At 43.5% G+C, this 72,089-nt stretch overlaps 1 protein-coding gene across 2 annotated transcripts; it reads right to left on the bottom strand.

Moving 5' to 3' along the window:
• Nucleotides 1–32,765: 32,765 nt before the first annotated feature.
• On the bottom strand, nucleotides 32,766–45,074 carry LOC123103666 (lysine-specific demethylase JMJ25). 2 transcript variants are annotated; one of them, XM_044525319.1, is made up of 11 exons: nucleotides 44,230–45,073; nucleotides 44,039–44,141; nucleotides 43,393–43,714; nucleotides 43,241–43,304; nucleotides 42,433–43,138; nucleotides 41,464–41,793; nucleotides 40,926–41,237; nucleotides 40,776–40,848; nucleotides 40,586–40,671; nucleotides 40,340–40,459; nucleotides 32,766–32,986 (listed from the first exon to the last, which is right to left on the bottom strand). In XM_044525319.1, the coding sequence occupies exons 1-11, from the start codon at nucleotides 44,775–44,777 to the stop codon at nucleotides 32,903–32,905; spliced, it is 2,748 nt and encodes a 915-aa protein (XP_044381254.1). In that variant the 5' UTR covers nucleotides 44,778–45,073; the 3' UTR covers nucleotides 32,766–32,902. The 2 variants fall into 2 exon arrangements, with proteins under 2 accessions (XP_044381254.1, XP_044381255.1); XM_044525320.1 differs by lacking the exon at nucleotides 32,766–32,986 and adding an exon at nucleotides 35,295–37,505 and having other exon boundaries at nucleotides 44,230–45,074.
• Nucleotides 45,075–72,089: the final 27,015 nt, after the last annotated feature.

The following is a 72,089-nucleotide window of genomic DNA, read 5'->3' as shown; positions in this document are numbered from 1 at the left end:
CTAATGATGTGATCCTGTTAATCAAATGACAACTCATGTCTATGGCTAGGAAACATAACCATCTTTGATCAACGAGCTAGTCAAGTAGAGGCATACTAGTGACACTCTGTTTGTCTATGTATTCACACATGTATCATGTTTCTGGTTAATACAATTCTAGCATGAATAATAAACATTTATCATGATATAAGGAAATAAATAATAACTTTATTATTGCCTCTAGGGCATATTTCCTTCAACAAAACCCACCAGTTTAACTACTGGTTCCTGGTCGGTGCGCATGGAATCTAGACTAGCCCCACAAACCAACACTAGTCTTTCCTGCATGCTTTGTCATCATTCATGCACACCTGGGATCAACTTCGCGGTTGGTTACCCATACTCGAATTGCTCCAAGCCGAACACGCTTAACTTTGAGGTTCCTTTCGGATAGGCTCCCGAAAAAGAAGGTGCACCTTGTTGATATGACTAGTTTATCATTCCTATTAAGCCGGGATGTGAAACTCTCCATCCATGGCTCCGCCGGGCACCACCACCAACGCGCAACATTCGAGCTCGACATGCGGCAGAGAGATGATCCCTCGAGGACACGCACTGCGAGAAGAGAAGATTCAGTGGCACCTAGGGAAGTGTACACGGGAGCATGACAAGCGCGGCGGCGTGACGGGCAGATGGGGCGTGGAGGTCCCGACCTTGCTAGGTCCATGGGAAACTGTTGTTGTGTCGTGTCCCCTCGTTGCACGATGGAGAGAGGAGCCATCGGGGATGGGCACACTAGTAGAGAAATGGCTAGCAATAACTTTAATTGGCAGCGCGCCATTTCCAATCAACACCACCACCATTTTTTCGAATAGTGCTGGTTTTGGCATATTTGGTATGCCAGCTTTACATATTTAGTGTTAGTGTTGCTTTTTTCAAGCACGCCACAAATTGATGGGCCCAGTTGTATTGACCTGTGGCAAGTTAGTGGTGGCGTTGGATTTCCATACACGCCCTAGATATTTAGTCTAGTGGTGGCGTGTGTTGTCCTCGCACGTCACCAGTTACATTTTGTCTATATATAATAATATTGTTGGCAGTCCTTGTTTCTCAAACAATTTCAGTTGCCTTCTCCACACAAATCTTCTCTCTAACTAGCTAGCACTTATTCTTAAATGATTTTAATGTGTTTTAAGTATTTAATATTTTTTGTCAAAAAACTAGGAATTATTTTTATTAAGTAAGCATGTTATTTTTATTTAAATAAGAATATTATTTTGTAAATGGTGACATTTTTGTACTATATTTTGAGTCTTTTAGTTGTTTTTATTAAAGTAGAAATGGTGTATTACTTATATTAAAGTAAGATAATTATTTTGTAAATTGTGAAATTTTGATACCATATTTTGAGTGTTTTATTTGTTTTTCTTAAAGTAGAAATGTTGTATTACTTTTATTAAAAGGTAAGAATTTATTTTATAAATGGTAACATTTTTGTACTATATTTTGAGTCTTTTAGTTGCTTTTATTAAAGTAGATATGTTGTATTACTTTTATTAAACTAAGATAATTATTTTGTAAAAGGTGAAATTTTTGTACTATATTTTGAGTTTTTTATTTGTTTTTATTAAACTAGAAATTTTGTATTACGTTTATTAAAAACTATTTATTTTGTAAATGGTGACATTTTTGTACTATATTTTGAGTCTTTTATTTGTTTTATCAAAGTAGAAATATTTATTTTGGAAATGGTGACATTTTTGTACTATATTTTGAGTCTTTTATTTGTTTTATTAAAGTAGAAATGTTGTATTATTTTTATTAAAAAGTAACATTTTATTTTGTAAATGGTAACATTTTTATACTATATTTTGAGTCTTTTATTTGTTTTTATTAAAGTAGAAATATTGTGTTTCTTTTAGTTGTACTATATTTTCTTGATCGACTGTTATTTTTTTCTATTTTACTTTTTTAGTGTACTGGGCCAAGCCCGAAAGTGCGTCAGAGGCACTGGGTCTAAACCAAGGGGGCAACGCCCCTCCTCGCTCTCTCTGCTCGTGCTCTCCCTCTCTCTCTTTCTCTTTGCCGTCTCTCTCTCTCTCTCTCTCTCTCTCTCTCTCTCTCTCTCTCTCTCTCTCTCTCTCTCTCTCTCTCTCTCTCTCTCTCTCTCTCTCTCTCGATCCCATTTCTGTCTTCACTCATCACCGGCCGATTCTAGCGGCCATTTTGACGGGCTCCGGTGTTGAGGGAACATCTAAAACTCCCTCTCTTGCTACCCTATCTCTAGACCCATTTGATTTTATTTAGTTTGATTTGCATCACTAGGGTTTCGGCGACGGGGACGGAAACGATGGGCTGCTAGGGTTTTGGTTTGGCACAACATCGACTACAAATCATTGGCGAGTTCATCCCCTTCACCTTCTTTCTCCTCTCTACAAAATCATCGGTGAGTTCATCCCTCCTGATTTGATTTGCATCTCCAGGGTTTTGGTTTGGTCGTGAAGTGAGTAGGCAAAATTAGTTTGACTGAGTAGGAAAAATTAGGGGTTTGAATCCATGGATAATTTGTATGGTAGTGCTGGATAATTTGTATGGCACTACACTTGATAATTTGTAGAAACTACCATGTGTTGGATAATTTGTAGAAACTTCCATGTGTTGGATAATTTTGTAGAAACTGCATGTGTAGAAAATGAGAGAGCATGGCAATTGAGTTGCATATGTTGTCATGTGGTTACTGCCATGTGGCCTATGTTGTCACGGTTCCAAAACATTGCAAACTTTTAGATGATTACAAACTGAAAAATAGTGCCAAATTTTTAGATGATTACAAACTAGTATACATTCTGCTAGATGATTGCAAAACAATGCCAAACTGTTAGTACATTCTGCTAGATGATTGCAAAGTATACATTATGCTAGATGGTTGCAAACTAGTGTGCCAAACTAAAAAATAGTGGAAAAAATTTACCAAATGTGTAGATGGTTGCAAACTAGTGTGCCGAACTGAAAAACAGTGCCAAAAGAGAAGCCATGAACTAGTGTTAATTTTTTTTTGTTTGCCAAAGCTTTGATACTACCAAAACAGTGCCAAAACTGGTATCAAAATAGTGCCTCCTCTAGCTCATATTTTTTAGTTACATTCATACACTCTAGTTCATCCTCTAGTTCGTATATTCTTTTAGTTGCATTCATATACTCTAGTTCATATATTCTTTTAGTTGCATTCATATACTATATGTCATCCTTGGCATATGTTCTAAAGTGCCAAATAGTTCATCCTCTAGTTCGTATACTCTAGTTCATCCTCTAATTCATACTCTAGTGGCATTCATACTCGAGTTCTAATAACTAGTGTCAACTATGAAATTGTTAACTTGTTATTATTTTGTAGTTGGCGTCGATGAGTACCTGCAACAGCCACACACAACTTCGTGGTGTATGCCGGCGGAGGCGAAGGGAGTACCAACCAGGTAGATTCCAAACACATCCATGATCATTGCAAAGAAATGCATATATCTAACCATTCATGATGATTGCAAACATACATGCATATCTAACAATTTCAAACATTTAACTTTGTAGGGATACAAACCGGATCCGACACCCATCGAGGAGAAGGTCTATGATGTGCACATGCTCAAACGCCAACTTATAGAGTCTCATGAAAGTATCATCATGGCCCTGAAGGAGGTGAATGACACGCTGAAGGCAGAGAGGGGTCAATTAATCAACGAGAAGGTTGATCTCTTCAATAAGAATCTTAAGCTGAGGGACCAGAGGGGTCAGCTATCGAGGAGAGGTATCAACTGAAGGAGAGAAAGCTCCTCAGGGGTGAGAGGAATGAGCTCAAGATGGAGAAAGCTCATTTTGAAAAAGAGGAAGAGAACAATAGGTACAAGATTCGACAGTTGAAGGCAATCCTTGATCAGGAAATTTGATGATGTAGTTTGGTTGAATAGTTTGTGAAGTTGAACTAGTTTAATTCTTGAACTACTAACTTTTATGAAGTTGAACCAGTTAAATCGATGAGTACCTATCTAGTTTGTTAAGTTGAACTAGTTGATGCAGTAGTATATCTTAAATTGGTTGATAGTTTACATAGTTGCATTTTTTATAAGCGAAAAATCAATTTGGTGGCGTTGGGCCAACAAGGCATGTTAGTGGTAATATACACTTACTGCTGGCGCTGGCCATGTGGCGCGCCATCAGTATCTAAACTACTACTGACATGTGCTCCAACGCCACCAGTAAATTTTTTCAGTGGCGTCATATTGATGGCGTTGGAACCCAGCGCCAGCAAAGCCAATTTTGCCACACCATAGCTAGGATTTTCAGCACTAGTGGCACTGCACACTTCCGCCGCGGCATCGAAGGGCCATGATGAGGAAAGATGTGCCAGCTGGAGATGTACCTCCTCGTCGATCTGCGTCCGTCTCGCCACACCGTGCACACATCCACGTCGTGGCTACTGTCGGAGCATGGGGCGACCCACGAGGAACTTCTGTGGCTCTTGCTACACTTCATTCCGACATGGATGGTGCCACCATGCTTCACCTGGCGGCTGCGGCCACGCACATGTGTCAGATCGACTTCGGCGTCAGGCCCGTGCTCCTCATGCTGGATGAACTGGTTTTCAATCCTTCATGCATCTCTTGGCCTTTTTCAGTGCTCGCGTCCCTGTGTATGAGCATGACCAGGAGGTTCAACACAGTGGTCACTGGTGACCGTAGGAACGACAGCTTGCCACCCGAAAACTCCTCGAGGAAATGCCCGATAGGAAGAAGATGAAGATTCATTCATTGACATTTGAGACCCACCTCTCCTCTGTCACCTCATTTTGTTATGACTTGCTTTTGGGCTTTGCCATGTCAGCTCGATAGGTGGGCCCAATCAGCCAGAACCACTACTTTCGTGAGCTTGTACACAAATATGGGTCCACATGAGTTGTCTAAAAAATGATATTCCCTTTGTCTCATATTAATAGCCGTTCAAATGAATGTAAGACATATTTTAATGTTAGATACATCCATTTAAGCAATAATTAATATGAGACCGAGCCAAAGGTGTACCTACATAGTACGTATTATCCTAGCACCATATGTGATGGTTTTGCTGTATTGCCTTTAAATCTAACATTGTAGAAGTTGGCTGTAATAGCAATCTCACAAAAGTATTGCGTGTGGGGATTTTCCGTTGCGTGAATCCAACCATGCAGAATCATGTGACTTAGATCAGATGGTTGAGGTGTCCATCGGGATGAAGGATCATCCAGGCGGATGGTAAAATAACAATCAGAAACGTACAGGTAAAAAGTCAAGGACGTGGCTAGCTGGCGCTCGTGCGCTCGTACGCGGAAGCGAGCGCTCTCCCATATAAGAAAGGACCACCCCGCGCGCCAGCGAGGACAACCAAAAAAGAAAGCCGAATGCGCGCATATAACTATCCCAGCTGCATTTATTAGGGGATCAAAAATTTTAAAAACATGTAACTTTTGATTAGAATGTCAAAATTCAAATCCATTTTCACCCTTGGGTTTCTCGCGACGAGTTATTCAAAACTAGATCCCATATGAGTAGGTTTTGACAAACTTTTTTTTCGAGCAACTTTGTGTACTACAGAGGCAACTTTAGTGCTATAGGAAAGCAACTCATTTTCCCTCTAGTATGACTACCTATCAGCGGAGGATCGTTGTAAGTTGGTTACTATGACTACCAATTGTATAGCTTCACCCCTAAATCGCCTATCATAAGGACAACTCCAACGTGGATCACCAATACGCCCCAAATATCGGAATCGGCCTCTCTAGACACTTTTATCCATCCAATGAGTCCAACTACTATCAGGCATGTAAAAAAGATCTGCTGCCCCATGTGAGTTCTTTGCAGTAAAAAATAGCATGCATCCCCTATGCAAAAGTAAAAACATGTAGCAACTTTGCTATGTTTCAGGCAACTCTTGTAAAATTTGAAGCAACTACTATCATGCATTAAAAGAGGGGTTGCTGCCCCATAAGTTTCTTGCAGTAATATCAGGCAACCTTTATGCAAAAAGAAGAACCACAAAAACAACAAGTAGAGACAACGTCTATAGGTGGCACTAATGCATATATACGTGCATTATATATACAAGTAAAAAAACACGGTCGCATTATAGCACTTTGTACTAGCCATGTGTTTCTTTTCCCAACTGCTTTTAAGCAACTATCATGTGTGATATAAGCAACTTTGTCCATGCAAAAAATGTAAGAAGCTTGTTTCAATGCAAGTACAATCAAAAAATTTCCACACAAAATTAGGAACTGATTTTGTTCTACAAAAATATATGCAGAAAATTTCAAGAAAATGCTTATGTCCTACTAATTAAAAAAGCAACTTCCTCCCAGTTTCACTGGTGCCTATGATCCCGATGATTTGAGTTAGCGGGTGATAACTCACAAGTATAGGGGATCGCAACAGTTTTCGATAAGTAAGAGTGTCGAACCCAACGAGGAGCTAAAGGTAGAACAAATATTCCTTCAAATTCTATCGACCACCGATACAACTCTACGCACGCTTGACGTTCGCTTTACCTAGAACAAGTATGAAACTAGAAGTACTTTGTAGGTGTTGTTGGATAGGTTTGCAAGATAATAAAGAGTACGTAAATAAAAAGTAGGGGCTGTTTAAGTACAATAAAGTAAATATAGCGAGTGTGGAAAAGTGGTGGTAGGAGTTGTGAAATTGCCCCTAAGCAATTGACTACTTTACTAGACCGATAGCAAGTATTATGTAGGAGAGGCCACTGCTAGCATGTCATCCCTGACTTGGAATTCTATGCACTTATGATTGGAACTATTAGCAAGCATCCGCAACTACTAATATTCATTAAGATATATTGGTCCCCCTTCAATCCCGTATGCATCAATTTCTATGCTAGGTTGAAGCTTCTGTCACTCTTGCCCTCCAATACATAGTCCTATCAACATACAACTAACCCTAGGGTGTGATCCACGCGCGCAATCATATGATGGGTACCAAAGGATAGCAACATAACCACAAGCAAATTAAATCAAGTATAGCAATTCATCAACCACCGATAGGACAACGAAAATCTACTCAGACATCATAGGATGGCAACACATCATTGGATAATAATATGAAGCATAAAGAACCATGTTCAAGTAGAGGGTACAACGGGTTGCGGGAGAGTGGACCACTGTAGATAGAGGGGGGAAGGTGATGGAGATGTTGGTGAAGATGGAGGAGGTGTTGGTGTAGATCGCGGTGATGATGATGATGGCCACGGCAGCGTTCCGGCGCCACCGAAAGAGAAGGGGAGAGGGGGGCCCTTCGTCTTCTTCTTCCTTGACCTCCTCCCTAGATGGGAGAAGGGTTTCCCCTCTGGTCCTTGGATTCCATGGCATGGGAGGGGCGAGATCCCCTCCGAGATTGGATCTGTCTCTTTGTCTCTCTCTGTTTCGACGTTCTCAGATTCTTCTTCCTTGACCTCCTCCCTAGATGGGAGAAGGGTTTCCCCTCTGGTCCTTGGCCTCCATGGCATGGGAGGGGCGAGAGCCCCTCCGAGATTGGATCTGTCTTTCTGTCTCTCTCTGTTTCGACGTTCTCAGATTCTTCCCTTTCACCGTTTCTTATATTCCTGGAGATCCGTAACTCCAATTGGGCTGAAATTTTGACACGATCTCTATCCGGAAATTAGCTTTCTTGCGGCGAAAGTGTTGGGGAACGTAGCAGAATTTTAAAATTTTCTATGCATCACCAAGATCAATCTATGGAGTCATCTAGCAACGAGGGAGAGAGGAGTGCATCTACATACCCTTGTAGATCGCGCGCGGAAGTGTTCAAGAGAACGGGGTTGATGGAGTCGTACTCGACGTGATTCAAACCACCGATGACCAAGTGCCGAACGGACAGCACCTCTGCGTTCAACACACGTACGATTGGGAAAACGTCTCCTCCAACTTGATCCAGCAAGGGGGAAGGAGAGGTTGATGAAGATCGAGCAGCACGACGGCGTGGTGGTGGAAGCAACGATGATCTCGACAGGGCTTCGCCAAGCGCTGGGAGACGGAGGAGTGTCACGGGAGGGAGAGGGAGAGGCCCGGGGCTTGGGCGCGCAGCCCTCCCTCCCCCCTCCCCCACTATATATAGGGTGCCTAGGGGGGGCGCCGGCCCTAGGAGATCCAATCTCCTAGGGGGGGCGGCGGCCAAAGGGGGTGCCTTGCCCCCCAAGGCAAGGGTGGTGCCCCCCACCCCTAGGGTTTCCAACCCTAGGCGCAGGGGGAGGCCCAAGGGGGGTGCACCAGCCCACTAGGGGCTGGTTCCCCTCCCACTTCAGCCCATGGGGCCCTCCGGGATAGGTGGCCCCACCCGGTAGACCCCCGGGACCCTTCCGGTGGTCCCGGTACAATACCGGTGACCCCCGAAACCTTCACGATGGCCGAAACTGGACTTCCTATATATGAATCTTTACCTCTGGACCATTCCGGAACTCCTCGTGATGTCCGGGATCTCATCCGGGACTCCGAACAACTTTCGGGTTACCGTGTGCTAATATCTCTACAACCCTAGCGTCACTGAACCTTAAGTGTGTAGACCCTACGGGTTTGGGAGACATGCAGACATGACCGAGTAGCCTCTCCGGTCAATAACCAACAGCGGGATCTGGATACCCATGTTGGCTCCCACATGCTCCATGATGATCTCATCGGATGAACCATGATGTCGAGGATTCAATCAATCTGTATACAATTCCTTTTGTCAATCGGTACGTTACTTGTCCGAGACTCGATCGTCGGTATCCCAATACTTTGTTCAGTCTCGTTACCGGCAAGTCACTTTACTCGTACCGTAATGCATGATCCCGTGATCAACCACTTGATCACATTGAGCTCATTATGATGATGCATTACCGAGTGGGCCCAGAGATACCTCTCCATCATACGGAGTGACAAATCCCAGTCTCGATTCGTGCCAACCCAACAGACACTTTCGGAGATACCTGTAATGTACCTTTATAGTCACCCAGTTACGTTGTGACGTTTTGCACACCCAAGGTACTCCTACGGTATCCGGGAGTTTCACAATCTCATGGTCTAAGGAAATGATACTTGACATTCAGAAAAGCTACAGCAAACGAACTACACGATCTTTGAGCTAAGCTTAGGATTGGGTCTTGTCCATCACATCATTCTCCTAATGATGTGATCCCGTTATCAATGACATCTAATGTCCATAGTCAGGAAACCATGACTATCATTTGATCAACGAGCTAGTCAACTAGAGGCTCACTAGGGACGTGTTGTGGTCTATGTGTTCACACATGTATTACGATTTCTGGATAACACAATTATAGCATGAACAATAGACAATTATCATGAACAAAGAAATATAATAATAACCATTTTATTATTGCCTCTAGGGCATATTTCCAACAGTCTCCCACTTGCACTAGAGTCAATATTCTAGTTACATTGTGATGAATCGAACACCCATGCAGTTCTGGTGTTGATCAGGTTTTGATCTAGGGAGAGGTTTAGTCAACGGATCTGCTACATTCAGGTCCGTATGTACTTTACAAATCTCTATGTCTCCATTTTGAACACTTTCACGAATGGAGTTGAAGCGACGCTTGATATGCCTGGTCTTCCTGTGAAACCTGGGCTCCTTGGCAAGGGCAATAGCTCCAGTGTTGTCACAGAAGAGAGTCATCGGGCCCGACGCATTGGGTATGACTCCTAGGTCGGTAATGAACTCCTTCACCCAGACTGCTTCTTGTGCTACCTCTGAGGCTGCCATGTACTCTGCTTCACATGTAGATCCCGCCACAACGCTTTGCTTGCAACTGCACCAGCTTACTGCCCCACCATTCAAAATATACACGTATCCGGTTTGTGACTTAGAGTCATCCAGATCTGTGTCGAAGCTAGCATCGACGTAACCCTTTACGACCAGCTCTTCATCACCTCCATAAACGAGAAACATTTACTTAGTCCTTTTCAGGTACTTCAGGATATTCTTGACCGCTATCCAGTGTTCCATGCCGGGATTACTTTGGTACCTTCCTACCAAACTTACGGCAAGGTTTACATCAGGTCTGGTACACAGCATAGCATACATGATTGACCCTATGGCCGAGGCATAGGGGATGACACTCATCTTTTCTCCATCTTCTGCCGTGGTCAGGCATTGAGCCGTGCTCAATCTCGTACCTTGCAATACAGGCAAGAACCCCTTCTTTGACTGATCCATTTTGAACTTCTTCAATATCTTGTCAAGGTACGTACTCTGTGAAAGACAAATGAGGCGTCTCGATCTATCTCTATAGATCTTGATGCCTAATATATAAGCAGCTTCTCCAAGGTCCTTCATTGAAAAACACTTGTTCAAGTAGGCCTTTATGCTTTCCAAGAATTCTATATCATTTCCCATCAACAGTATGTCATCCACATACAATATGAGAAATGCTACAGAGCTCCCACTCACTTTCTTGTAAATGCAGGCTTCTCCATAAGTCTGCATAAACCCAAACGCTTTGATCATCTCATTAAAGCGAATGTTCCAACTCCGAGATGCTTGCACCAGCCCATAAATCGAGTGTTGGAGCTTGCACACCTTGTCAGCATTCTTAGGATCGACAAAACCTTTTGACTGCATCATATACAATTCTTCCTTAAGGAAACCATTAAGGAATGCCATTTTGACGTCCATTTGCCATATCTCATAATCATAGAATGCGACAATTGCTAACATGATTCGGACGGACTTCAGCTTCGCTACGGGTGAGAAAGTCTCATCATAGTCAACCCCTTGAACTTGTCGATAACCCTTAGCGACAAGCCAAGCTTTATAGATGGTCACATTACCATCCACGTCTGTCTTCTTCTTAAAGATCCATTTATTTTCTATGGCTCGCCGATCAACGGGCAAGTCAGTCAAAGTCCATACTTCGTTTTCATACATGGATCCTATCTCGGATTTCATGGCTTCCAGCCATTTGTCAGAATCCGGGCCCGCCATCGCTTCTTCATAGTTCGAAGGTTCACCATTGTCTAACAACATGATTTCCAAGATAGGGTTGCCGTGCCACTCTGGTGCGGAACGTGTCCTTGTGGACCTACGAAGTTCAGTAGCAACTTGATCTGAAGTTTCATGATCATCATCAACTTCCTCTCTAGTCGGTGCAGGCACCTCAGGAACATTTTCTTGAGCTGCGCCACTTACCGGTTCAAGAGGTAATACTTCATCAAGTTCTACCTTCCTCCCACTTATTTCTTTTGAGAGAAACTCTTTCTCTAGAAAGGACCCATTCTTGGCAACAAAGATCTTGCCTTTGGATCTGAGGTAGAAGGTATACCCAACAGTTTATTTAGGGTATCCTATGAAGACGCATTTTTCCGACATGGGTTCGAGCTTTTCAGGTTGAAGTTTCTTGACATAAGCATCGCATCCCCAAACTTTTAGAAACGACAGCTTAGGTTTCTTCCCAAACCATAATTCATACGGTGTCGTCTCAACGGATTTCGATGGAGCCCTATTTAAAGTGAATGCGGCAGTCTCTAAAGTATAGCCCCAAAATGATAGCGGTAAATCGGTAAGAGACATCATAGATCGCACCATATCTAATAGAGTGCGATTACGACGTTCGGACACACCATTACGCTGAGGTGTTCCAGGCGGCGTTAGTTGTGAAACTATTCCACATTTTCTTAAATGTGTGCCAAATTCGTGACTCAAGTATTCTCCCCCACGATCTGATCGCAAGAACTTGATTTTCCTGTCACGTTGATTCTCAACCTCACTCTGAAATTCCTTGAACTTTTCAAAGGTCTCAGACTTGTGTTTCATTAAGTAGACATACCCATATCTACTCAAGTCATCAGTGAGGGTGAGAACATAACGATAGCCACCGCGAGCCTCAACACTCATTGGACTGCACACATCAGTATGTATGATTTCTAATAAGTTGGTTGCTCGCTCTATTGTTCCTGAGAACAGAGTCTTGGTCATTTTACCCATGAGGCATGGTTCGCACGTGTCAAATGATTCGTAATCAAGAGACTCTAAAAGTCCATCTACATGGAGCTTCTTCATGCGTTTGACACCTATGTGACCAAGGCGGCAGTGCCACAAGTATGTGGGACTATCATTATCAACCTTACATATTTTGGTATTCACACTATGAATATGTGTAGCATTACGCTCGAGATTCATTAGGAATAAACCATTCACCATCGGAGCATGACCATAAAACATATCTCTCATATAAATAGAACAACCATTATTCTCGGATTTAAATGAGTAGCCATCTCGTATTAAACGAGATCCTGATACAATGTTCATGCTCAAAGCTGGCACTAAATAACAATTATTGAGGTTTAAAACTAATCCCATAGGTAAATGTAGAGGTAGCGTGCCGACGGCGATCACATCGACCTTGGAACCATTCCCGACGCGCATCGTCACCTCGTCCTTCGCCAGTCTTCATTTATTCCGCAGCTCCTGCTTCGAGTTACAAATGTGAGCAACCGCACCGGTATCAAATACCCAGGAGCTACTACGAGTACTGGTAAGGTACACATCAATTACATGTATATCACATATACCTTTCGTGATGCTGGCCTTCTTGTCCGCTAAGTATTTGGGGCAGTTCCGCTTCCAGTGACCACTTCCCTTGCAATAAAACACTCAGTCTCGGGCTTGGGTCCATTCTTTGGCTTCTTCCCGGCAGCTTGCTTACCGGGCGCGGCAACTCCCTTGCCGTCCTTCTTGAAGTTCTTCTTACCCTTGCCTTTCTTGAACTTAGTGGTTTTATTCACCATCAACACTTGATGTTCCTTTTTGACTTCTACCTTTGCTGATTTCAGCATTGCAAATACTTCAGGAATGGTCTATTCCATCCCCTGCATATTGAAGTTCATCACAAAGCTCTTGTAGCTCGGTGGAAGTGACTGAAGGATTCTGTCAATGACCGCGTCATCCGGGAGATTAACTCCCAGCTGAGTCAAGCGGTTATGCAACCCAGACATTTTGAGTACGTGCTCACTGACAGAACTATTTTCCTCCATCTTACAACTGAAGAACTTGTCGGAGACTTCATATCTCTCGACCCGGGCATGAGCTTGAAAAATTCTTTTTAGATCTTCGAACATCTCATATGCTCTATGTCTCTCAAAACGCTTTTGGAGCCCCGGTTCTAAGCTGTAAAGCATGCCGCACTGAACGAGGGAGTAATCATCAGCACGTGTCTGCCAAGCGTTCATAACGTCTTGGTTCTGTGGGACGGGTGCGTCACCTAGCGGTGCTTCTAGGACATAATCTTTCTTGGCAGCTATGAGGATGATCCTCAGGTTCCGGACCCAGTCCGTATAGTTGCTGCCATCATCTTTCAGCTTGGTTTTCTCTAGGAACGCGTTGAAGTTGAGGACAACGTGGGCCATTTGATCTACAAGACATATTGTAAAGATTTTAGACTAAGTTCATGATAATTAAGTTCATCTAATCAAATTATTAAATGAACTCCCACTTAGATAGACATCCCTCCAAGGCAACTAAGTATAACATGATCTGAGTTAACTAGGCCGTGTCCGATCATCACGTGAAACGGACTAGTCAACATCGGTGAACATCTTCATGTTGATCATATCTTCTATACGACTCATGCTCGACCTTTCGGTCTTCTGTGTTCCGAGGCCATGTCTGTACATGCTAGGCTCGTCAAGTCAACCTAAGTGTATTGTGTGTGTAAATCTGTCTTACACTCGTTGTATTCGAACATTAGAATCTATCACACCCGATCTTCACGTGGTGCTTTGAAACAACGAACTTCGCAACGGTGCACAGTTAGGGGGAACACTTTCTTGAAATTATTACGAGGGATCATCTTATTTAAGCTACCGTCGTTCTAAGCAAATAAGATGTTCTTATTTAAGCTACCGTCGTTCTAAGCAAATAAGATGTAAAACATGATAAACATCACATGCAATCAAATAGTGACATGATATGGCCAATATCATTTGCTCCTTTGATCTCCATCTTCGGGGCTCCATGATCATCGTTGTCACCGGCATGACACCATGATCTCCATCATCATGATCTCCATCATCGTGTCTTCTTGAAGTTGTCTCATCATCTATTACTTCTACTACTATGGCTAACGCTTTAGCAATAAAGTAAAGTAATTACATGACGTTTATGTTTACACGCAGGTCATAAATAAATAAAGACAACTCCTATGGCTCCTGCCAGTTGTCATACTCATCGACATGCAAGTCGTGATTCCTATTACAAGAACATGATTAATCTCATACATCACATATATCATTCATCATTCATCACAACCTTTGGCCATATCACATCACAAAACACTTGCTGCAAAAACAAGTTAGACGTCCTCTAATTGTTGTTGCAAGTTTTTACGTGGCTGCTATAGGTTTCTAGCAAGAACGTTTCTTACCTACGCCAAAACCACAACGTGAATTGCCAATTTCTATTTACCCTTCATAAGGACCCTGTTCATCGAATCCGATCCGACTAAAGTGGGAGAGACAGACACCCGCCAGCCACCTTATGCAACTAGTGCATGTCAGTCGGTGGAACCGGTCTCACGTAAGCGTACGTGTAAGGTTGGTCCAGGCTGCTTCATCCCACGATGCCGCCGAATCAAGATAAGACTAGTAACGGCAAGCAAATTGACAATATCGACGCCCACAACTACTTTGTGTTCTACTCGTGCATAGTAACTACGCATAGACCTAGCTCATGATGCCACTGTTGGGGAACGTAGCAGAATTTTAAAATTTTCTACGCATCACCAAGATCAATCTATGAAGTCATCTAGCAACGAGGGAGAGAGGAGTGCATCTACATACCCTTGTAGATCGCGCGCGGAAGCGTTCAAGAGAACAGGGTTGATGGAGTCGTACTCGGCGTGATTCAAATCACCGATGACCAAGTGCCGAACGGACAGCACCTCCGCGTTCAACACACGTACGGTTGGGAAGATGTCTCCTCCAACTTGATCCAGCAAGGGGGAAGGAGAGGTTGATGAAGATCCAGCAGCACGACGGCGTGGTGGTGAAAGCAATGGTGATCTAGGCAGGGCTTCGCCAAGCGCTGGGAGACGGAGGAGTGTCACGGGAGGGAGAGGGAGAGGCCAGGGGCTTGGGTGCGCAGCCCTCCCTCCCCCCCTCCCACTATATATAGGGTGCCTAGGGGGCGCCGGCCCTAGGAGATCCAATCTCCTAGGGGGGCGGCGGCCAAAGGGGGTGCCTTGCCCCTCAAGGCAAGGGTGGCACCCCCCACCCCTAGGGTTTTCAACCCTAGGCGCAGGGGGAGGCCCAAGGGGGGCGCACCAGCCCACTAGGGGCTGGTTCCCCTCCCACTTCATCCCATGGGGCCCTCCGGGATAGGTGGCCCCACCCGGTGGACCCCCGGGACCCTTCCGGTGGTCCCGGTACAATACCGGTGACCCCTAAAACCTTCCCGATGGCCAAAACTGGACTTCCTATATATGAATCTTTACCTCCGGACCATTCCGGAACTCCTCGTGACGTCCGGATCTCATCCGGGACTCCGAACAACTTTTGGGTTACCGTGTGTTAATATCTCTACAACTGTCACCGAACCTTAAGTGTGTAGACCCTACGGGTTCGGGAGACATGCAGACATGACCGAGTAGCCTCTCCGGTCAATAACCAACAGCGGGATCTGGATACCCATGTTGGCTCCCACATGATCCACGATGATCTCATCAGATGAACCACGATGTCGAAGATTCAATCAATCCGTATACAATTCCCTTTGTCAATCGGTACGTTACTTGTCCGAGACTCGATCATCGGTATCCCAATACTTTGTTCAGTCTCGTTACCGGCAAGTCACTTTACTCGTACCGTAATGCATGATCCCGTGATCAACCACTTGATCACATTGAGCTCATTATGATGATGCATTACCGAGTGGGCCCAGAGATACCTCTCCATCATACGGAGTGACAAATCCCAGTCTCGATTCGTGCCAACCCAACAGACACTTTCGGAGATACCTATAGTGTACCTTTATAGTCACCTAGTTACGTTGTGACGTTTGGCACACCCAAGGTACTCCTACGGTATCCGGGAGTTGCACAATCTCATGGTCCAAGGAAATGATACTTGACATTCAGAAAAGCTACAGCAAACGAACTACACGATCTTTGAGCTAAGCTTAGGATTGGGTCTTGTCCATCACATCATTCTCCTAATGATGTGATCCCGTTATCAATGACATCTAATGTCCATAGTCAGGAAACCATGACTATCCTTTGATCAACGAGCTAGTCAACTAGAGGCTCACTAGGGACGTGTTGTGGTCTATGTATTCACACATGTATTATGATCTCCGGATAACACAATTATAGCATGAACAATAGACAATTATCATGAACAAAGAAATATAATAATAACCATTTTATTATTGCCTTTAGGGCATATTTCCAACAGAAAGAAGGGCTCCAACCACCTTACGGGGTGGCCATGAGGGTCAGGGGCGCGCCTGACACCCTGGGGCGCGCACCCCTACCTCGTGCCCCCCTCGGGCACTGTCTCGCGATGATTCCACTTCCCAAAATTCATAAATATTCCAAAATAAATCTCCGTCAGTTTTTATTTCGTTTGGACTCCGTTTGGTATGGGTTTTCTGCAATACAAAAAACATGCAACAAACAGGAACTGACACTGGGCACTGGATCAATATGCTAGTCCCAAAAATAGTATAAAAAATTGCCAAAAGTATATGAAAGTTGTAGAATATTGGCATGGAACAATCAAAAATTATAGATACGACGGAGACGTATCAGCGTCCCCAAGCTTAATTCCTGCTCGTCCTCGAGTAGGTAAATGATAAAAAAGATAATTTTTGATGTGGAATGCTACCTAGCATAATCTTGATCATGTGATCTAATCATGGCATGAATATTAATACACGAGTAATTCAAAGCAATAGTCTATCATTTGACAAAAAAACAATAATACTTCAAGCCTACTAATAAAGCAATCATGTCTTTTCAAAATAACATGGCCAAAGAAGATTATCCCTACAAAATCATATAGTCTGGCTATGCTCCATCTTCACCACACAAAATATTCACATCATGCACAACCCCAATGACAAGCCAAGCAATTGTTTCATACTTTTGATGTTCTCAAACCTTTTCAACTTTCACGCAATACATGAGCGTGAGCCATGGACATAGCACTATAGGTGGAATAGAATATGATGGTGGGGAAGACAAAAAGGAAAAGATGGTCTCACATCAACTAGGCGTATCAACGGGCTATGGAGATGCCCATCAATAGATATCAATGTGAGTGAGTAGGGATTGCCATGCAACGGATGCACTAGAGCTATAAGTGTATGAAAGCTCTAACTGAAACTAAGTGGGTGTGCATCCAACTTGCTTGCTCATGAAGACCTCGGGCATTTGAGGAAGCCCATCATCGGAATATACAAGCCAAGTTCTATAATGAAAATTCCCACTAGTATATGAAAGTGATAACTCAAGAGACTCTCTATATGAAGAACATGGTGCTACTTTGAAGCACAAGGGTGGAAAAAGGATAGTAGCATTGTCCCTTCTCTCTTTTTCTCTCATTTTTTGTTTTTTTTATTATTTTTTTGGTGGGCTTCTTTGGCCTTTTTTTTATTTGGGCTTCTTTGGCCTCTTTTATTTTTTTGTAAAGTCCGGAGTATCATCCCGACTTATGGGGGAATCATAGTCTCCATCTTCCTTTCCTCACTGGGGCAATGCTCTAATAATGATGGTCATCACACTTTTATTTACTTACAACTCAATATTACAACTCAATGTCTAGAACAAAGTATGACTCTATATGGATGCCTCCGGCGGTGTACCGGGATGTGCAATGATCTAGCGTAGCAATGACATCAAAAAACGGACAAGCCATGAAAACATCATGCTAGCTATCTTACGATCATGCGAAGCAATATGACAATGAATGCTCAAGTCATGAATATGGTGATGATGGAAGTTGCATGGCAATATATCTCGGAATGGCTATGGAAATGCCATGATAGGTAGGTATGGTGACTCTTTTGAGGAAGGTATATGGTGGGTTTATGGTACCGGCGAAAGTTGCGCGGTACTAGAGAGGCTAGCAACGGTGGAAGGGTGAGAGTGCGTATAATCCACGGACTCAACATTAGTCATAAAGAACTCACATACTTATTACAAAAATCTATTAGTGATCGAAACAAAGTGCTGCGCGCATGCTCCTAGGGGATAGATTGGTAGGAAAAGATCATCGCTCATCCCTGACCGCCACTCATAAGGAAGACAATCAATAAATAAATCATGCTCCGACTTTGTTATATAACGGTTCACCATACGTGCATGCTACGGGAATCACAAACCTCAACACAAGTATTTCTACAATCCACAACTACCCACTAGCATGACTCTAATATCACCATCTTTATATCGCAAAACTATTGCAAGGAATCGAACATATCATATTCAATGATCTACAAATTTTATGTAGGATTTTATGACTAACCATGTGAATGACCAATTCCTGTCATCTCTCTAAATAGGTATAAGTGAAGCAAGAGAGTTTAATTCTTTCTACAAAAGATATGCCCGTGTTCTAACAAATCTAAGTGAAGCAAAAGAGCATTCTACAAATGGCGGTTGTCTATGTAAAGAGAAACAGGCAATCCAAACTTCAAATGATATAAGCGAAGCACATGAAGCATTCTATAAAGCCATACTCAAAAGATATAAGTGAAGTGCAAAGAGAATTCTATAAATCAACCAAGGATTATCTCATACCAGCATGGTGCATAAAAGAAAAATTAAAACTAAATGCAAAAGACGCTCCAAGATTGCACATATCGCATGAACGAAACGAATCCGAAAATATACTGATACTTGTTGAAGAAAGAGGGGATGCCTTCCCAGCATCCCCAAGCTTAGACGCTTGAGTCTCCTTGAATATTTACTTGGGGTGCCTCGGGCATCCCCAAGCTTGAGCTCTTGCCTCTCTTCCTTCTTCTCACATCGAGACCTTCTCGATCATCGAACACTTCATCCACACAAAAGTTCAACAGAAAACTCGGTAAGATCCATTAGTATAATAAAGCAAATCACTACTCTAAGTACTGTTGCAAACCAATTCATATTTTATTTTTGCATTGTGTCTACTGTAATATAACTTTTTCATGGCTTAATCCACTAATATAAATTGATAGTTTCATCAAAACAAGCAAACTATGCATCAAAAACTGAATCTGTCTAAAACAGAACAGTCTGTAATAATCTGAACATGCACCATACTTAAGATATTTGAAAAATTCTACAAAAATTAGGAAAAATAAAAAATTTGTATAGGAAGGCAGTGCAAAAAGAATCAGAACCATTTGACGTTCCAGCTAAAAATGTAAAATCGCGCACTACAGCCAAAGTTTCTGTCCTGCACCGTACAAACCATCAAGCAAATGTAAACATCCTAAAGGCAAATCTTGGCACATTATTTTTATTATACAATGGAATTGTATAAGGGGATAATTATTTTTATTGAAAATTTTCTGTAATCAAGATTCACAAAGTTTCCGTGAGCATGAACAAAGTTCAAGGCTAGCTCCCACTTCATCAATGCTTGTCTTTCTCACTTTCGCTTTCCTTTTTGAAAAAGTTTTGGGTTACCCTCTTTATTTTTGTTGTTTTTAAACTATATAAAATCACTCAACATGAATAAATGACTCTCTAAAACTTCCGGGTTGTCTCCCTGGCAGCGCTTTCTTTAAAGCCATTAAGCTAGGCATATAGTGCTCAAGTAATGAATCCACCCGGATCCTAAGGTATATCAAAGCCAATTTTAATTAGCAACGATTTGTAATTTAGTAGTGAGCACAAAGAAACATATATCAAGCAACCACGAAGTCTAACTGTCTTCCTATGCATCATCATGTCATAAAAGAACAATTCATGCACACAAAGTAAAGGCCAATGCATAGTATAAACAGTTTCTTGCAATTTTATCGTGCTGGAAACATAGAGAGGTGGAGATATAGTTCCTCTCTCATAATAATTGCAAGTAGGAGCAGCAAACACATACATAATATATTCATCAAAATCATCATGTGCAACGGTAAAAGGCAACCCATCAATATAATCCTTAATAAAAGCAAACTTCTCTGATATAGTGTAATTGGGAGAATTCAAAAAGATAATAGGACTATCATGCGTGGGTGCAATAGCAACAATTTCATGTTTAACATAAGAAATTATAGCAAGTTCATCTCCATAAGCATAATTCGTATTGGCATCTTGGCCACAAGCATCATCAAAAAGGGATATTTCAAAAGAACCCAAGGGATCATAACAGTCATCATAGCAATCATCCTTCGGTAAGCACGAAGGGGAATTAAACAATGTATGAGTTGAAGAGTTACTCTCATTAGAAGGTGGGCATGGGTGATCAATCCGCTCTTCCTCCTTTTGTTCTTCGCTCTCTTCCTCATCTTTTTCATCCAATGAGCTCACAGTTTCATCAATTTCTTCTTCCATAGACTCCTGCAAAATATTAGTCTCTTCTTGGACAGCGGAGTATTCCTCAATATATAGTTTAACATAGGCATTAGAAGCATAATTCTCATAACAATATTTAAATATAGCAAAATTTTCAGATTTGTAAAGAGTAGCATCATACTTTTCAATCAAAGAATCAATTTCAAAAGCACATTTAAAAGCAACAAATTCTTTAATTTGTTGAACATCATAGTAATTATAAACACCCTTAGCATATGAAGATAAGATTCCATTATCAATAAACTCACATTGATAGGGAAGGTGTTTCTTAGGGTTTTCAGAATAACAAGTAAAATCATATATTTCACATAAATTCCAAGCATAGCATTGCAAACGTTGAATTTGACTCCATAATAGTTTCCCTTTTTCAGATATACGGTGTCGCACATAACAAGCATGTTCATCTAAAGATTTTCCCTCAACTAAGCTAGTTGGGGTTTCGGCACGAGCACAAAGGGATCGAAGATGATCCAAGTAATAAGCTTCAGCAGTGTGATAGATTTTGAGTGGTTCTTCAACCATTGGTTCAGTAGGCACAACTAATTTTTTTGGTATTTTGCGTTTCCTACCCATAAGTAAAGATAGAAAACAACTAAGAACAGCAAATAAAAATTACTTAGGGATAAAGCAAACAAGCACACACGAGAATATTCACCCCACGCTATTGCTCCCCGGCAACGGCGCCAGAAAAAGGTCTTGATAACCCACAAGTATAGGAGATCGCAACAGTTTTCAATAAGTAAGAGTGTCGAACCCAACGAGGAGCTAAAGGTAGAACAAATATTCCCTCAAGTTCTATCGACCACCGATACAACTCTACGCACGCTTGACGTTCGCTTTACCTAGAACAAGTATGAAACTAGAAGTACTTTGTAGGTGTTGTTGGATAGGTTTGCAAGATAATAAAGAGTATGTAAATAAAAAGTAGGGGCTGTTTAAGTACAATAAAGTAAATATAGCGAGTGTGAAAAAGTGGTGGTAGGAGTTGTGAAATTGCCCCTAAGCAATTGACTACTCTACTAGACCGATAGCAAGTATTATGTGGGAGAGGCCACTGCTAGCATGTCATCCTGACTTGGAATTCTATGTGCTTATGATTGGAACTATTAGCAAGCATCCGCAACTACTAATGTTCATTAAGGTAAAACCCAACCATAGCATTAAGATATATTGATCCCCCTTCAATCCCGTATGCATCAATTTCTATGCTAGGTCGAAGCTTCTGTCACTCTTGCCCTCCAATACATAGTCCTATCAACATACAACTAACCCTAGGGTGTGATCCACGCGCGCAATCATATGATGGACACCAAAGGACAGCAACATAACCACAAGCAAATTAAATCAATCATAGCAATTCATCAACCACCGATAGGACAATGAAAATCTACTCAGACATCATAGGATGGCAACACATCATTGGATAATAATATGAAGCATAAAGCACCATGTTCAAGTAGAGGATACAGCGGGTTGCGGGAGAGTGGACCATTGTAGATAGAGGGGGGAAGGTGATGGAGATATTGGTGAAGATGGGGGAGGTGTTGGTGTACATCGCGATGATGATGATGATGGCCACGGTAGCGTTCCGGCGCCACCGGAAGAGAAGGGGAGAGGGGGCCCCTTCGTCTTCTTCCTTGACCTCCTCCCTAGATGGGAGAAGGGTTTCCCCTCTGGTCCTTGGCCTCCATGGCATGGGAGGGGCGAGAGCCCCTCCGAGATTGAATCTGTCTCTCTATCTCTCTCTGTTTCCGTGTTCTCACATTATTCCCTTTCACCATTTTTTATATTCCCGGAGATCCGTAACTCCGGTTGGGCTGAAATTTTGACACGATCTCTATCCAGAAATTAGCTTTCTTGCGGCAAAAGAAGGGCTCCAACCGCCTTACGGGATGGCCACGAGGGTCACGGGCGCGCCTGACACCCTGGGGCGCGCCCCCTACCTCGTGCCCCCCTCGGGCACCGTCTCGCGGTGATTCCACTTCCCAAAATTCATAAATATTCCAAAATAAATCTCCGTCAGTTTTTATTCCGTTTGGACTCTGTTTGGCATGGGGTTTCTGTGAAACAAAAAACATGCAACAAATAGGAACTGGCACTGGGCACTGGATCAATATGTTAGTCCCAAAAATAGTATAAAAAGTTGCCAAAAGTATATGAAAGTTGTAGAATATTGGCATGGAACAATCAAAAATTATAGATACGACGGAGACGTATCAGCAGGCAACCATGTGGAGTTTTCTGAACAACCCCACTGTTTTCTTTGGGTAACTAGACACACACACCCATAGTCATGTGCCTCATATCTCCAGCTATGACACCTCATATCTCCAACTATGACACCTGAGAAAAAAGGGTTCTTCATACACAAGTTCTTTTTGGGAGGGCTTCATAGGAAAACTTAATCATGTAAGAACACTATATCCCGTTGACCAGCTCCACCCCTCCCCTCTAGGATCATTCTCACACCAAAGGGATCCCACCCCGAGGAGAAGAAATTCTTGGTGAATGTTTGTGACACAAACGTAATTGAAAGGTATCTAAAACCTTTAAATATTGGCCAAAATATGGTCTTGGTGATGTTTCTGGTCATGAGGATTGGGCAACTGGATACATGATTTTAGGCAACTGTATGGTTGATTGTGGGCAACTATGTTATCTTTCATGTACTGTGCATAAAAAAAATAAGAAAGTGCCCTAGCAAAAACAAGCAATTGTCCTAGTAAAACCAAGCAAATCCCCTAGCATCTACTTTAGGCGGAGGAAAAATGTATTAGCAACTTGAAAGCCTTTTATGGACAAATATTCGATCTAACCCCCCCCCCCCCCTCTCATCCCCCTTCTCGTATGTTGTAACAGAAGATCAAAGAAACTCAAAACTGTTCTAGCAGAAACAAGCAGATGTCCCTAGCACTACTACTTAGATTGTCTATTCTAGGCAGAAAAAACATATGAGCAAGTTAAATAACCTTCATGGACAATTATCCTACCCCGCCCCTCCCCCATGTAACTTCTCATCTGTTCTATCAAAAAATCCAAACAACTCAACTACCAAAGGACACAAAATGCAAAATTGTACTAGCAAAAAAAACAAAGCAACCACCCTAGAAAAAAGAAGTCATTTTCCTAGCGAAACCAAGCAACTCGCCTAGCATCTACTTTAGGTAGAGGAAAAAATGTATGAGCAACATGAATAGCCTTTTATGGACAAATATCACATCTACTTCCCCCCCCCCCTCTCATCCACCTTCTTGCATGTTGTAGTAGAAGATCAAAGCAACTCAATTGCAAAGAAACACAAAAGGTGGGAAACTGTTTGTAGCATTACTACTTAGATTGTCTATTTTAGGCAAAAATATATATGAGCAAGTTGAATAACCTTCATGGACAACTATCCTACCCCGCCCCTCCCCCGTGTAACTTCTCATCTGTTCTAGCAAAAAATCTAAACAACTCAACTACAAAAGGACACCAAATGCAAAATTGTTCTAGCAAAAAAAACAAAGCAACCGGCCTAGAAAAAACAAGCAATTGTCCTAGCAAAACCTAAAAACTCCCCTAGCATCTACTTTAGGCAGAGGAAAAATGTATGAGCAACTTGAATAGCCTTTTATGGACAACTATTCGATCTACTCGCCCCCCCTCTCGTCCACCTTCTCGTATGTTCTAGCAGAAGTACAAAGGAACTCAATTACAAAGAAACACAAAAAGTGGGAAACTGTTGTAGCAGAAACAAGCAGATGTCCCTAGCATTACTACTTAGATTGTCTATTTTAGGCAGAAAAAACATATGAGCAAGTTTAATAACCTTTGTGGACAACTATCTTACCCCCCCCCCACCCCATGTAATTTCTCATCTGTTCTAGCAAAAATCCAAACAACTCAAGTACAAAAGGACACAAAATGCAAAAATGTTCTAGCAAAAAAAAGCAACTGCCCTAGCAAAAATAAGCCATTTTCTAGCAAAACCAAGCAACTCCCCAAGCATCTACTTTAGGCAGAGGAAAAACGTATAAGCAACTTGAATAGCCTTTTATGGACAAATATTCAATCTACCCCCCCCCCCCTCTCATCCACCTTCTCGTATGTTATAGTAGAAGATCAAAGAAACGCAAAAGGTGGGAAACTTTTATAGTAGAAACAAGCAGATGTCCCTAGCATTACTACTTAGATTGTATATTTTAGGCAGAAAAAAAATGAGCAAGTTGAATAACCTTTGTGGACAACTATCTTACCATGTCGCTCCCCCATGTAACTTCTCATCTGTTCTGGCAAAAATCCAAACAACTCAACTACAAAAGAACACAAAATGCAAAACTGTTCTAGCAAAAAAATCCAAGCAACACTCGCAGCAAAACCAAGCAACTGCATTACAAAAAAGATGCAAAAAAATGTCCAGGACGAATCCGAGCAAATGCCCCAATAAATCTAAGCAATTGTGTTACACACACAAAATGCAACTCTTATAACGAAATCCAAGCAACTACTCTGACCCCCACAATGAAAAGTCGTGTTGTGAATCCAACGCTACCCACCTCCTGTGAAAAATCCAAGCAGAATGTACGATAGACTTACCCTTGTACATGTTGATTTGTTCTGCCCACCAAGTTCCTTGCAACATGATCCTTCTAAACAAACGATATACATGCTATTTTCTGTACAATTATATCTAGAAGATAACTTATTTGGAAACTTAGAAAGTTTGTTATAAATCAAACTGTGTGATGATCCACGTAGTTGCATTCATTTGATGCATGTTTTGACTGGGTTTTTTGTTTAGGATCACAAATATATGATCAGTGTCATTTCAACATACAAAGCCGATTGCATGAAGAACCTCGTGTGTATGCAACATACAGGAGGGAGATCAACAAAACAAAAGAGATGGTGGACAATTATAGATGGTTATCAATTGGATCCGATCTGCGCACGTACGAAACATACATCCTCCAAGTATCATCTGATTCGTGAGCAACTCTAACCCCAGCCGAAAGCAACTGCTTGGCCTGCCTCCACTCATTAATCTCTCCTCCCTCGTCGGCTATGACTTTTTTTAGCAACTCTTACATTCGTATTGAGATACTACTAGTCTGGTGAATACAACTTCTGTAGAGTTTACCTCTTCAGCAGCAAGCCAGCCGTGTTCATCTACTAGAAGAACGCAGCAGGCCGAGAGCTTCGGGTGCGTCCTAGTGGACATGCACATGGACTCGTTCGCCCCGACCAGCAACTCGGCGTCGCAGATGTCGCTCCATCCATTGAGCTCCGTCCAGGACCCTCAACTTGAAGGACCACGCCCGCCGGTGGTGCCACCCTTCCGTTGTCTCCATGGAATCCTTAAGCACAACATCAGTGCCCGTCTAGTGGGGAGAGGTAGAACGGGTTGGCGACCTGCGTCAGAGGGGAGCACGCCCTGCTGGGCGCGGTGTGGATCCCCATGAGTAGGCAGGAGGAAGGGGTGGTCGGGCGCGTGCCGGCAGTGGGGCTGCGGCCGCATCTCAGGAAGGAGGCGCGGGGCGGCAGCCACATCGGGAGGAGGCGTGGGGCGGTTGGTGGTGGGACGACGAGTAGGAGGTGGATGAGTGGATAGGGTGCGGGAGTTGGACGACACGTATGATTTTTTGTCGGTAGCGCGTGTGCTCGCGGCGACTAAATCGTGCAGCTGGATACCACGATTCTTGAAATGTATCTTGACGCATCTCTATGCCACAAACTTGAAAGGTATCTAAAACCTTTACATATTGGCCAAATTATGGTCTTGATAATGTTTTTGTTCATGAGGATTGGGTAACTGGATGCATGATTTTAGCAATTGCAACATGGTTTTAGACAACTGTAATGTTGATTGTGGGCAACTGAATACATACATGGTTTAGGCAATAGTATGGTTGATCGTAGGAAACTATGTCACCTAAAAAGGGATAAAAGAACATGCACATGTTCATTTTTTGAGGGGTCACAAATAAACTTACTCCCCTAAAAACACTTCATGGTTTTAGTCTACTTTTACAGAAGCGTAAGACAACTAAACATATGCTAGTTGTGTAAACTCCATGACAATCCTTGTGTAGAAAAATGTAAGAAGGAATGGTACAATTACTAGAGCAATATATATGATTTTAGACGGAAAAGGAATCATAGATTGAAAAGGTCCCAACACGTCAGGTGCTCAAGGCCAGCTGAATCATAGGTTGAAAAGGTCCCAACACGTCAGGTGCTCAAGGTCAGCTTCTCTCTCTAGCAATAATGTAAGCAGTAATCTACAAGCACACTTACGCATCAAGCACACATCAATCACGCACAACACGTATGGATCAACCCACACATGTGCACATCAAGCACGCGGCTCCGGTTGATGCTGATGGCTGTGGGGTTCGCCAACGACTGCGCTGTCGGAGAGATAGTGGACGGCGGCGAGCAGACCCAGAAGTGCGTCTTGAGATGCAGAGCTTCTACACCCACCCAAACTGCACCCCGCATGCCACGGATGCAACACGGAGAGGCGTCTTGCGAGGGGTTGGCGGGGAATTCGAGGACGTGCTCGTTAGCCGAGACGGCGAGCCAGGGGTGGTCCGTCGTAGATCTGGGAGCGCCGCCGCCTCAACTGCTCGATCTGCAATCCCCAGAGGGGATGGAGAGAAGGTGAGGGGAGGGGGGATGCTGTGGGCGGCGGCTGAGTAGGGAGACGGGGTGGTGGCTGAGCAGGGAGACGGTGGCGGTGGCGGCGCATCGGGAGATAGGCACGTGACGCATCTAGAGAAAAAGAGCGAGAGATGAAAGAGGCGGCCGCATCGGGAGACCGAAGGAGAGGAAGTGGGTGGTGGTTTCAGACCGTACGACACCTGACGCCCCCGATTTGGAACCGACGGCTCCATCGAACGGCTCTCGCGCGTGCACTCGCGACGTCCATTGGGCTGCACGATTGAGTATTTAGGAAAAGTCAAAATCTCCTTTTCGATATTTCAAGATGAAACTCATGGGCACTAGCACCCATGGTTTATTGATATAGGAGAAAGCATCCCTTGTGAGAAACCAGAAATTCGTCCCCGATGTGGCTCGAACCCTGGTTGCTGGAGACGCCACTGCACTCCCTTGCCACTAGGCTACAGCCTAGTTCTCTCCTTTTCGATATTTCAGTCGTGCCAGTAATTCCACCAAAGAAAAGTTCAGACCCAAAGCTTCTTAACCAAGGACGGAAGATATTTACCTCCATTAGGGCATCTTCAAGACGGATTCGCAAATTGCTCGCAGCTGTTCGGACCGCACTGTCCGGACTGCAAAACCCATCCAACATGGGCCTATAACGCTCTGTGACATGGTCCAGACGCGTTTTCTCCCGTAAATTAAAAATAAAGTGGGAGAGGTTTGCAGGAGTCCGGACAGTAGATAGGTAGGGCTCTAACACCCCTGACCCACCTACTCCCCTTTCCCGATCTTATTTTCTTTCACTCCGCCCCTTCTTCTCTTGCTTTGCATCTGCATCCTCCATCTTCGTCGTTGCCGCTGCATATCTTCGGCAGCCATAGAGGCATTGCCGGGCGTCCGCAACTAGCACCTACGCGCCCGCTCGCCTATACGACGGAGTTGTCCACCCTGGAGTCATTTGTACCCAAGTACACTCCTCCCCCTGTCGATGAAGTTCATGGCGGACACCATGCCCAGCAGGTGTTCGGTCAAATGCCATTGAGCTTATTTTCAAATGGCATGTCATTTTTTAGAGTACGAAGGATGGTGAGCTACTTGGCGACGGAGGATGAGTTGTTATGCGGTGCGTGGTTGGCTGTATCTGCGGATTTCGTAGGCAGGAGCAGATGTGAGGCCTTTTGGCAACAAGTGCATGAAAAGTTTCACGCACGAAAGCACATTGCGCCCAACGACATGTACATCATTCAACAACGCAACGTGACGTCGTTATCGTATCACTGGTACACTATCCAGACCAGTGTCACCAAGCTCGAGGTAAGGTGGCCATTGCATGCAACAGAGGACGAGATCGTAAGTTTTGCTTCCCTTTGCTCAACTTGTTGATTGATTCATTCACTCAATGTTGGTCTATACATTATATGTAGCCCACATTGCCGTGGTGTACCACAGGACAGAGGGACGGCCATTTACGTGCACACACTGTTGGATGAAACTGAAGGGGGAGTATGAGTGGAACGACATGATCCGTTGATGAAAAACTTGTTGGACAACCGGAATCTAGTCGAATTTGAGACATTGTTGTACTAGACTTAATTTGCATGCTATATATGGATGTTTTGTGCTATTTTCTATCTGAACTTTGATGAATATCGGTCGGTTTGCATGAATTTCTTCTAGTTTGTTTAAATGCGGGTTAAAATATATGCGAGCAGCGTTGGATGGCGGCCTCCCGCGCCCATGTTCGTGGACTGGACCCCCTGTCCACGGACAGATGCGGGAGGAATTTTGTGGGTTGTCGTTGGAGATGCCCTTAGAGCATCTACCATCGTATTTGGTAAATCCGACCCCTCAAACGCCCACGGACGCGCCCGTGCCCGCCCGTAGACATTGACCGGTCAAGCCTCAAATTCCCCTTCTCACAATCGAACACCTCAATTAGCATACCTCAAATCCATGCAAACTCATGCAACTACGTGAACGATTCATTGCACACATCATCTGGTTACTACATAACTAACATGCCATCAGACTATCAAAATTTGGCATGTTTGGCTATGGTGAAGAAGATCATCCACGACCGCCCTTGCGCTTCCCGGCGCCCTTGTCGTCCTTGCGGAAGTACCGGTCGAAAATGCAGTAGAGATCGAGACGGATCTTCCCGTAGCTGAAGCTGTCTGACCCGTTGCTGACCTCCTTCTCCTCATTGGGTGGCAGTCCGGCTGTGGCATGGACCGCTCGTTTCTCGGGCGAGAGCACGCATGTTCCTCTATTGTTGCTTCTTTACAATGCGGTTGCGGATGGCTTCCTCCTCTGCGGCCGCCCGCATCGCCGCCTCGGCCGCCGCCATGTCGACAACAAGGCGGACCTCCGCCACCCTTATCCTCTCCTTCCCACAGCGGGCACACCGGTCCCGGTGGGACTCATACTCTGCCGGGCCGGTGATGGGAAGGGAAGATTTGAAGGCTCCTGGGACCGCGATGATCCAGCCCAAGAGGATCCGAGCGCCCGATGCGCCGACGCTATGGAGTCGCACCGGACAGATCATGTCGTCAACCAGACGTTGTACTCTCGGGACCGGCGGTGTGCAATGCGGACGACCATTGCCTCCTCCAACCCGCACGGACGACACCCCAGTCGACGGAAACGGACTGATCGGAGTCGGATCCGCTGCCCGCCATGCAAGAGAAGGCCGGAGATTACAGGATGGGAGCTTGGGTGGTGGAGGGGAGTGAAGGGGAGTGGAGTGAAGTGGTTAGAGTTTTAGTCCGACGAGCGGATAGGAAGAAATATATATGAGGTCGGGTGGGTCAGCGTGGGCTGAGACTGACGTGGCAGACGCGCCCGGATGCCTCATACCAGCCTATATTTGGAATGAATATGAAAAGTGCCGATCAGGTTGAGCGTTTGAGACCCGTTTGAGGTTCTTATCTGAATTGCATGTTCGTGACCTGTAAGTAACCGGGCCGTCTGCCTGAGCGTCGGGTTCGGTCCGCCAGCTGTAGATGCTCTCTTGCGGAAAGGCTGTAGATGCTCTTAACTCCCCGACCTTGTCATGTGCTGATTTCGCGCCGAACGCTGCGCGGCGGCGTGATTGGATTTGCACAGGAGATCTCAAACGTCGTGTGATCTGATCTCTAACTGCTTTGGGTAGTCTGGGTATTTCCTTTACAAAGGTCAGATTCGTTATGGAAGACCTAATCACGCTGGAGGCTTAGCCTATATAAAGGCAGCCCTTTCCCTGTGTCCCCGTGGCCTCATCTTCGATTTGGGGATCTGGAGCTGGACTCCGGCTCGATCTACAAGGCGTTTTCGCATGCTCCTTGCCTTATTTCTTATTTTTCTCTTGGATTTTGTTGTTTGGATGGACAATGTTGGATTTGTTCTCTTGTTTGTTCAATTTCGTAAATTTCTCAGTTTGATTGTTTGATCATGTCTCTTGATTATTCTCGTAGATCTAAAATATATATTTCTTGTCTCCTTCTCTTTCATCTCAACATTATGTTGGTTCTAGATCTGCTCCCACACCTTTAAGCATGTTGACATCTTCTCTCTAGACAACATCATCCTCTTCTGTGCTCAAGGCGCCTCGGGCCATAATCGCTCGTCGCACCTTCAAGAACCTTTGAAGCATGTGGACATTCTCAAACCCTAATATTGGTTCAGATCTGTCAAGACCCCTAAAGTCGATGACAAAGAATTAAGGCAATGAAAGATGAAAAGATGAATCTGCAACAGATTTTAAGGTTAGAATTTGTTTTTGTTTACCACTTTTTTGCAATCTTATTGTGATCAAAATTCAAATCATAAGATTATAAAAGGCATTGAGTTAGTATCGAGTTTGTGAAATCAACTCGATAAGATTATAAAAGGCATTGAGTTAGTATCGAGTTCAGATCTGTCAACTCAGTTGGTTTGTGATACTTATTGTATTCATAACCAAAATTTTGAACAAAGATACAAATTGAGCGTAGCTCAGATGGTTGGGTTCTTTGTGTTGGAACATCCACTAGGATTCAAGTCTTAGATTTGACATTGGTGCTCGCATTTTTCTAGATTTATTTAGCAGAAAAAAAATCTGTGTGAGAAGACGTTTCCGTCGACTACGAAGATTATGTGAGTATCTACATTATTACTATGTTAAAACAAGTGTTATAAACATTAAAAAGATCTAAAAGTTCAAATTAGTCTTAGCCTTGACTATTATTTTAGTTAACACTAAATTGTACAGCTTATTTTTTTAATGTGTTTAGTTATACTTCCTTCGTCCTGGTTTACTAGTTCTCCTTGTAATTTGGGTCAAACTTTGACCTTTAATTTAACTATCCAAATAAGTTAAATACCCTAAAATATTATCATTGGAAACCTCTTTCAAATATGAATCTAGTAATATAAGTTTTGTGACATACAACTTATAATTTGGTAGTCAAATTTATGGTTAAAGTTGGGCACAAAATACGAAAGGGGCCAATAAACCCGGACCGAGGTAGTACTTACTAATGTATACTTATATTGTTCCTCTCAATTTATGTGACATGTTCTATTTTATATTATGAGTAGGTTAGACTAGTCTAACTGTTGACCTCATTTTTGGTTATCCATAGCTTAGTTTTCTTAATTGTGCTTACTAATACTACAATTTGATCATTTAATGTGGCATATTCTATTTTACAATACACCTTATATTTAGCTTTCCACATGCACTTGCATTATTAACATTAGCCTATGCAATTTAAATTTGATGTTAATAGGTTTGTTTTTAGTATTGTATAAGGATGCGCAGTGGCGAAGTCCTCCCCACTTGTGCATCCTGGGTTCGAACCAGCCTCTCTACATTGCACTTCGCAGAGGTAAGGCTAGATTCCTATAATCCCTCCCCATACCCCATCTTGTGTGGGAGCTTCTATGCACTGGGTCTGTCCTTTTTTTTAGTACTGTAGTTGTTGATAGTTTGTCTATGATGCACTGTTATTTTGACTATGTCTTTGAAAAACATAATCTAGTGGTATATATTTGGAGCATATTGCATATGTTTTGTTGGTCAAATCAATTATCAAAGTTAGAGCTAGATCACAAGGTTACATGCACCGAGGGAGTAATGCTTGGTTAAAGCCTTGTCTTAGTAATACTAAGTACACCTTATATTATTATTATTTTGGAACGGATAAGTACATAATTATTTGTAATGTAACAATGATATATTCCCTCCATCCTAAAATAAGTGACTCAACTTTGTACTAAAGGGGGTAACACTCATCCATCAATGCATCTAAAAAGTAAGTCACGAGGGCCATGTGGGTAGCTATTGGATGCCCTTACGGGAAACTGAAAATAACATACTCGTTTGTGCCTCAAGGAGTTTGCGTTAGAGTAGATGGTAGTTTAAAGTAGGAGATGCTTAAAGCTTGCCTGCAGTCGGTCACTAAGTTTGGGATCTAACTTGCATATTCTTATAGGTTTTTGAGCGTCTGCTTCCTAAGTATAGCTACGTACGTATGATAGATACATAGCTCCTATCCCTGGTGATTGAACTATTACTGCACTGTGCATGTATAATATAATTCACAACAACAAAATAATACTTTATTTCTTCACTGAGCTCAACTATTTTCTACAGAGAGCTTTTGGCAACACTATTCATTTTACTCAACACCGTTGTCATCAATTTGTCCTATCGCAGAAATCCCTGACAATGTCAGCAAGCCAACGGGGAAGAATGCCAATGCTCCTTCAGAATCTCCACGGCATGATCAACGGCATATATTATCATCTTCTTCACCTGCACCAAATAGAAGGTAAGATTGTCAGTAATGGTTCATGGTTATCGATGTAAATTATTTACAAGTAAAATTAGTCAAGATGCATCGGAAAAGATAATGTGTGTTCTTTGTTGCAACATACATCAAAATTCAACTCGTATGGTCAGCACTAAATTTCGGCCCAACTAAAAGCCCACCTGAAACAGTACCACTCTGGTACAGATGCCCTAATCCACGCTTACGTCTCCGGAAATTACATCTCTTTGCAAAGGCCACCCCAAAATGCATTAGTGCCAACACGTGGTGGGTTTTCTCTACACAAATTTACAGGGGTTTTCTTTGCCATCGGAACAGAAAAGGCATGTTGTCCTTAAATGTTTTCACTTTGCATTTCCTAGGACGTGTTTGATAGTCTGCATATAGCTCAGGCCTTGGTAGCCTGCATACAGCCCAGGCCCACTGGATGCAGCTTTTTTGGTTATACGCAAACACAGTTGGGCCTGCACGACACGATTCTTAAAGTACCGTTTTGCCTGTATGGTTGGAAAACGCTCAAATTAACAGTTTTCAGCCAGGCCCGAGCGATGCTCTCAAACCCACGTGGGTGGAGGACACATGCAAGTGGTTTGCAGGTATTTTCCTCTAATCACCTTTTAATCTCCTTCATCGCCTCTACATAATCATGCTTCGATTCAAGAAAAGTTATACACAAAAAATATGCGTCTCGATGTTCTGATTCCATTCAAGCGATCATACTTCCATTCATGTATTGAATTTCATGTTCATATTTGAATCCTTTTTGGACGAAAATTTTGACATTCATGGCAAATGGTTGACCGTTTGAAGTTTCCTTTGACTAGTAGCTTAACCTCGTCTGACACAACTTTCGTGTTGTGGGTTTTCTGTTTCACAAATCATAGATGAGTAGATCTACATATGACCAGTGTACTGTAATCAATTCCTAATAGCAACTTCAACGTGCCAACCCAAACGGAAATGCGCTTTGTCCGCTTTTCATCGGTTTGGGTCGGCCAGGCGGACGCCCATGTCCGCTTCCACGTTTGGGTCGGCACATGCCCAACGCTGACCTGACCCATTTTGACAGTGCGCGAAAGAAAAAGAATACAAATATTTTGAAAATAAAAACAAACATTAATTAAACATTAAGGCCGGCCACGAAGGCCGGCAAGAGTCCAAGCGTCCACATTACATTAATTAAGCATTAAAAAAACTAAACTACGAGGCAGCGCGTTGCCCTAGGCATCCTCGTCATCGTTAGGGCCAGTGAGGTTGATCAGAATCGACGCAGGGCCGGCCCAGGGGACCGCCGTGTTCCAGACAAGGCGATGTCGGGTGCGGGCTATGCCACCGCGGGCTGGGCCTGGCTCGCCTCCTCCGTCTCGCGCTGCTCCTCCTCGGCGTCGCGCTCCAACTGCTCGAGGTACTCGCCCTCGTGGCGCTCCTCGGCCAGCCGTCGCTTGCGCCATTGCTCAAGGTACGCCTTCTCCTGCGCCGACGTCGCCCCCATCCAGATCAGCAGGGTGCTCGCCCCCATCTAGATCAGCAAGGTGCTCACCCACTCGCACACTTCTCCCGTCCAGGAGTAGCGCTCTATGAGGGTAGGCTCCGGCTCGGCCTTGACTTGGGACGACAGGGCTAGCGGCGGGCGCCATGGCCTCCGCCATGCGTGCCTGGTATGCCGCCTCCTCCTCGTATGCCCCCCTGCGCCGCTCATCCTCCTCACTCTCCCGGAGGACAGCCGCCATGGTCGCGAACGACGATGGGCGGTGGCGAGGAGCTACGGGAGACTTCGCGAACGCCGCACCGCCTGGCCTCCTCGTGCTCGAAGGCGAACCAATGCGCTCAATAGAGCGAGTCGACGTCGTAGGCGAAGTCACGGCGCTGCTCCGCCGTCACCAGTGCCCGCTGGCGCCGCACCTCCTCCTCGTGCGCTCTTGCCGATCGCGATGCTACCGACACTGGGATCCTCTCTGAATCCAAGTGACAGTCGTGCGGCAGGGTGATGTCGGGGTAGGGAGAGGGACGCGATGCTGCCAGTGCCACACCGCCTAGTGCACTGGCAAGCTCATGTGCTGCCTCGACCGGCGAAAATACGCCGACAAGGGAGAGGGGTGGCGAGGGCCTTGCCCTTGGCTTTGCCATTGCCAAAGAAGAAGCCCATCGTGTCGGTGGCTAGGGTTGTCGTCGCTGAGGGAGCAGAGGGTGGCGAGATGGGCCGGCACGGACACAAAGTGGACGCGTTTTGGGTTTGGATCGGCGCGTTGAGCCTCCATTTTTGTCCGTGCAGACCCAAACGAACGATTTGGGTCGCTGCGTTGGAGTTGCTCTAATCTCCTTCATATGTAATCTTGTTCACCACTTTCCTTCTAATCTACACAACTGTGTAGCGAGTCAATATAAGTTGTACATGAAGATGCATGGCGACGTTGTGGTTCCATTCAAACAATTGGTTCGTTCGTAGTGTAGATATTCAATTTCGTGTTTATGTTTGAAGTTATTTTGGATGAATTTTGATAAATTCACCATGTACTGTTCACCATTTGAGTTTTCCTTTGACGGTATTGAGGGATTGAAGAACTGCCATGGCCATGCTATAGTAACGACCAGCCACCTGGTACCTTGTCAGAGTGGTCGTGGAGGCAATCCATGGTGGCGTGCTCCCTATGATCAGCAGTTGCTTCGTGGTGTGCGCCGTAGCCAGCGTCGTCGCCGACCTTCTTGTGGCACGCGGGAAGCTTCGATGACATCTCGCCGCCAGTCTTGTTCTGCAGTTAGGTGTGGCTGTCGGCGTCGGTTTGTTTGGCTTTAGTTGCGACGCCGTGGTGGGCCTCGTGCCTAACCTCTGCTGGTACACCGGTGTCGACCAGTAGTCGTGCCTGTGGTTCCCTCTGTCGTAGTCTACCTGCCTTGTCATAGTCGTCCTGCCTGTGATCGCCGAATGTGCGTGTGCGTTCTACTGTAATCTCTATGTTCATGTGTGCAACCAAATATTCGGGTGAAAATTGCTTTCATGATAACAAGACCCCATATGCACGCAAAAAAACAACATGCATCGATCAAACAACATGCAAACATTGTGTTTTACCCTGTGTTTCCTCAACCAGTCTCCACATGGAAGTTCCAGCCGCCGGCCTTGGAGTGCATGGAGTTCCAGCCGTGAACGACGCGCATGGGAGACACTGACCAAACTAGAGAAATAAGAACCAAGCGCGCCCTGGGCTCCATTTTTATATCCGGTTGTATTTTACTTATCTTCAGTGCTTCCTCCGTTTCTAAATATAAGTCTTTCTAGAGATTTTAATAGACTACATACAAATACATAGACATATTTTAGAGTGTAGACTCACTCATTTTGCTCCGTATGTAATTTATATTGAAATCTCTAAAAGACTTAAGGAACGGAAGGAGTAATAGACAGGGGTAATTACTTTGTATAACTTTACGGGGATTCCAAGCAGGGCCTTATACTTCGCATCTACTTCCTCCATTTCTAAATATATATTTTAATACAGACTATATACAAATGTATATAGACATATTTTAAAGTGTAGATTCACTTATTTTGCTTCGTATGTAGTTTTTATTGGAATTTCTAGAAAGACTTATATTTAAGAACAGGAGGGAGTAGCACCCACACACAACGCAAATGTACTCACCGTGTAGTGCACCAGTGCACCTGTACTCCCTGTAATTAGTGATTACACACTGAACCGCACATGCGCACAAACCGTGCAGTAAACAAAAATAGAAAAAACGGAAGAGGAAAAAAACATAGAAAAATTAGAAGAAAGCAGGGGCCACATAAAAATTGAAAAACCAACACAGAAAACCCAACATAGACACCAATAACGACCCTGGCGAGCTCCAGATCTTCACTACGTAAGATCAATGTGGGGGAGGGAAGTAGTTGCAAGTGGAAGGCTTAATGTGAACCATTAGTTAGGAAGGTGATTTGAAGCTACACGGACTTTGATCCATTGTCTGAACAATCACGAAAATGCAAACCAAGACTTGTATGTGGCTTTTCAGGTCCGCAGCGAAATCCCAGGGCTGAAGCTGGGAGAATTTTTGATAGAGCGGTGAAATGCATCAAGATAGAAAAGAACACCAATGGCGAAAACACTCTGCTGGACCGACACTGAGACGAAAGCGGGAGCGAATGGATTAGAGAGCCCAATAGTTAAGACAAACAATTATGGCTGTGTAGATGCAGTATTCGATGTTTCACAAAACAAAGACAGAGGCTGTAAGAGAGACCTTGTCAGCTTTTAAGAGAGGAACGTGTTGAGAAAAGACACCTATCCGGAGAGGTGCAAATGAGAGCTGCGAAAGGAAATGCAATTCAAAGGAAATCCTTTGTTGTTATCTGGTCCTTGGGAGAAAGTGGGGACCTCATCAAGAGCCCCTCACCTACGGATCACTGAAATAGCCTTAGCTTTCCAAGCCAAGTGACCTTACTGTAGTGTAAGCAAGGCCAACGGGGAGAAGCTATAGCTTTGAGAGTTGCTGAATTAGTACCTGTTCACACAGAATGTTGATAAACATAGGGCGTGAATTAGGGGAAACATTGTTCTTCCGAATCCGAATGGACTAGCAAGAACAATATTTGCATGGATGCTTTGGGTGGATAAGTCACAAACTTGGCAACTCTTGTGCAATAGCTTTTCCCAAAACACGCCTACTTCAAATGATACATGTTTTATAGGGTTGAAAAGTAGACTCGACGACTACGTTTAGTAGTATGCCCCATTTTCACGTTGCAGTTCGAGGATGTTGTTTCAACAACAAAAGATCAAAGGCAAGTGTTTTTTCTTTTCTTTTCGAACTTATCATAAGTATTCAAAGCAATTCAATTATAACTTTGTTTCTGCAGGTTTGTTTCTTCAAGAACTAAAAAATGGCCTCGAGCAATTTAATGATGTGAGATGTACCTAAAACATGCCACTAAGCAAAACTCCGAGGAGAGATACACATACATATGGACTACATATTGAATATATATAACATAAGATAAACACATTGGGACTTCCCTCGGATCACATCACCAGTTTGAAAGGACCAACTCTGCCACATCATTGGCACAAAAATGGGTGGGTCATGACTTCATGCATGACAAAATTAAGTTGCATGATGTCATATTCAACCGGGAGAACGGCCAGAATTTTCTATTCAAGGGCCATATATATAATATCAAATAGCAAAACAAGTATACAGTTTTAGAATTAGAGTGCTCGTGATTGCTCGCAGGAATTGTTTTTTTTCTGTTTGATGGTCGTGGATTTGGACATTGTCTTGGAGAAACTAAACGAGAACTTGGTGGTCATCAATTCATGAAAAATCAGACAGAAACAAATGAGAAGGGATTCGTGCTGTTCATCACCTTCAGAAATTATCTTCAAAAAGAACAAGGGTTGCAAAGAGTAATTTACAGAAACCCTGAAGGAGAATCTGTTCGATGGTCATGGCTCTTGGACATTGTGTTGGAGAAACTAAAGGAGAACTTGATGGTCATCAAATCAGGAACAATCAGCCAAAAACAAAAGAGAAGGGATTCATGATGTTAATCACCTTCAGAAATTATCTTCAAAAAGACAAGGTTTACAACGAGTGGATTTTGAGGACTGGAGAAAGCACAAAACGGAAGGATTATGTTATCAGTTCAGAAATCCTCGTCAGCAAAAAGAAGAGAGATGGCTTGCAGGAGTGATGTTGTCAACAGGTGTATATGTTGCAGTATGATTGTGCACAGAAAACAGGAAGTCTAGAAGTAGGCGAGAAGAAATTGTGGCATATTCTCTGTAGCAATCATAATATTTGAAGAGGTGCATAAAAGTTATTACAAATACAAATGCTTGTTTCTGCCCAAAAGGTGCCGGTTAGTCAAATTAATATACTGTCATCTCTTGTATTGCACGTGAATCCGATCTGTCTCCCTATAATATTCTACTCTAACTGTCATGTCATATTTTCATGGAACTGCCTTTTGCCCACAAAGCGCTGACAGTGGGCGCTAGGGATAAAATTCCTGGCCGGTTTGCAACCATCTGCTCAAATATAATCTCTATGGGTTCTTGCCTTTTTCAAATATAATGTAAGTACCTCTAAACTTGTTTGCTTTGGAAGCTAGGACTTTTAATATGGGCACACTTTTTTTTCTTTTTTTTAAGTGCATGTTTACGCGATTTGCATTGGACATTGCCTGAGCCTGCAAAGGAGTGCAATCCTATGATTTGAATTGTGTTCCCGCTTGATCCAAGGGCTACTGTCCAGAAGGTGATGTGGCTAATGAGGATTCATGATTGAGAGTCCGTTTGAGAATGAGGGAAGGGATATTTCAAGAGTTGGGAACTAAGACCGCATTAATTTTGTGGATCATGGGACGTTTTGAGAAGCGGATGCTAAAGTGGGCAAAAAATATCCGACTTCAATTGCAAGGAAAAAATACAAAATGGGACATGAAAAAGTATGATATCCATCTGTAGATCTGATTGCAACCTACCAATATGTCCGTGAGTCAAGTATAATAAGAAAGAGAAAAGCTACAACGATCTCGTTCCTGAAATGCATACCTAGAGACAGTCCGATATAATAATCCTACAGATGCTGCACTTCTCTCCCCATCTCGTGACACCAACACGCATGAAGCTGCGGTAGTTAGTGTATAGAGTCAGGCCGGTAGGAATATGGCCAGGGTGGTGCTAGGTCCCAAGAGCAACAATCGCTTTGCCAGCAATGGCACAAAAGATGGGGGCACTGTAGGTCATGGTAATGACAGCAGAGGAACTTCACTGCAAGGGTTGCAACAGCAGCGGTGCTGGTGCCTTAAGTTCACTACAATACATGCACGGCTGCGACAGCACAAAGAGACAGAGACTGTGTCGGCAGCGACACTGCAAAGGCATGGGTCACGGCAGCCGTGGTAGCGTGAGGGTCACATCAGTGACTACATGTCAAGCCAACAAACACAGGAGGAAAGTTGATGCCAGGATGGATATAAAGGAGATGGTCGCCAGTGAGAAGGATGAAAAGATGAGGCAACACACAATCAGAAGGAGGTTAATTTATGATGTAATGTGGCAGATTTAATTAGTTATACCCTTGCATAAAAGGAAGTTAAAAGGAAGTAACACAACTTCTGTTACAATCCAAAGTTAGGTACCGAGCATGTTGCAGCTGGTCTCAACAAAAGAAGAGAAAAGAGCACACAGGAGCTCATCTTGCATTGTAATAATATATTAATTATAGTCCCAAGCTTAGCTTAATGCTGCTTGAAATGCATATGTAATGCAGGATGGTTAAAATGGGTGCATTGAAAAAGTCTTAATTATGTTCATAAAAAAGGTCATACTTACCTCTAATTTATCTTCTTTTGCTCTGTGGTTCTTAGGAAGCACGCGGAATTGCTGAGTTAACTTAACACACTCCTGGACATTCTCAGGTGATACAAAATCTATAGCAATTTTCGTGCAAGACTGCAATGATAACAATAAAAATAATCAGGTACATAACATGCAAACTTAAATATTATTTCGCAGTTCTCCCCTATCTAGCACAGGTATGGAGTTCTGGCACTACTATGGTAAACTGAGAACATTTACCTTGAGATTCCGTACTTGATGAGGGCACCCAGCAGGTATAAAAACCGCCTCTCCAAGTTTTTGTACAAATGTCCAAGGCTCGATTCCTAAATGGGAGTACCAAAAATTCAAGAAAATACAAACCAGACACTGCAACCATTTGCAGTACAGAATTGGCAAAGTGTTACAAAAGCAGACAAACAGAACTCACCATGCTCCTCTTTAAGTCTCCTTTTATGTTCCTCAGTTAGATAGAATGTTTCATCATGTAGAGGGTTAAATGTCTGCAATCAAACATGGTGAAAGATGTTAAACATGATGGCAGCAAGTACAAGGTTGTTCATATCACACAATTACCAACCTTTTCAACTGGAGAACAATATATATGGCGAAATTCCTTGGAATGTTTACGAAGGTATGTTTCCAGTTTTGGAACATCCTCCCTCCTGAAAATATCCCATAAAGCACCTCCATCATCGTCCTTGCTGTAGTTAGGAGAGGATGTATGGTTTGAATCCAGACAGTTTTTATGACATGCATCACTTCCATCAATTGCAAAATTCCCACAACAGTCCTTTTCATCTTGTACCTCATGTCTTGCTTTCAAGTTTTTTATTGCATTTTCTTGTCTTTCAGAAGGGGCAACTTTTGCAGTATGCATCAAAACATTAACCTAACAATATCAAAGTTAACATAGAATAATTAAAGAGAAGCAAATCTCAGCAAGACTAGCACCAATCATGGTCCATGAAATTGAATGTTCTGCACTACAAGAAAATTAAGTTCTTTGAGGTAAGCAAGTGTGAAATTTTTCCTTTCATATATACACAAGAGATAGGAATTTGCTTCCAAGGTATTTGTGCTTCTCAATTGCTAAGGGAGTACAGCTATTTGCTTACTGCATCAGATATATCACAATGAAGTTTCGTAACAGAATCTCCTCTGCCAAGTTCCTGCGCATAGCCATAAGCTATGTATGACTTTGGGCCCATGTCAATCTTTAGAATGTCATCAGGAAGCAATGCGGAGACACTTAGCAAGCCAGATTTCAAATTTGTGTACGGTTGAAAGGGTAAAGAATTGATGTATTCCACTCCATGCGAAGGCAAAAGCTCTTCAAAATGATTTGAAGTAGGCCAGTCCTTCAATTTAAGCATTTCGGGCCATTCATTTTGATACACCCGACCATAATAGTATCCATTGAAGAAATCCTGTGTGCGTATCTCGACCTGGATTATTTAAACACAAAAGGTGAATTTCCTTTCTGGGTAATGAGAAATGAAAAACATATGATTACACTGATCAAGTCCGCATGAAACAGATTAATTCAACCCCCTCATCCATCCTAACAGAAATTTGTCTGAATATATATTCTCTTGGAACCTTCCACTTAAATTAAATTACATATTTCAGACAACTGTGATGAGTTATTCCTGAAATAACCAAAGAAAAGTGTACTTCAAGACAGTGAACACTTTCCAGCTAATGAGCTCATGGGACTGAACAAATTTTTTGGGTGACGGTGAACAAATTAATTGACACCAGGACCTTTTCGACATTCAGGATGCTAATAATTGTATTAAAACCGATGGATATGTATAGAATGCTCATAATAATTACAGAAATTTGGTAAATGTGTAACACGATCAGTTACCAGATACCTTTGGAAAAAATTCTAGATCTTGACAACAAAGTGTTTTTTTACACCTGAATATCTTATGTATTGCGAATCAGTTGACAAACAAATACTCCCTCCGTATCAAAATATAAGTTTCAAAAAGCGTCTTATATTTTGATACCGAGGGAGTACAATATAAAGGTATTCAAGAAATAAAAAAAATCCTAGATATGGAATGTTTTTCACTAACCTCACAACAAGATAAACAATCAATACACTTCACATTTTTCATATCAGGGGTAGTACTAGCACCATGTACTTCAGACCACATATGTGGTGGCTCCCAGCTCAAATGTGGCATTTTCTGTAGTACCCCTTGCACAATAACAGGTTCTCCTTTAACCCAGTGACTCTGGAAGTGAGTTAGATCTTCTGCTTTCTCATTATCTGATTTTGGACAGTATAGGCAGTTATCTGTTGAATTATTTCTGGTGGCAGCATGTCTTGCATTTTCATGTTTAGTACAGCACGGGCATTCATGTGTATATCCGCTGACAATATCAGAAGGTTCTAGCTGCTTACTCAACTGTAGAGCATCGCTTTCAAGCTTATTTAACCAATCTTTTGGAAACATCTGTCTCAACTTAAGGGCATGATCACCACAACCACCAAGTTCAGGTGGGGGGCAATTAATAGTCCCATCAGTATTAGCACACCACTTGGTAGTCTTAGGCTGGCAACTGGACAAATCTGTTTGTACGTAGTTCATCAACTCAGGTGATGGATCACCACCATGCATATAGTCGATTCCTCTATTAGGATAAGATACCAGCTCTTCCCGACAAGAGCCCTTTAGATTATTTTCACGAAGCTCCTTACAGCACGCAATGCATAATTCATATGAGCAGTTTGGACAGCTTCTATGCAGATCAAAGATCGAAGTTCTGCAATTGTCACTAGACAAAATAGAAAAGAAATCATAACTACGAAGTAGGAGTAAAAAATAATAACAGGAAGTAAAAAAAAATCCAAAGTTGGATGAATGGAGCACTCAGTACCAGAACATCCTCTCATCATTCCGGCAGTCAGCCTGTTCAACACTCAGTTCAGACAATTCCAACCCTGTTTGGCAGAAAACAGGGTAAGTACTAACGATTAGTTGCAAGGCTACTCTGTTTAGTTTTCACATGTTCTGGAGAATCTAGTTTACCTTGAATTTTGGCCTCGATTTTTGTCTCAACCATCTGATCCCTGTTCAGGTCACTCAAACAAGGCACCAGATAGTGCAACAGATATCTAGCATGTTTTACTTTAGTTTCACGAGCAATCTCATCAGCTCTTGCATCCAACGTATCTACCTTGTCTAATATGACCGATGTGCTATTAATCTCATTGGAACTTAGGAAGTTGTTATCATTTGCTTCGGTCTGTGGCACCTCATTACAAACCCTGGTTGACTTTACACCTGAGGTGTTAGTCTTCTTTCTCTTTGTTACTGATCTACTGCCGTTGCGTTTCCTCAAAACTGAACTCTATTAGGGGGAAAAATACATATTTTAGACCTCAGCATATGGTGTCGATTTTCTTTTGTTGCAGCTGTTATGGTTTCACAAATCTGTAAGTATGTCAAAAACTGCAAACACTTGATAATAGATTTCCTTGTCACAATCCAACAACAATTTGTACTACAAGTCACAGCATTGTCAGTTGTCACAACAGAGAAGAATTATATAATTTAAAACAAGAAATCTTATGAATGTAACCTACAAATCTGAAGTGCTGATATGTGATATCATGCTGAACTGCTGATGCGTTTGCACAATCAGAAATAACTCAACAAGCAACAAGATCATCACCTTGGGTTCACCCTGCTCCTTGGCAGTGCACCGTTTACAATTGCAGATTCCACGGCAAGACGGGCAGCTGACTCTAACCTCGGCCAACGACAACTCCGGGTACCTGCAAACCCACAGGCCTCGCTGGTAACTCGGATGTCCATTCGTGCTAATAACCGAACAATACAAGCGGGGTGAGAAGAGAGATGTACATATCATCGATGCAGGGGCCGCAGTAAATCTTCTCGCGGCATTGCTTACACTTGGTCATCTGCTGCTTCATTGCCGCCTTGCACTGGTGGCACGACCTCCTCCCCTTGGCGCGGCCCGCGGCGCTGGTGCTCGGCGTCTCCGTTTCCTCGGGGACGGCGACGGGGCGGCCCCTCTTGGCCCCGTTTCCGCTGCGCCGCCTCTTGGGCACGGCGCTCCACGACGGGGACCCGGAGTCGGACGACTCCGGCGAGGCGCAGAGCTTGGCGACGCGCCGCCGCTTGGGCACGGCGCTAGACGACGGGGGCCCGGAGTCGGACGACGCCGGCGAGGCGAAGAGCGTGGCGACGCGCCGCTGCTTGCGCGGCCGCGACGAGCGCGGTCCCTTCCTCTTCGTCCCCCTCCTCTCCATCTCGACCCCCCAGTCCTCGTCCGCCCCCTCCTCCTCCACGAGCGGCGCGTCCTCGTCCTCGCGCTCGTTCTCCTCATCCTCGAAGACGTACTGCCAGCCGACGGTCCCCGCGGCCCGACGGCAACCCATCGCCCCCATGGCCGCCGCCGACGCCGACGCCGCGCGAGCCCAGGGACGATCAGGGCGAGCAACCCAGATTTGGGGATTCGATTTTGTTTCCAATCCGATCCCCCGGATTTAATACCTACGCCTATCCCCGTCGGGCGCAATCTGGCCGGGGCGGGCAGGGCCGCAGCCCGCAGGTGTTTTCGTCGGAGAGGAGTGAGGGGCGGAGGGAGTAGCGACCACGTGGAATGCGCGTACGGGGCGGCCCGATACGAGGCTCGCTCCTCCCCGCTGCTGCGACCGCTGCTGGTTTTTGATTCGGTTTCCGGTGGGTTGGTCGCTCCTCGTGACTGGCGGGTGGGCGGGTGGGAGTTTTTAGCTGCGGTAAAGGTTTTTCTGTGTGGGAAAAATGTAGGGTAAATGTTACTGTCGTTTATTACCTGCTATATTTTTTTGTACATAAAAGCGTAATTACAGGTGCGTAACGAAGGTTCGTTCGCTACGGCATGGACCTGACTGACGTTGACGGACGTGACAGGTCGTGACTTGTGAGGCGTGCCGCACGACTTTCGACGGGTAGAAAGGTCCAACGGATCTTTTCTGTACTCTGTACAAAGTATATATAGGCCGGCCAGGCCAGGTATTGTTAGCTAAGACCTTGACACGTTTTCTGTTTTTGACGGAGGTACCAGGTTACGGCCGTGTTGAAAGCATCTGCCCGGGATGACCAGACATGTTCGCAATCAGGGGACGATTCTTTGTTTGGCTTAGATTACCCACAGTGAAAGTAATATACGTAGGTGATAACACCATATTTATCTAGGTAAAATAGATGATGTGGTATGTAATTAATGAAGAAAGAGAGACATGTGGTAATATGGGTAGTTATTGTAACATCACATATATCAAGAAAAGATGAGTTTACAACTTACTCCCTCTGATCCTTTTTACTCCGCACATTAGCTTTGTTTGAAGTCAAAGTTTGCTAAGTTTGACCAAATTTATATTAGAAAATATTAACATCTATAACATCTAATAAATATAATATGAAAATATATTCCGAGATGGATCTAATAATAAATGTATTGTTATGTGAATGTTAATAATTTTTTTATAAATTTGGTCAAAGTTGAATGAGATTGACTTTAGACAAACCTAATATGCAAAGTAAAAAGGACCGGGGGAGTAATAAATGAATGATGCATGACACAACACATATGTTACTACCTTCTACACTAGTAACATGTGCATGTTACTGCTCTAAATTACTCCCCACTGTGACTAGTCTTAGAGCATGGTTAACAATATAGCAAGCAGCTGGCTATATAAACATGACATGTCATCAAGAGTTAGCATTATTAATTACTCAAGCAATAGAGTTGGCTACAAGGTTGACTATAAGGGTAGAACTTTTTTTAACTTTCTCTCTATCTCTTTGCTCTCTTTTTTTGAAGCTAAACGCCCTTCGGCACTTTATTCAATAGGCGTAAGCATGTCTGACTGAACAAAATCGGTCAACCAGCTAGGAATTACATCAAAAGTTACAGAGTGAGTATCAATTTCTAAAGCCTCCTTCGCTAACCGGTGGGACGCCTCATTTGACTGACAGCTAGAGAACCGGAGCTCGAAACCCTGGAGAAGACTACTTCCTCCATCTCCCGTAAAATATGATAGCCAATAGAATTCTGGGTTGACCTCCACAACCTTTGAATCTCTTGACAGTCTGTTTCTAGTAGCACTCTTTGCCATCCCATATCCCGTGCTAGGATCATTGCATCCTGGCATGCCAGCAGCTCAATCGCTAGGGGGTCAGTGGCTCCACCGTATTGTATACATGTTGCTTGAATGAAAATCCCTTGATCATCTCTGGCAATGATCCCAGCGCCACCCCTGCCCCGTTCGGAGTCGATGGCTCCATCTGTATTAACCTTAGTCCAACCTGCCTCCGGTCGCTGCCACTTAGGAGTGGGCATACTCTGATCTTTCTCCTTCAGCGGTAGCTTAAGTGCCCGCACAACCTCCTTGATAATGATCATTAACTGGTGTGGTTGATACTCTTTCTCACCATCTGTATAGTTGTTACGTGAATGCCAAATCGTCCACATGACTGTAATCATAATAGCTGCTTCATCCCTTGGTATGATCTGGTAGTCCACCATATCTCTATTCCATGTCAATGGATTTAGTCGTGGGATTTTGAGATCAAAGAACCGAGCAGCTGACTCCCAGAATTTCTTTGCATGATCGCATGCCATCAAACTGTGAAACGGTGATTCATCATCATGCCCACACATCGGGCAACATGACAACGTTCTGATGCGACGTATCTGAAGTTCACTGTAATTAGGCAAGAAACCTTTCAGCACGCGCCACCAGAACACTCTGATTTGGGGGGGGGGGGTACGTTCACCTTCCATAGCGCTCACCATGTTTCGCCTTCCCCATTAGAGCTTTCCACTTGCACTGATTCTCTTACCCTCCTCTCCATGGTTTCTCTATAGGCGGAGCGAACAGAGAATAGTCCCGATTTCTCCCAGGCCCAGGCCCAAATATCAGGCCCTGCTCGCTGTGGTCTTGGCATATGCGGAATTGCGTCTACATCTGGAGGGTAGAACACAACTTCGATGAGGTTTGAATTCCACTGATTTGACACGGGGTCAATTAAGTCAGAGACCAACTGAACAGAGATAGCAGACCGTGCGCCCATGGGTTTCATCGAACAGGTGCCTTGTATCCACTGATCATGCCACACTTCCGTCGTCGTCCCGTCTCCCACACGCCAAATAAGTCCACTTTTGAGCATCTCCCTTCCCTCAATAATTGCTTGCCATGTTTTTGATGCACCCGCCAGACATCCAACCGTCAAAAAATCCCCATTTGGGTAGTATCTACCCTTGAGCACTCTAGCACACAAACTATCAGGATTTTCAAGGAGTCTCCATGCTTGTTTAGCAAGCATTGCATCATTAAAAGTCTCAAAATCTCTAAAACCAAGTCCGCCTTTGGATTTAGCTATGCACATCTGTAGGATTGAAAGTATGTCTAGAGGGGGGTGATTAGACTACTTGACCAATTAAAAATCTATCCTTTTCCCAATTTTAGTCTTGGGCAGATTTTAGCTATCTTAGCACAAGTCAAGCAATCTTAACACAATTCAAGCAAGCATGCAAAGAGTCTATGAGCAGCGGAAAGTAAAGCATGCAACTTGCAAGAATGTAAAGGGAAGGGTTTGGAGAATTCAAACGCAATTGGAGACACGGATGTTTTTGTCGTGGTTCCGATAGGTGGTGCTATCGTACATCCACGTTGATGGAGACTTCAACCCACGAAGGGTAACGGTTGCGCGAGTCCACGGAGGGCTCCACCCACGAAGGGTCCACGAAGAAGCAACCTTGTCTATCCCATCATGGCCATCGCCCACGAAGGACTTGCCTCACTAGCGGTAGATCTTCACGAAGTAGGCGATCTCCTTGCCCTTACAAACTCCTTGGTTCAACTCCACAATCTTTGTCGGAGGCTCCCAAGTGACACCTAGCCAATCTAGGAGACACCACTCTCCAAGAAGTAACAAATGGTGTGTTGATGATGAACTCCTTGCTCTTGTGCTTCAAATGATAGTTTCCCCAACACTCAACTCTCTCTCGCAGGATATGAATTTGGTGGAAAGAAGATTTGAGTGGAAAGCAACTTGGGGAAGGCTAGAGATCAAGATTCATATGGTGTGAATGGAATATCTTGGCCTCAACCTCTGTTGGAAACGGCAGTGCCTAGGAGGCGCTTAGGCACGCCTAGGCGCTAGGCAGTGGTCAAACGCCTTGCCTAGGGCATAAATGGAGGTCTAGGCAGGGCAAGCAAGGAATTATCTACTCAAGTAAGAAATCATGCCACATACCGCACTAATATGCAAAACGGGTTATATTCCAATGGCAGTAGATGGTAATCAACTTATTTATATGCCCTAAACTAATATCAACACCCATATAATAATCACAAAGACACTATGAGTAACAATTATATTACCGCCTAGGCCACGCCTAGGGCGCTTAGGCACTGCCTAGGCACTAGGCGAAGGCCAACCGCCTCGCTTACGCCTACCGCTTTTTCCAACCTTGGCCTCAACACATGAGTAGGTGGTTCTCTCTCAGAAAATGTGTATTGGAAGTGTAGGTATGTTCTGATGGCTCTCTCCAAGAATGAAGAGTGGGTGGAGGGGTATATATAGCCTCCACACAAAAACTAACCGTTACACACAATTTACCAATCTCGGTGAGACCGAATTAAGAAACTCGGTCGGACCGATTTAGCAAACCTAGTGACTGTTAGGATTTTCGGTGGGACTGAGATGCAACTCGGTAGGACCGATATGGTTAGGGTTAGGGCATAAAGTAATCTCAGTGTGACCGATTACACAAACTCGGTGGGACCGATTTTGGTAATAAGCTAACCAGAGAGTTGGTCAGGTAAACTCGGTGGGACCGATCGTCATTTCGGTGGGACCAAAATGTTACAAAAGGGAAACATAGAGTTTACATTGCAATCTCGGTGGGACTGATCGCTCATCTCGGTAGGACCGAAACGTTACGAAGGGAAACAGAGAGATTACAACCCCATCTCGGTGTGTCCGAGATCCCTATCGTGAGACCGATTTGCCTAGGGTTTGTGGCAGTGGCTATGACATCTGAACTCGGTGGCGCCGGATAGAAAGAATCGATGGGGCCGAGTTTGACTTTTGGTTTAGGTCATATGTGGATGTGGGAAGGTAGTTGAGGGTTTTGGAGCATATCACTAAGCACTATGAAGCAAGAACCTCATCAAGCAACACCTCATCCCTCCTTAATAGTATTGGCTTTTCCTATAGACTCAATGTGATCTTGGATCACTAAAATATAAAATGTAGAGTCTTGAGCTTTGAGCTTGAGCCAATCTTTTTGTCCTTAGTATTTTGAGGGTCCACTTTCCTCATCCATGCCATGCCATTCATTGAGCTTTTCCTGAAATATTAATCTTGGAATACCATTAGCTCAATGAGCTATATGTTGTTAGGAATTACCAAAACCACCTAGGGATAGTTGCACTTTCAACATCTTATCCCAAGATTGCCAATGCATTCCTCTCTTGTCAAGTGATCCAGCCCACCAATATTTTGACATGTTTGTCAACAACTTCTTGCACAAACCTTTTATGAGTTTGAAGCAACTCACAGAATAGGCCGGTAAAGCTTGAACCGGTGGCTTCAAGAGAACCTCCTTTGTCGCACACGACATTTTACTTTCACACCATCCTTGAACCTTGGCCCTTGCTATTCATTGATGTGTCCAAACTATTGTTCTATGATCTTACCCGCAGCCGTGGGAAGACCTAGATACTTCTCTGTCATCGCTTCTCGGTTTATCTGTAGTACTGCTTTGACTCCCCTTCTAATCGATGCCCCACTGTTAGGACTAAAGAAGACATAACTTTTCATTTTATTTGCACTCTGACCAGAGCCCATGGTGTACTGTTCAAGTATCTCATTCAACCTTGTAGCACTCCAACCATCCGCTTTCATAAAAATAAAAAAATCATCAGCAAACAAGAGATGGAGACCCACGGTGCAGAGTAACTTATATGGATTCCCCTATCGATCCAGCCTCCATCATAATTTTGCAGCATACAAAATAGGCCTTCTCCGCATAGCAAAAATAGATAGGGGGATATCGGGTCACCTTGGCGGAATCCCCTGGTAGGACAAAACACCGAGAGGAGCTCGCCATTGACTTTAACTTGAAAGTTCACAGTGGTAACACACCTCATAATAAGGGATATCCACTCCTCCCCGAAACCCAGTTGTTGCATAATGCCTTGCAAATATGCCCACTCGGCGTGATCATAAGCTTTGATCGTGTCAACCTTAAGCGCACACCATCCTTGTTTCCCTCCTTTCTTTCTCATCAAATGAATGCATTCATATGCTATTAGGACATTGTCGGTAATGAGCCGTCCGGGAACGAACACACTTTGCTCCTCTGCAATAATCTCATCCAGAATCTCCCTCAACCGGTTAGCAAGACTTTGGAACATAGTTTATATAGAACATTGCGTCGCAAAATTGGCCTATACTGGGTGATATTTTGTGGGTTCTTCACCTTGGGTATAAGCACAATCACCGTGTTGTTCACATAGTCTGGCATACTACCACCATTCAAAAACCCTAGCACTGCCATGGTCACATTTGGACCGATCAGATCCCAACACTACTGCAGGTTGGTCCAAACGCGACAGTACAATCAGAGACCCTTCGACGAAACTGTGTGTGATGCATTAATCACAAATGGTGATGTAATAAAACCATCAAAAAGATACAAAGTGTTTGCGATGGCGGTGACATCAAACACGATTTAGATTAGAGTTGCGTGTGCGATGTGTGGCAAACAGTTAATCCAACAAAACTGTTTGCGATGAGACAGAACAACATAAACGGGCAGCTAGATGAGGGTGTGTGCGATATATGGCATACAGTTCACTAGGATGAACTGTGTGTGATTAGGCAACACAATAGAAACGGTCAACCAGATCAAGGTGTGTGCGATGGTACGGTTCACTTTGATGAACTATTTGCGATGAGCCAAGACAAAAGAAATAGTTCAACTGAACAAGATGTGTGTGATACGCGGCAAACAGGTCCGTAATCAGAAATGTGTGCGAAGACCAGTAATAACACAAATGATTGCTGCTAATAAGCCGTGTGATTTGCTCTGAACACGCAGGGAATGGTCGTCTACAAGCCGGCCGGCAGTTGCGACGCTGCGTAGAGAGCGACCGTGTGCTACTACCTCTGTCTTGGTCTATTAGTCCCTTTATATTCGGTGCCATATTTTGACCTTAAATTTAACTAACAAAATGTTAATGCATGTTATAAAAAATATATAATTGGAAACTATGTTCAAATACGAATCCAACGATATAATCTTTGGCGACATGCATTCGTATCTTATTAGTTAAATCTCTAGTAAAAATCTGGCACAAAAATACAAAGACGACTTATAAACCAGGACATGATAGTAGGTAATTAAATCGCAAACATTTGTTTTTTATTAACTGTATTTGTACGTGTCCTTTCGTCCTCCTCTCGCACGTCTTGTTACCCCGCTGCTGTTGGGAACGCAGTAATTTCAAAGAAATTCCTACGCACACGCAAGATCATGGTGATGCATAGCAACGAGAGGGGAGAGTGTCGTCCACGTACCCTCGTAGACCGTAAGCGGAAGCGTTATGACAACTCGGTTGATGTAGTCGTATGTTTTCACGATCGAGCGATCCTAGTACCGAACGTATGGCACCTCCGTGATCTGCACATGTTCAGCTCAGTGACATCCCACGAAGTCACGATCCAGTAGAGCTTCGAGGGAGAGTTCCGCCAGCACGACGGCGTGATGATGGTGTTGATGAAGCTACCGATGCATGGCTTCGCCTAAGCACCGCTACGATATGACCGAGGTGGATTATGATGGAGGGGCCGGGGGCACCGCACACGGCTAAAAGATCAATGATCAACTTGTGTGTCATGGGGTGCCCCCCTGCCCCTGTATATAAAGGAGCAAGGGGGAGGCCGGCCGACCCTAGGAGGGCGCGCCAAGAGGGGTCCTGCTCCTAGTGGGAGGAGGACTCCCGTTTCCTAGTCCCACTAGGAGGGGGGAGGAAGGAGTGGGAGAGGGGAAAGGCAAGGGGGGGGGGCGTCGCCCCCCCTTCCTTGTCCTATTCGGACTCAAGGGGAAGGGGCGCGCGGCCTACCCAGGCCGGCCCCTCTCTCTCTCCACTAGGGCCCAACAAGGCCCATTAGCACCCGGGGGGTTCCTGTAACCCCTCCGGCACTCTGGTTTTCTCAGAGATCACCCGAAACCTTTCCAGTGTCCGAATATAGCTGTCCAATATATAAATCTTTATGTCTCGACCATTTCGAGACTCACCGTCATGTCTGTGATCACATCCGGGACTCCGAACTACCTTCGGTACATCAAAACACATAAACTCATAATACCGATCATCGTCGAACGTTAAGCGTGCGGACCCTACGGGTTCGAGAACTATGTAGACATGACCGAGACTCATCTCCGATCAATAACCAATAGCGGAACCTGGATGCTCATATTGGTTCCTACATATTCTATGAAGATCTTTATCGGTCAAAACGCATAACAACATATGTTGTTCCCTTTGTCATCGGTATGTTGCTTGCCCGAGATTCGATTGTCGGTATCTCAATACCTAGTTCAATCTCGTTACTGGCAAGTCTCTTTACTCATTCCATAATACATCATCCCGCAACTAACTCATTAGTTGCATTGCTTGCAAGGCTTATAGTGATGTGCATTACTGAGAGGGCCCAGAGATACCTCTCCGACAATCGAAGTGACAAATCCTATTCTTGATCTATGCCAGCTCAACAAGTACCAACGGAGACACCTGTAGAGCACCCTTATAATCACCCAGTTACGTTGTGACGTTTGGTAGCACACAAAGTGTTCCTCCGGTATTCGGGAGTTGCATAATCTCATAGTCATAGGAACATGTATAAGTCATGAAGAAAGCAATAGCAACAAACTAAATGATCATCGTGCTAAGCTAACGGATGGGTCAAGTCAATCACATGATTCTCTAATGATGTGATCCCGCTAGTCAAATGACAACTCATGTCTATGGCTAGGAAACTTAACCATCTTTGATTCAACGAGCTAGTCAAGTAGAGGCATACTAGTGACACTCTGTTTGTCTATGTATTCACACATGTACTAATTTTTCGGTTAATACAATTCTAGCATGAATAATAAACATTTATCATGATATAAGGAAATAAATAATAACTTTATTATTGCCTCTAGGGCATATTTTCTTCAGTCTCCCACTTGCACTAGAGTTAATAATCTAGTTCACATCTCCGTGTGACTAATACCCAAAGGGTTTACTAGAGTCAATAATCTAGTTCACATCGCTATGTGATTAACACTCAAAGAGTGATCATGTTTTGCTTTTGAGAGAAGTTTAGTCTACGGGTCTGCAACATTCAGATCCGTGTGTATTTCGCAAATTTCTATGTCTATAATGCTCTACACGGAGCTACTCTAGCTATTTGCTCCCACTTTCAATATGTATTCAGATCGAGACTTAGAGTCATCCAGATCGATGTAAAAAGCTTGCATCAACGTAACTCTTTACGACGAACTCTTTTATCACCTCCATAACCAAGAAATATTTCCTCAGTCCTCTAAGGATAATTTTGACCGCTGTCCAGTGATCTACTCCTAGATCACTATTGTACTCCCTTGCCAGAATCATGCTAAGGTGTACAATAGGACTGGTAAACAGCATAGCATACTTTATAGAACCTATGACCGAGGCATAGGGAATGACTTTTCATTCTCTTTCTATTTTCTGTTGTGGTCGGGTTTTGAGTCTTTACTCAACTTCACACCTTTCAACATAGGCAAGAACTCCTTCTTTGATTGTTCCATTTTGAACTACTTGAAAATCTTATCAAGATATGTACTCATTCAAAAAAACTTATCAAGTGTCTTGATCTATCTCTATAGATCTTGATGCTCAATGTGTAAGCAACTTCATCGAGGTCTTTCTTTGAAAAACTCTTTTCAAACACTCCTTTATGCTTTCCAGAAAATTCTACATTATTTCCGATCAACAATCTGTCATTCACATATGCTTATCAGAAATGTTGTAGTGCTCCCACTCACTTTCTTATAAATACAGGCTTCACCGCAAGTCTGCATAAAACCATATGCTTTGATCACTTTATCAAAGCATATATTCCAACTCCGAGATGCTTGCACGAGTCCATAGATGGATCGCTGGAGCTTGCTCACTTTGTTAGCACCTTTAGGATCGACAAAACCTTCTGGTTGCATCATATACAACTCTTCTTTAAGAAATCCATTAAGGAATGCAGTTTTGACATCCATTTGCCAGATTTCATAAAATGTGGCAACTGCTAACATGGTCCGGACAGACTTTTAAGCATCGATACGAGTGAGAAAATCTCATCATAGTCAACACCTTTAATTTGTCAAAAACATTTTGCAACAATCCGAGCTTTGTAGATAGTAACACTACTATCAGCGTTCGTCTTCCTCTTGAAGATCCATTTATTCTTAATGACTCACCGATCATCGGGCAAGTCAATCAAGGCCCATACTTTGTTCTCATACATGGATCCCATCTCATTTCATGGCCTCAAGCCATTTCGCGGAACCTGGGCTCATCATCGCTTCCTCATAGTTCGTAGGTTCGTCATGGTCTAGTAACATGACTTCCAGAAAGGATTACCGTACCACTCTGGTGCGGACCATGCTCTGGTTGTCCAACGAGGTTTGGTAGTAACTTGATCTGAAGTTTCATGATCATCATCATTAGCTTCCTCACTAATTGGTGTAGAGATCACTAGAACTGATTTCTGTGATGAACTACTTTCCAATTCGGGAGAAGGTACAATTACCTCATCAAGTTTTACATTCCTCCCAATCATTTCATTCGAGAGAAACTTCTTCTCTAGAAAGGATCCATTCTTAGCAACGAATATTTTGCTTTCGAATCTGTGATAGAAGGTGTACCCAACAATTTCCTTTGGGTATCCTATGAAGACACATTTCTCTGATTTGGGTTCGAGCTTATCAGGTTGAAACTTTTTCACATAAGCATCATAGCCCCAAACTTTAAGAAATGACAGCTTAGGTTTCTTGCTAAACCACAGTTCATATGGTGTCGTCTCAACGGATTTAGATGCATGGTGCCCTATTTAACGTGAATGCACTTGTCTCTAATACATAACCCCAAAACGATAGTGATAAATCGGTAAGAGACATCATAGATTGCACCATATCTAATAAAGTACGGTTATGACGTTCGGACACACCATTACGCTGTGGTGTTCCAGGTGGCGTGAGTTGCGAAACTATTCCGCATTGTTTCAAATGAAGACCAAACTCGTAACTCAAATATTCTCCTCCACGATCAGATCGCAGAAACTTTATTTTCTTGTTACGATGATTTTGCACTTCACTATGAAATTCTTTGAACTTTTCAAATGTTTCAGACTTATGTTTCATCAAGTAGATATACCCATATCTGCTCAAATCACCTGTGAAGATCAGAAAATAACGATACCCACCGTGAGCCTCAACACCCATCGTATTGCATACATCAGTATGTATTATTTCTAATAAGTCAGTTGCTTGCTCCATTGTTCCGGAGAACGGAGTTTTAGTCATCTTGCCCATGAGGCATGGTTCGCAAGCATCAAATGATTCATAATCAAGTGATTCCAAAAGCCCATCAGCATGGAGTTTCTTCATGCGCTTTACACCAATATGACCTGAACGACAGTGCCACATATAAGTTGCACTATCACTATTAACTTTGCATCTTTTGGCTTCAATATTATGAATATGTGTATTACTACGATCGAGATTCAATAACCCATTCACCTTGGGTGTATGACCTCAGAAGGTTTTATTCATGTAAATAGAATAACAATTATCCTTGACTTAAATGAATAACTGTATTGCAATAAACATGATCCAATCATATTATGCTTTACGCAAACACCAAATAACATTTATTTTAGGTTCAACACTAATCCCGAAGGTAAAGGGAGTGTGCGATGGTGATCTTATCAACCTTGGAATCACTTCCAACACACATCATCACCTCACCCTTAACTAGTCTCTGTTTATTTTGCAACTCCCGTTTCGAGTTACTACTCTTAGCAACTGAACTAGTATCAAATACTGAGGGGTTGCTATAAACACTAGTAAAGTACACATCAATAACATGTATATCAAATATACTTTTGTTCACTTTGCCATCCTTCTTATCCACCAAGTATATAGGGCAGTTCCACTTCGAGTGACCATTTCCTTTGCAGTAGAAGCACTCAGTTCCAGGCTTGGGTCTAGCTTTGGGCTTCTTCATGGGAGCAGCAACTTGCTTGCTATTCTTCTTTGAAGTTCCTCTTTATTTCCCTTTGCCCATTTCTGGAAACTTGTGGTCTTGTTAACCATCAACACTTGATGCTATTTCTTGATTTCTACCTTCGCCGATTTCAGCATCGCGAAGAGCTTGGGAACTACTTTCGTCATCCCTTGCATATTATAGTTCATCACTAAGTTCTAGTAACTTGGTGATAGTGACTAGAGAACTTTGTCAATTACTATCTTATCTGGATGATTAACTCCCACTTGATTCAAGCAATTGTAGTACCTAGACAATCTGAGCACATGCTCACTGGTTGAGCTACTCTCCTCCACCTTGTAGGCAAAGTACTGTCAGAGGTATCATACCTCTCGACACGGGCATGAGTATGAAATACCAATTTCAACTCTTAGAACATATTATATGTTCCGTGGCGTTCAAAATGTTTTTGAAGTCCCGATTCTAAGCCGTAAAGCATGGTGCACTAAACTATTAAGTAGTCATCATGCCGAGCTTTGTCAGACATTCATAACGTGTGCATATGCTCCTGCAATAGGTCTGTCACCTAGCGGTGCATCAAGGACATAATTCTTCTGTGCAACAATGAGGATAATCATCAGATCACGGACCCAGTCCGCATCATTGCTACTATCATCTTTCAACTTAGTTTTTCTCTAGGAACATATCAAAATAAACGGGGAGCTACATTGCGAGCTATTGATCAACAACATAGTTATGCAAATACTATCAGGACTTAGTTCATGATAAATTAAAGTTCAAATAATCATATTACTTAAGAACTCCCACTTAGATAGACATCCCTCTAGTCATCTAAATGATCATGTGATCCAAATCAACTAAACCATGTCCGATCATCATGTGAGATGGAGTAGTTTTCAATGGTGAACATCACTATGTTGATCATATCTACTATATGATTCACGCTCGACCTTTAGGTCTCCAGTGTTCCGAGGCCATATCTGCATATGCTAGGCTCGTCAAGTTTAACCTGAGTATTCCGCGTGTGCAAAACTGGCTTGCACCCGTTGTATGCGAACGTAGAGCCTATCGCACCCAATTATCACATGGTGTCTCAGCACGAAGAACTTTCGCAACGGTGCATACTCAGGGAGAAACACTTATACCTTGAAATTTAGTGAGAGATCATCTTATAATGCTACCGCCGAACTAAGAAAAATAAGACGCATAAAGGATAAACATCATATGCAATCAAAATATGTGACATGATATGGCCATGATCATCTTGCGCCTTTGATCTCCATCTCCAAAGTACCATCATGATCTCTATCGTCACCGACATGACACCATGATCTCCATCATCTTGATCTCTATCAATGTGTCGTCACATGGTTGTCTTGCCAACTATTGCTCTTGCAACTATTATTGCTATCGCATAGCGATAAAGTAAAGCAATTGTTTGGCGCTTGCATCTTATGCAATAAAGAGACAACCATAAGGCTTCTGCCAGTTGTCGATAAGTTCAACAAAACATGATCATCTCATACAACAATTTATATATCATCACGTCTTGACCATATCACATCACAGCATGCCCTGCAAAAACAAGTTAGACGTCCTCTACTTTGTTGTTGCAAGTTTTACGTGGCTGCTACGGGCTGAGCAAGAACCGTTATTACCTACGCATCAAAAACCACAACGTGGTATAGTGATTGCTTTTTGATCTTCAGAAAGAACCATGTTCATTGAATCCGACTCAACTAAAGCTGGAGAAACAGACACCCACTAGCCACCTATGTGTGAAGCACGTCGGTAGAACCAGTCTCGCATAAGCGTACGCGTAATGTCGGTCTGGGCCGCTTCATCCAACAATGCCACTGAATCAAGAATCAACTAGTGACGGCAAGCAATATGTATATACCCACGCCCACAACTCCTTTGTGTTGTACTCGTGCATATAACATCTATGCATAAACCTGGCTCGGATGCCACTGTTGGGGAACGCAGTAATTTCAAAAAAAATCATACGCACACGCAAGATCATGGTGATGCATAGCAACGAGGGGGGAGAGTGTCGTCCACGTACCCTCGTAGATCGTAAGCGGAAGCATTATGACAATGCGGTTGATGTAGTCGTACATCTTCATGATCAAGCGATCCTAGTACCGAACGTACGACACCTCCGCAATCTGCACACGTTCAGCTCGGTGATGTCCCATGAACTCACGATCCAGTAGAGCTTCGAGGGACAGTTCTGTCAGCACGACGGCGTGATGACGGTGTTGATGAAGCTACCGACGCAGGGCTTCGCCTAAGCACCGCTACGATATGACCGAGGTGGATTATGGTGGAGGGGGGCACCGCACACGGCTAAAAGATCAATGATCAACTTGTGTGTCATGGGGTTCCCCTGCCCCCGTATATAAAGGAGCAAGGGGGGAGGCCGGCCGGCCCTAGGAGGGTGTGCCAAGAGGAGGAGTCCTCCTCCTAGTGGGAGTAGGACCCCCCTTTCCTAGTCCCACTAGGAGGGGGAGGGAAGGAGTGGGAGAGGGGAAAGACAAGGGGGCGCCGCCCCCTTCCTTGTCCTATTCGGACTCAAGGGGAGGGGGCATGCGGCCTGCCCTGGTCGGCCCCTCTCTCTCTCCACTAGGGCCCAACAAGGCCCATTAGCCCCTGGGGGGTTCCGGTAATCCCTCCGACACTCCGGTTTTCTCCGAGATCACCCGAAACCTTTCCGGTGTCCGAATATAGCCGTCCAATATATCAATATTTATGTCTCGACCATTTCGAGACTCCTCGTCATGCCCGTGATCACATCCAGGACTCCAAACTACCTTCAATACATCAAAACACATAAACTCATAATACCGATCGTCATCGAACGTTAAGCGTGCGGACCCTACGGGTTCGAGAACTATGTAGACATGACTGAGACTCATCTTCGGTCAATAGCCAATAGCGGAACCTGGATGCTCATATTGGTTCCTACATATTCTACGAAGATCTTTATCGGTCAAACCGCATAACAACATACGTTGTTCCCTTTGTCATCGGTATGTTACTTGCCCGAGATTCGATCACCGGTATCTCAATACCTAGTTCAATCTCGTTACCGGCAAGTCTCTTTACTCGTTCCGTAATACATCATCCCGCAACTAACTCATTAGTTGCATTGCTTGCAAGGCTTATAGTGATGTGCATTGCCGAGAGGGCCCAGAGACACCTCTTCGACAATCGGAGTGCCAAATCCTAATCTTGATCTATGCCAACTCAACAAGTACCATCAGAGACACCTGTAGAGCACCTTTATAATCACCCAGTTACGTTGTGACGTTTGGTAGCACACAAAGTGTTCCTCCGGTATTCGGGAGTTGCATAATCTCATAGTCATAGGAACATGTATAAGTCATGAAGAAAGCAATAGCAAAAAACTAAACGGTCATCGTGCTAAGCTAACGGATGGGTCAAGTCAATCACATCATTCTCTAATGATGTGATCCCGTTAATCAAATGACAACTCATGTCTATGGCTAGGAAACTTAACCATCTTTGATTCAACGAGCTAGTCAAGTAGAGGCATACTAGTGACACTCTGTTTGTCTATGTATTCACACATGTACTAAGTTTTCGGTTAATACAATTCTAGCATGAATAATGAACATTTATCATGATATAAGGAAATAAATAATAACTTTATTATTGCCTCTAGGGCATATTTCCTTCAACTGCCACAGATGGCTTCGAGCGCAAGCTTGAGTAGCGCGCGGGGGCGTTCTTTTGGTCAAACGATGGCTCGAAGTGGCGCTAATGAATTGTCGGTGAGCCCGTTCCCACGCAACCGCGCATGTTCCTGCCCGACTCGGTGAAATCCCCCAAAATTCCAATACTTACCGGCCTACTATATGAACCCTCACGGCCGACGAGTCCTGCGTCGCATTTTCCCCTCCCTCCATGTAGCTTATCTCATCTGCCTCTCCCACAATCGCCAACGGCATCGGTCTGTCGTTGTCGCTCAGCCACTCCGCCGTCATCAGAGGACAGCTCCAGCTGGGAGGCTACACCGCAGCGGCGGCGCAGTCCCCGGTGTAGTGTAGTGCGTGTGTCGTACTTGTTGGGTGTGCGTGGAACACCCACCACACGCTCTGCCATCGCTGCCCATCGGTGGTTGTTGCCGGCCGCCATTGCCGCCACTCCATCGTCTAGCGCCGTGGCCGCCACACCACCATCGAAAGCCAGGGACATTACCCGCTCCGCCGCCGCGGCCCGAAGGTAGGAGGTGGCCGTCGTGGCTGCCCCCCCCCCCACTGCTGGACACTGTGGCCATCACCCGCTCCGCCACCCCGGCCCGAAGGCGGGAGGTGGTGGTCGTGGCCGCCACCCCATCGTCGGTCGTCATGGCCGCCAGCCCACCGTCGACCGTCGGGGTCATCACCCGCTCTGCCACCGCCGCCCGAAGGCGGGAGGCGGAGGTGGAGGCCCGCACGTGCATTAGCGACCTTGCGCGCTACATCGAGTTCTTACAGGACAAGCAGGAGCGCCTCATCGAGCATGCAAAGAGCCTTACCGCCGCTGTGGCCACAACACACGCCACCGCAGAGGCGAGCAATCAGGAGATCTACGAGGAGTCCTGCCGCTTCAAGAGGGGTCGTTTGGAGCGGCAGAGGGCATTCAAGATGAGCGCTGAAGGTGCAGCAGCGGCAGACACTATATTGCAATTGTCCAGCTTGTCGGTAGGCTCCTCCTCCTCTGTCTCTTAATGAGCGCGCTCGACAGAGGAGAGACTGCTGAAAGTAGTACAAAGCCCCTCTGTAGTAGTACTAGTATTTAGGGGCTATTTTGTTCAGTTCATCTGACTATAGATGTGGTGGAACTGTACAATGTACTTAAAATTAGCTAGTATATATAGTTGAACTAGCTATTTCAATACGTGGTTGGCAACTGAGACGTCTCTGTCATATCTACTTTTCATAATGATTTTCCTCTTGTTTTGGACTCTAATTTGCATGATTTGAATGAAACTAACCCCGGACTGACGCTGTTTTTAGCACAACTACCATGGTGTTGTTTTTGTGCAGAAATAAAAGTTTTCAGAATGTAACGGAACTTTGCGAGGATTTTTTATACAATATATGAGAATTTCTGGAGCCAAGAACTACCGGAGGGGGGCACCTGGGTGGGCACAACCCACCAGGGCGCCCCCTCCAAGCGCGCCCAGGTGGGTTGTCCCCACCTGGTGGCCTCGCTGACCCTGAAGCCGATGCTATAAAATCACATATTTCCAGAAAAAATTAGGGAGAAAGAATTATCACGTTCCACGAGATGGAGCCGCTGTCACCTCCTGTTCTTCATCGGGAGGCCAGATCTGGAGTCCGTCTGGGGCTCCGGAGAGGGGGATCTTCGATCTTCGTTATCACCAACCCTTCTCCATCACCAATTCCATGATGCTCCCCACCGGGAGTGAGTAATTCCTTCGTAGGCTCGCTGGTCGGTGAGGAGTTGGATGGGATTCATCATGTAATCTAGTTAGTTTTGTTAGGGCTTGATCCCTAGTATCCACTATGTTCTAAGATTGATGTTGCTATGACTTTGCCATGCTTAATGCTTTTCACTTTGGGCCCTGGTGCCATGATTTCATATCTGAACCGTTTATGTTATCACCATTATATCTATGTTCTAGATCCGATCTTGCAAGTTATAGTCACCTACTACGTGTTATGATTCGGCAACCCCGGGATGACAATAGTCGGGACCACTCCCAGTGATGACTGTAGTTTCAAGAGTTCATGTATTCACCGTGTGTTAATGCTTTGTTCCAGTTCTCTATTAAAAGGATGCCTTAATATCCCTTAGTTTCCAATTGGACCCCGCTGCCACGGGAGGGTAGGACAAAATATGTCATGCAAGTTCTTTCCATAAGCATGTATGACTATTTACAGAATACATGCCTACATTATATTTATGAACTGGAGCTAGTGCCATATCACCCTAGGTTATGACTGTCACATGATGAATATCATCCAACAAATCATCGATCCAATGCCTACGAATTTCTCTTGTATTGTTCTTGCTAAGTTACTACTGCCATCGTTACTGTTGCACCTGCTACAAAATTACTGCTATCACTGTTACCATTACTGTTGCTGCCGCTACTATTATCAAAACTATCATACTAGCTACTTTGCTATTGATCACTTTGCTGCAGATAATTAATCTTCAGGTGTGGCTGAATTTACAACTCAGCTACTAATACTTACAAATATTCTTTGGCTCCCCTTGTGTCAAATCTATAACTTTGGGTTGAATACTCTACCCTCGAAAACTGTTGTGATCCCCTATACTTGTGGGTTATCAAGACCTTTTTCCGACGCCGTTGCCGGGGAGCATAGCTATATTTGTTGAGTCACTTGGGATTATTATCAATTTATCACTATGAAGAATCTGAAGGATGCTAAGACCAAGATCTTTCCCTCTAAGACGAGGGGAGGTAAGGAACTGCCATCTAGCTCTGATTTAGATTCACCTTCTGTTATAAGTAAACTTGCAACACCACCACATGCTATTAATCCTGATTGTCGCAAGTTATTGATGATGCTACCTCTGCTATGAATGATACTTATGATGATGCTAGTACCTTGCTTGATGATGGTGTGCCACCAGGTGATTTTCTTGATGAACAAATTGCTAGAGTAAGATAGCATGATATTGTTGAAACTGATGATGAGCTTGAAACTGGAAATCTTGAAACGCCTACTAGAACTAGTCCTCCTAGATATGAATTGCCTAAGGTACTGGAAGGTTATGTTATGAATGAGGAGACTATTACAGATATTCTTGCTTGTAAGGATACAGATGATCTAGAGAAATTAATATGCAAGTATAAAGAAAAAAATTTGAATGCTAGAATGCAATATGATCCTAAGTTTGCTACTTCACCTATCTTTATTGATGATAAGGATTATGAATTCTCTGTCGACCCAGAGTTAATTACTTTGGTTGAATCCGATCCTTTTCGTGGTTATGAAACTGAAACTGTTGTGGCACATCTTACTAAGTTGAATGACATAGCCACCCTTTTTGCTCATGATGAGAAAATTCACTATTATTATATTCTCAAATTATCTCCGTTCTCATTAAAGGGTGATGCTAAAGCTTTGTACAATACTCTTGCTCCTGGTTGTGTGCGTAGTCCCCAGGATATGATTTATTACTTCTCTAAAAAATATTTCCCTGCTCATAAGAAACAAGCTGCCTTGCAGGAAACATTTAACTTTGCGCAAATTGAAGAAGAGAGTCTCCCACAAGCTTGGGGGAGGATTCTCAAATTGCTTAATGCTTTGCCTGATCATCCTCTTAAGAAAAAGTAAATACTTGATATCTTCTATAATGGACTAACCGATGCTTCAAGGGATTTCCTAGATAGTTGTGCTGGTTGTATTTTCAGGGAACAAACTATTGGGCAAGCTAAAGAATTATTGAATAACATATTGAAAAAATATGATGATTGGACTCTTCCTGAACCACCATCTAAACCCACTCCGAAGAAGAGGGGTATCTTATATCTCAGTCCCAAAGATATGCAAGAGGCAAAGAAAACTATAAAGGGAAAAGGTATTAAAGCTAAGGATATAAAATAATTTACCTCCTATTGAAGAAATACATGGACTTGATACACCACCACACCTAAGGTGGTAGAGGTAAATTCTCTAATGAAATTCAATGATAATGATAATCCTCACAATATGCACCCTAGCCAATGCCTTTATGAGTCTGAAAATTATACTAGAAAACAAGATTACTTCAATGCAAATGTTGTGAAACAATTGAAATACAATTCTGATATGATTGCTTGCTTGAGTGACTTGTTATTTAGAATCTCAAATGATGTTAGAGGTGTGGGGAAGCATGCTTCTATGGTTCAAACCCAATTATAACAAGTTGCTAAATCTCAAAGAGAGTTGCTTGATGAAATGAATAATCATATCAATGATCATGCTGTTAGAGTAATGACTAGATGAGTTAGAATGACTCAGGAACCACTTTATGCCGAGGGACACCCAAAAAGAATTGAACAAGACTCTCAAAGAGCTAACACTGATGCACGTAGTCCTTCTAAAAAGAAAAAAGAAGAATAAACATGATAGGACTTTGCATGCCTCTAGTGAACCTGAAGTAGAAAAACCTCCTGATAATGATAATGAAGTTTCTATCTCTGATGCTGAAACTCAACCTGGTAGTGAACACTCACCTTCTGGTAATGAAAAAGATAATGATGAGGTTCATGAAGACACTCAAACAAATAATAAAGAACCAGACAATGATGTTGAGATAGAACCTGCAATTGATCTTGATAACCTACAACCCTAAGAATAAAAGATATGATTAAAGAGACTTTGTTGCTAGAAAAGATGGTAAGGAAAGGGAACCATGGGTTCAAAAACCTATGCCATTTCCACCTAAGACAACTAAAAAGAAAGATGATGAAGAATTTGAATGCTTTGCTGAAATGATGAGGCCAGTCTTTTTGCGATCTCGCTTGACTGATATCCTTAAAATGCCTCCTTATGCAAAGTATATGAAAGACATCATCACCAATAAGAAAAAATACCGGAAGCTTAAATCTCCACCATGCTTGCTAATTATAATTTTAAAGATGGAGTGCCTAAGAAGCTTGGAGATCCGGGAATACCAACTATACCTTGCTCCATCAAAAGGAAACTATGTGAAAACTGCCTTATGTGATTTGGGAGCTGATGTTAGTGTTATGCCTTTCTCTTTATATAAAATACTTGATTTGAATAAGCTCACACCTACTGAAATATCTTTGCAAATGGCTGACAAATCAACTGCCATACCTATCGGTATTTATGAGGATGTGCCCGTTGTTGTTGCTAATGTTACTATTTTGACTGACTTTGTTATACTTGAGATGCCCGAGGACGACAACATGTCGATTATCCTTGGTAGACCCTTCTTGAATACTGCAGGGGCTGTTATTGATTGCAACAAAAGCAAGATCATTTTTCGTATCAATGGTAATGAGCATACGGTGCACTTTTCGAAGAAACAATTCCAAGTGAATGGTATTAATGCTATTGAAAAATCTCCAACAATCACTATTGGAAGTTTTCAACTACCTCTACCTACTGTTAAAAATAAATATGATATGCTTATTGTTGGGGACATGCAAACCCCCATTGAGGTAACTTAGTGATTTACGAAAGTTCTTCGGCTTCATGCTAATCGAAAGTGGTTGTTAATAAGACTTGATCAACCTTGTTAATGGATCATTTTTGAGAGGTATGAAGTTGATAAATTTAGTGAGCACTACGTTCTGTCCCTACCTTTTGTTTTTTGTTTTTACTAGTTAAATAAAATAAAATGCCATGTTCTGTTTGTTTTCTAAATTTACCGTGCAATAAAAAATGACCCAAAAATAAAAGTTCTCAGAATGCTCTGAAAATTTAATATGATTTTTTTTCCGAATATTTAAGAATTTATGGTGCAAATAACATCAGAGGGAGGTGCACCAGGTGGGACAACCCACCTGGGCGCGCCCTGGTGGGTTGTGGTCCCCATGTGGGCCCCCTCACTTATCTCTTCATACCACATCTTCACCTACCTCCATAATAAAATCACCATTGTGCTCTCTCTCTCTTGTGTTCTTGCTCTCAAACCCGCGGATTTCAATCTCTTTGCTCGAAGCTCCATTTTCAAAACTGTTTCGGGGGATTGTTGCTTGGTATGTGACTCCTCCATTTGTCCAATTATTTTTTTCTGTAGTGGTTTATATTTTGAATAATTAGCTACTCTTGGTGCTGCTGTAGATGAGTTTGCATGTTGAATTCTTAGAGTTCTAAGTAGTTTGAATGCTTGCTATGGCCTCTATGTTTCCCTATGAGTAGTTACTATCAATCTTGTAAAGTTTTGTTGAGAAAATTTTGTGGACTAAAAATTTCAGAATTTTTGTTCATAGGAAAAACATGAGTATCTTTAGGAAGTTTGCTTCTGAGAAGAACTCCAAGGGAGTGATTGGGGAGTCATCTGACAGTGATCTCCATACCCAGAGAATGGTGGAGGTACGGCCGTGCGAATGGCCGCATAACCCGTTCATGGAAAGGGCCGATATCATTCAAGAGTTTTCACAATATGTTGCTAATGCCGGACTTCATCGCAGTTGAATGTGAACAGTATCATCTCCTCACAAACTCCTTTGTGCAAAGTTTTACTTTTGTTCCTAGGAATAATCCCCCTGAGGTGTCGTTTAATTTATATGCTGAACCCCATCAGATATCGCTTATTGAATTTTGTGAAATATGCTTGCTTCCTTCTGATGGTGGTTTGGTAGAGCCTGGGCCTACAGAGTTTGAAGGCTTTTATCGTACTCTGACAGTGGGTGATGAGAGAGGGGTGTCGAGTATCACCGCCGCTGGCTTGCATTTTCCTATTATGCACTATTTTGCTCTTTTCATTGCAAAATGCTTGCTTGCTAGAGAGAAGGTGGGCGCACTCAGTGCCCCAGACCTTGCTGTTTTACGTCGTGCACTTGAAGTCGACAACACTTATTGTTGGGGAACGTAGCAGAAATTCAAAATTTTCCTACGTAACACGAAGATCTATCTATGGAGAGACCAGCAATGAGTAGAAGAGGAGAGGAGAGTTTGCATCTACATACCCTTGTAGATCGCTAAGCGGAAGCGTTCAAGTGAACGGGGTTGATGGAGTCGTACTCGTCGTGATTCAGATCACCGATGATCAAGTGCCGAACGGACGACACCTCCGCGTTCAACACACGTACAGCCCGGTGACGTCTCCCATGCCTTGATCCAGCAAGGAGAGAGGGAGAGGTTGAGGAAGACTCCATCCAACAGCAGCACAACGGCGTGGTGGTGGTGGAGGAGCGTGGCAATCCTGCAGGGCTTCGCCGAGCACCTACGGGAGAGGAGATGTGTCACGGGAGGGAGAGGGAGGCAACCAAAGGCCTTAGGTATCATTGCTCCTCCTTTTCCCCACTATATATAGGGCCAAGGGAGAGGGGGAGGGCGCAGCCTTGCCCCCTCCTCCAAGGAAGGGGTGCGGCTAAGGATGGGGAGGAGTCCATCCTCCCCAAGGCACCTCGGAGGTGCCTTCCCCTTTAAGGACTCTCCCCTTTTTCCTTTATCTTGGCGCATGGGCCTCTAGGGGCTGGTGTCCTTGGCCCATGTAGGCCAAGGCGCACCCCCTACAGCCCATGTGGCCCCCCGGGGCAGGTGGCCCCACCCGGTGGGCCCCCGGGACCCTTCCGGTGGTCCCGGTACAATACCGATGACCCCGAAACTTGTCCCGATGGCCGAAACAGGACTTCCTATATATAAATCTTTACCTCCGGACCATTCCGGAACTCCTCGTGACGTCCGGGATCTCATCCGGGACTCCGAACAACATTCGGTAACCACATACAAGCTTCCTTTATAACCCTAGCGTCATCGAACCTTAAGTGTGTAGACCCTACGGGTTCGGGAGACATGCAGACATGACCGAGACGTTCTCCGGTCAATAACCAACAGCGGGATCTGGATACCCATGATGGCTCCCACATGTTCCACGATGATCTCATCGGATGAAACACGATGTCAAGGACTTAATCAATCCCGTATTCAATTCCCTTTGTCTAGCGGTATTTTACTTGCCCGAGATTCGATCGTCGGTATACCGATACCTTGTTCAATCTCGTTACCGGCAAGTCACTTTACTCGTTCCGTAACACATCATCCCGTGATCAACTCCTTGGTCACATTGCGCATATGATGATGTCCTACCGAGTGGGCCCAGAGATACCTCTCCGTTTACACGGAGTGACAAATCCCAGTCTCGATCCGCATAAAACAATAGATACTTTCGGAGATACCTGTAGTGCACCTTTATAGTCACCCAGTTACGTTGTGACGTTTGATACACCCAAAGCACTCCTACGGTATCCAGGAGTTATACGATCTCATGGTCAAAGGAAGAGATACTTGACATTCGCAAAGCTCTAGCAAATGAACTACTCGATCTTTTGTGCTAGTCTTAGGATTGGGTCTTGTCCATCACATCATTCTCCTAATGATGTGATCCCATTATCAACGACATCCAATGTCCATAGTCAGGAAACCATGACTATCTGTTGATCACAACGAGCTAGTCAACTAGAGGCTCACTAGGGACATATTGTGGTCTATGTATTCACACGTGTATTACGATTTCCGGATAATACAGTTATAGCATGAATAAAAGACAATTATCATGAACAAGGAAATATAATAATAATACTTTTATTATTGCCTCTAGGGCATATTTCCAACAGTCTCCCACTTGCACTAGAGTCAATAATCTAGTTTACATCGCCATGTGATTAACACTCACAGGTCACATCGCCATGTGACTAATACCCAAGAGTTTACTAGAGTCAGCAGTCTAGTTCACATCACTATGTGATTAACACTCAATGAGTTTTATGTTTGATCATGTTGCTTGTGAGAGAGGTTTTAGTCAACGGGTCTGAACCTTTCAGATCCGTGTGTGCTTTACAAATTTCTATGTCATCTCCTAGATGCAGCTACCACGCTCTATTTGGAGCTATTCCAAATAACTGTTCTACTTGGATCTATTCTAAATTGTTGCTCCATTATACGTATCCGGTATCTCTACTCAGAGCAATCCGGATAGGTGTCAAGCTTGCATCGACGTAACCCTTTACGACGAACTCTTTTACCACCTCCATAATCGAGAAAATTCCTTAGTCCACTAGTTACTAAGGATAACTTTGACCGCTGTCCTGTGAGCCATTCTTGGATCACTCTTGTACCCCTTGACTGACTCATGGCAAGGCACACCTCAGGTGCGGTACACAGCATAGCATACTGAAGAGCCTACGTCTTAAGCATAGGGGACGACCTTCGTCCTTTCTCTCTATTCTACCGTGGTCGAGCTTTAAGTCTTAACTTCGTACCTTACAACTCAGGCAAGAACTCCTTCTTTGACTGGTTCATCTTGAACACCTTCAAGATCATGTCAAGGTATGTGCTCATTTGAAAGTACCATTAAGCGTTTTGATCTATCCTTATAGATCTTGATGCTTAATGCTCAAGTAGCTTAATCCAGGTTTTCTATTGAAAAACACCTTTCAAATAACCCTATATGCTTTCTAGAAATTCTACGTCATTTCTGATCAACAATATGTCAACTACATATATTCATCAGAAATTCTATAGTGCTCACACTCACTTCTTTGGAAATACAAGTTTCTCATAAACTTTGTACAAACCCAAAAAATTTTATCATCATCAAAGCATACATTCCAACTCCGAGATGCTCACTCCAGTCCTTTGAAGGATTGCTGGAGCTTTGCATACTTATTAGCATCTTTCGGGATTGACAAAACCTTCCGGTTGTATCACATACAACCTTTCCTCATTAAAATCGTCGAGGAAACAATGTTTTGACATCCTATCTGCAAGATTTCATAAATAATGCAGTAATTGCTAATATAATTCCAACAGACTCTTAGCATCGCTACGAGTGAGAAAATCTCATCGTAGTCAACTCCTTGAACTTGTCGGAAAACATCTTAATGACAAGTTGAGCTTTCTTAATGGTGACATTTACCATCATTGTCCGTCTTCCTTTTGAAATCCATCTGTACTCATTAGCCTTACGACCATCGAGCCGTTCTGCCAAAGTCTACACTTTGTTTTCATACATGGATCCTCTCTCGGATTTTATGGCCTCAAGCCATTTATCGGAATCCGGGCCCACCATCGCTTCTCCATAGCTCGTAAGTTCATTGTTGTCCAGCAACATGACTTCCAAGACAGGATCACCTTACCACTCCGAAGTAGTACGTGTCCTTGTCGTCCTACGAGGTTTGGTAGTGACTTGATCCGAAGTTTCATGATCAATATCATAAGCTTCCACTTCAATTGGTGTAGGTGCCACATGAACAACTTCCTGTGCCCTGCCACACACTAGTTGAAGAGACGGTTCAATAACCTCATCAAGTCTCCACCATCCTCCCACTCAATTCTTTCGAGAGAAACTTTTCCTCGAGAAAGGACCCGATTCTAGAAACAATCCATATTGCTTTCGGATCTGAATTAGGAGGTATACCCAACTGTTTTGGGTTTCCTATGAAGATGCATTTTATCCGCTTTGGGTTCGAGCTTATCAACCCGAAACTTTTTCATATAAGCGTCGCAGCCCCAAACTTTTAAGAAACGACAACTTAGGTTTCTCTAAACCATAATTCATACGGTGTCATCTCATCGGAATTACGTGGTGCCCTATTTAAAGTGAATGTGGTTGTCTCTAATGCCTAACCCATGAACGATAGTGGTAATTCGATAAGAGACATCATGGTACGCACCATATCCAATAGGGTGCAACTATGATGTTCGGACACACCATCACATTATGGTGTTCCAGGCGGTATTAATTGCGAAACAATTTCCACAATGTCTTAATTGTGTGCCAAAACTCGTAACTCAGATATTCATCTCTATGATCATATCATAGACATTTTATCCTCTTGTCACAATGATCTTCTACTTCACTCTGAAATTACTTGAACCATTCAATAATTCAGACTTGTGTTTCATCAAGTAAATATTCTCAACATCTACTCGAATCATCTGTGAAGTAAGAACATAACGATATTCACTGCATGCCTCAGCACTTATTGGACTGCACACATCAAAATGTGTTACTTCCAACAAGTTGCTATCTTGTTCCATCTTACTGAAACCGAGGCTTTTCAGTCATCTTGCCTATGTGGTATGATTTGCATATCTCAAGTGATTCAAAATCAAGTGAGTCCAAACGATCCATTTGCATGGAGTTTCTTCATGCATATACACCAATAGACATGGTTCGCATGTCTCAAACTTTTCAAAACGAGTGAGTCCAAAGATCCATCAACATGGAGCTTCTTCATGCGTTTTATACCATTATGACTTACATGGCAGTGCCACAAGTAAGTGGTACTATCATTACTATCTTATATCTTTTGGCATGAAAATGTGTATCACTACGATCGAGATTCAATAAACCATTCCTTTAGGTGCAAGACCATTGAAGGTATTATTCAAATAAATAGAGTAACCATTATTCTCCTTAAATGAATAACCGTATTGCGATAGACATAATCCAATCATGTCTATGCTCAACGCAAACACCAAATGACAATTATTCAGGTTTAATACTAATCTTGATGGTAGAGGGAGCGTGCGATGTTTGATCACATCAAACTTGGAAACACTTCCAACACATATCGTCAGCTCACCTTTAGCTAGTCTCCGTTTTATTCCGTAGCTTTTATTTCGAGTTACTAACACTTAGCAACCGAACCGGTATCTAATACCCTGGTGCTACTAGGAGTACTAGTAAAGTACACAT

This window comes from Triticum aestivum, chromosome 5A (genome assembly GCF_018294505.1).
Source record: "Triticum aestivum cultivar Chinese Spring chromosome 5A, IWGSC CS RefSeq v2.1, whole genome shotgun sequence".
NCBI lineage: Eukaryota > Viridiplantae > Streptophyta > Magnoliopsida > Poales > Poaceae > Triticum > Triticum aestivum.
This window is presented reverse-complemented; position numbering and strand designations above follow the sequence as displayed.

Excerpts from the sequence above, each read along its gene's own strand:
- LOC123103666 (XM_044525319.1), bottom strand. The coding sequence starts at position 44,777 with ATGGGGGCGATGGGTTGCCGTCGGGCCGCGGGGACCGTCGGCTGGCAG. Across the intron at positions 44,142-44,229 it reads GGCCCCTGCATCGATGATAT|GTACCCGGAGTTGTCGTTGG; the intron begins GTACATCTCTCT and ends GTGGGTTTGCAG. Across the intron at positions 40,460-40,585 it reads ATCAAGTACGGAATCTCAAG|TCTTGCACGAAAATTGCTAT; the intron begins GTAAATGTTCTC and ends TTATCATTGCAG.